At 32.6% G+C, this 61,226-nt stretch overlaps 1 protein-coding gene across 1 annotated transcript; it reads right to left on the bottom strand.

The window, feature by feature from the left end:
* Window positions 1-25,730: 25,730 nt before the first annotated feature.
* LOC119613766 lies at window positions 25,731-33,260 on the bottom strand (the record flags this gene model as incomplete). The annotated part of the gene is given in 5 exon segments (XM_037969798.1): window positions 25,731-26,187; window positions 32,587-32,625; window positions 32,628-32,654; window positions 32,657-32,686; window positions 32,689-33,260. Coding segments are annotated over 5 exon segments (1,111 nt in total), but the record flags the coding sequence as incomplete, so codon positions are not given.
* Between the last annotated feature and the right edge of the window lie 27,966 nt (window positions 33,261-61,226).

Genomic DNA, 61,226 nt, shown 5'->3' with positions numbered 1-61,226 from the left:
GAAAACATAAAAGTCCATTTTCTGGCTAAACTAGAAGAGCTAGGGCCAAAAGGAAGAAATCTGTGATCACTTACATTTCCTATCAAATTGCGATTTTGTGGTTGAAAACATAAAAGTCCATTTTCCTGGCTAAACTAGAAGAGCTAGGGCCAAAAGGAAGAAAATCTGTGATCACTTTAAGTTACCACCAAAAATCGATTTTTTAGTGAAAACATAAAAGTCCATTTCTGGCTAAACTAGAAGAGCTAGGGCCAAAAGAAAGAAAATCTGTGATCACTTTTATTTCCACCAAGAATCGATTTTTTTGAGTGAAAACATAAAAGTCCATTTTCTGGCTAACTAGAAGGCTAGGACCATAAGGAAGAAAATCTGTGTTCACTTACATTTCCTATCAAATGGCGATTTTTGAGTGAAAACATAAAAGTCCATTTTCTGGGTAAACTAGAAAGCTAGGGCCAAAAGGAAGAAAATCTGTGATCACTTTTATTTCCCACCAAAACTAGATTTTTGGTTGAAAACATAAAAGTCCATTTTCTGGCTAAACTAGAAGAGCTAGGGCCAAAACGGAAGAAAATCTGTGATCACTTTTATTTTCAACCAAAAATCGATTTTTTGAGTGAAAACATAAAAGTCCATTTTCTGGCTAAACTAGAAGAGCTAGGGCCAAAAGGAAGAAAATCTGTGATCACTTACATTTCCTATCAAATTGCGATTTTTGGTTGAAAACATAAAAGTCCATTTTCTGGCTAAACTAGAAGAGCTAGGGCCAAAAGGAAGAAAATCTGTGATCACTTTAATTTACCACCAAAAATCGATTTTTTTAGTGAAAACATAAAAGTCCATTTTCTGGCTAAACTAGAAGAGCTAGGGCCAAAAGAAAGAAAATCTGTGATCACTTTTATTTTCCACCAAGAATCGATTTTTTGAGTGAAAACATAAAAGTCCATTTTCTGGCTAAACTAGAAGGCTAGGACCATAAGGAAGAAAATCTGTGTTCACTTACATTTCCTATCAAATGGCGATTTTTGAGTGAAAACATAAAAGTCCATTTTCTGGCTAAACTAGAAGAGCTAGGGCCAAAAGAAAGAAAATCTGTGATCACTTTTATTTTCCACCAAAATCGATTTTTTGAGTGAAAACATAAAAGTCCATTTTCTGGCTAAACTAGAAGGCTAGGACCAAAAGGAAGAAAATCTGTGATCACTTTTATTTCACACCAAAACTCGATTTTTTGAGTGAAAACATAAAAGACCATTTTCTGGGTAAACTAGAAGAGCTAGGGCCAAAAGAAAGAAAATCTGTGATCACTTTTATTTCCCACCAAAACTAGATTTTTGGTTGAAAACATAAAAGTCCATTTTCTGGCTAAACTAGAAGAGATAGGGCCAAAAGGAAGAAAATCTGTGATCACTTACATTTCCTATCAAATGTCGATTTTTGAGTGAAAACATAAAAGTCCATTTTCTGGCTAATCTAGAAGAGCTAGGGCCAAAAGAAAGCAAATCTGTGATCACTTTTATTTTCCACCAAAAATCGATTTTTTGAGTGAAAACATAAAAGTCCATTTTCTGGCTAAACAAGAAGAGGTAGGGCCAAAAGGAAGAAAATCTGTGATCACTTTTATTTTCCACCAAAAATCGATTTTTTGAGTGAAAACATAAAAGTCCATTTTCTGGCTAAACTAGAAGAGCTAGGGCCAAAAGGAAGAAAATCTGTGATCACTTTTATTTTCCACCAAAAATCGATTTTTTGAGTGAAAACATAAAAGTCCATTTTCTGGCTAAACTAGAAGAGCTAGGGCCAAAAGAAAGAAAATCTGTGATCACTTTTATTTCCCACAAAAACTAGATTTTTGATTGAAAACATAAAAGTCCATTTTCTGGCTAAACTAGAAGAGATAGGGCCAAAAGGAAGAAAATCTGTGATCACTTGCATTTCCTATCAAATGTCGATTTTTGAGTAAAAACATAAAAGGCCATTTTCTGGCTAATCTAGAAGAGCTAGGGCCAAAAGAAAGCAAATCTGTGATCACTTTTATTTTCCACCAAAAATCGATTTTTTGAGTGAAAACATAAAAGTCCATTTTCTGGCTAAACTAGAAGAGCTAGGGCCAAAAGGAAGAAAATCTGTGATCACTTTTATTTTCCACCAAAAATCGATTTTTTGAGTGAAAACATAAAAGTCCATTTTCTGGCTAAACTAGAAGAGCTAGGGCCAAAAGGAAGAAAATCTGTGATCACTTTTATTTCCCACAAAAACTAGATGTTTGATTGAAAACATAAAAGTCCATTTTCTGGCTAAACTAGAAGGCTGGCAGAGCTAGGGCCAAAAGGAAGAAAATCTGTGATCACTTTTATTTTCCACCAAAAATCGATTTTTTGAGTGAAAACATAAAAGTCCATTTTCTGGCTAAACTAGAAGAGCTAGGGCCAAAAGAAAGAAAATCTGTGATCACTTTTATTTTCCACCAAAAATCGATTTTTTGAGTGAAAACATAAAAGTCCATTTTCTGGCTAAACTAGAAGAGATAGGGCCAAAAGGAAGAAAATCTGTGATCACTTTTATTTTCCACCAAAAATCGATTTTTTGAGTGAAAACATAAAAGTCCATTTTCTGGCTAAACTAGAAGAGCTAGGGCCAAAAGAAAGAAAATCTGTGATCACTTTTATTTCCCACAAAAACTAGAATTTTGATTGAAAACATAAAAGTCCATTTTCTGGCTAAACTAGAAGGCTAGGACCAAAAGGAAGAAAATCTGTGATCACTTACATTTCCTATCAAATGGCGATTTTTTAGTGAAAACATAAAAGTCTACTTTCTGGTTAAACTAGAAGTGCTAGGGCCAAAAGGAAGAAAATCTGTGATCACTCTTATTTTCAACCAAAAATCGATTTTTTGAGTGAAAACATAAAAGTCCATTTTCTGGCTAAACTAGAAGAGCTAGGGCCAAAAGGAAGAAAATCTGTGATCACTCACATTTCCTATCAAATGTCGATTTTTGAGTGAAAACATAAAAGTCCATTTTCTGGCTAAACTAGAAGAGCTAGGGCCAAAAGGAAGAAAATCTGTGATCACTTTTATTTTCAACCAAAAATCCATTTTTTGAGTGAAAACATAAAAGTCCATTTTCTGGCTAAACTAGAAGAGCTAGGGCCAAAAGAAAGAAAATCTGTGATCACTTTTATTTCCTACAAAAACTAGATTTTTGATTGAAAACATAAAAGTCCATTTTCTGGCTAAACTAGAAGAGCTAGGGCCAAAAGAAAGAAAATCTGTGATCACTTTTAATTTCCACCAAAAATCGATTTTTTGAGTGAAAACATAAAAGTCCATTTTCTGGCTAAACTAGAAGAGCTAGGGCCAAAAGGAAGAAAATCTGTGATCACTTTTATTTTCGACCAAAAATCCATTTTTTGAGTGAAAACATAAAAGTCCATTTTCTGGCTAAACTAGAAGAGCTAGGGCCAAAAGAAAGAAAATCTGTGATCACTTTTATTTTCCACCAAAAATCGATTTTTTGAGTGAAAACATAAAAGTCCATTTTCTGGCTAAACTAGAAGAGCTAGGGCCAAAAGGAAGAAAATCTGTGATCACTTACATTTCCTATCAAATGGCGATTTTTGAGTGAAAACATAAAAGTCTATTTTCTGGTTAAACTAGAAGAGCTAGGGCCAAAAGGAAGAAAATCTGTGATCTCTTACATTTCCTATCAAATGTCGATTTTTGAGTGAAAACATAAAAGTCCATTTTCTGGCTAAACTAGAAGAGCTAGGTCCAAAAGGAAGAAGATCTGTGATCACTTTTATTTTCAACCAAAAATCGATTTTTTGAGTGAAAACATAAAAGTCCATTTTCTGGCTAAACTAGAAGAGCTAGGGCCAAAAGGAAGAAAATCTGTGATCACTTACATTTCCTATCAAATTGCGATTTTTGGTTGAAAACATAAAAGTCCATTTTCTGGCTAAACTAGAAGAGCTAGGGCCAAAAGGAAGAAAATCTGTGATCACTTTAATTTACCACCAAAAATCGATTTTTTTAGTGAAAACATAAAAGTCCATTTTCTGGCTAAACTAGAAGAGCTAGGGCCAAAAGAAAGAAAATCTGTGATCACTTTTATTTTCCACCAAGAATCGATTTTTTGAGTGAAAACATAAAAGTCCATTTTCTGGCTAAACTAGAAGGCTAGGACCATAAGGAAGAAAATCTGTGTTCACTTACATTTCCTATCAAATGGCGATTTTTGAGTGAAAACATAAAAGTCCATTTTCTGGCTAAACTAGAAGAGCTAGGGCCAAAAGAAAGAAAATCTGTGATCACTTTTATTTTCCACCAAAAATCGATTTTTTGAGTGAAAACATAAAAGTCCATTTTCTGGCTAAACTAGAAGGCTAGGACCAAAAGGAAGAAAATCTGTGATCACTTTTATTTCACACCAAAACTCGATTTTTTGAGTGAAAACATAAAAGACCATTTTCTGGGTAAACTAGAAGAGCTAGGGCCAAAAGAAAGAAAATCTGTGATCACTTTTATTTCCCACCAAAACTAGATTTTTGGTTGAAAACATAAAAGTCCATTTTCTGGCTAAACTAGAAGAGATAGGGCCAAAAGGAAGAAAATCTGTGATCACTTACATTTCCTATCAAATGTCGATTTTTGAGTGAAAACATAAAAGTCCATTTTCTGGCTAATCTAGAAGAGCTAGGGCCAAAAGAAAGCAAATCTGTGATCACTTTTATTTTCCACCAAAAATCGATTTTTTGAGTGAAAACATAAAAGTCCATTTTCTGGCTAAACAAGAAGAGGTAGGGCCAAAAGGAAGAAAATCTGTGATCACTTTTATTTTCCACCAAAAATCGATTTTTTGAGTGAAAACATAAAAGTCCATTTTCTGGCTAAACTAGAAGAGCTAGGGCCAAAAGGAAGAAAATCTGTGATCACTTTTATTTTCCACCAAAAATCGATTTTTTGAGTGAAAACATAAAAGTCCATTTTCTGGCTAAACTAGAAGAGCTAGGGCCAAAAGAAAGAAAATCTGTGATCACTTTTATTTCCCACAAAAACTAGATTTTTGATTGAAAACATAAAAGTCCATTTTCTGGCTAAACTAGAAGAGATAGGGCCAAAAGGAAGAAAATCTGTGATCACTTGCATTTCCTATCAAATGTCGATTTTTGAGTAAAAACATAAAAGGCCATTTTCTGGCTAATCTAGAAGAGCTAGGGCCAAAAGAAAGCAAATCTGTGATCACTTTTATTTTCCACCAAAAATCGATTTTTTGAGTGAAAACATAAAAGTCCATTTTCTGGCTAAACTAGAAGAGCTAGGGCCAAAAGGAAGAAAATCTGTGATCACTTTTATTTTCCACCAAAAATCGATTTTTTGAGTGAAAACATAAAAGTCCATTTTCTGGCTAAACTAGAAGAGCTAGGGCCAAAAGGAAGAAAATCTGTGATCACTTTTATTTCCCACAAAAACTAGATGTTTGATTGAAAACATAAAAGTCCATTTTCTGGCTAAACTAGAAGGCTGGCAGAGCTAGGGCCAAAAGGAAGAAAATCTGTGATCACTTTTATTTTCCACCAAAAATCGATTTTTTGAGTGAAAACATAAAAGTCCATTTTCTGGCTAAACTAGAAGAGCTAGGGCCAAAAGAAAGAAAATCTGTGATCACTTTTATTTTCCACCAAAAATCGATTTTTTGAGTGAAAACATAAAAGTCCATTTTCTGGCTAAACTAGAAGAGATAGGGCCAAAAGGAAGAAAATCTGTGATCACTTTTATTTTCCACCAAAAATCGATTTTTTGAGTGAAAACATAAAAGTCCATTTTCTGGCTAAACTAGAAGAGCTAGGGCCAAAAGAAAGAAAATCTGTGATCACTTTTATTTCCCACAAAAACTAGAATTTTGATTGAAAACATAAAAGTCCATTTTCTGGCTAAACTAGAAGGCTAGGACCAAAAGGAAGAAAATCTGTGATCACTTACATTTCCTATCAAATGGCGATTTTTTAGTGAAAACATAAAAGTCTATTTTCTGGTTAAACTAGAAGTGCTAGGGCCAAAAGGAAGAAAATCTGTGATCACTCTTATTTTCAACCAAAAATCGATTTTTTGAGTGAAAACATAAAAGTCCATTTTCTGGCTAAACTAGAAGAGCTAGGGCCAAAAGGAAGAAAATCTGTGATCACTCACATTTCCTATCAAATGTCGATTTTTGAGTGAAAACATAAAAGTCCATTTTCTGGCTAAACTAGAAGAGCTAGGGCCAAAAGGAAGAAAATCTGTGATCACTTTTATTTTCAACCAAAAATCCATTTTTTGAGTGAAAACATAAAAGTCCATTTTCTGGCTAAACTAGAAGAGCTAGGGCCAAAAGAAAGAAAATCTGTGATCACTTTTATTTCCTACAAAAACTAGATTTTTGATTGAAAACATAAAAGTCCATTTTCTGGCTAAACTAGAAGAGCTAGGGCCAAAAGAAAGAAAATCTGTGATCACTTTTAATTTCCACCAAAAATCGATTTTTTGAGTGAAAACATAAAAGTCCATTTTCTGGCTAAACTAGAAGAGCTAGGGCCAAAAGGAAGAAAATCTGTGATCACTTTTATTTTCGACCAAAAATCCATTTTTTGAGTGAAAACATAAAAGTCCATTTTCTGGCTAAACTAGAAGAGCTAGGGCCAAAAGAAAGAAAATTTGTGATCACTTTTATTTCCTACAAAAACTAGATTTTTGATTGAAAACATAAAAGTCCATTTTCTGGCTAAACTAGAAGAGCTAGGGCCAAAAGAAAGAAAATCTGTGATCACTTTTATTTTCCACCAAAAATCGATTTTTTGAGTGAAAACATAAAAGTCCATTTTCTGGCTAAACTAGAAGAGCTAGGGCCAAAAGGAAGAAAATCTGTGATCACTTACATTTCCTATCAAATGGCGATTTTTGAGTGAAAACATAAAAGTCTATTTTCTGGTTAAACTAGAAGAGCTAGGGCCAAAAGGAAGAAAATCTGTGATCTCTTACATTTCCTATCAAATGTCGATTTTTGAGTGAAAACATAAAAGTCCATTTTCTGGCTAAACTAGAAGAGCTAGGGCCAAAAGGAAGAAGATCTGTGATCACTTTTATTTTCAACCAAAAATCGATTTTTTGAGTGAAAACATAAAAGTCCATTTTCTGGCTAAACTAGAAGAGCTAGGGCCAAAAGGAAGAAAATCTGTGATCACTTACATTTCCTATCAAATGGCGATTTTTGAGTGAAAACATAAAAGTCTATTTTCTGGCTAAACTAGAAGAGCCAGGGCCAAAAGGAAGAAAATCTGTGATCACTTTTTTTTCAACCAAAAATCGATTTTTTGAGTGAAAACATAAAAGTCCATTTTCTGGCTCAACTAGAAGAGCTGGGGCCAAAAGGAAGAAAATCTGTGATCACTTACATTTCCTACCGAAACAAGATTTGTGAGTGAAAACATAAAAGTCCATTTTCTGGCTAAACTAGAAGAGCTGGGGCCAAAAGGAAGAAAATCTGTGATCACTTACATTTCCTACCGAAACAAGATTTGTGAGTGAAAACATAAAAGTCCATTTTCTGGCTAAACTAGAAGAGCTAGGGCCAAAAGAAAGAAAATCTGTGATCACTTACATTTCCTATCAAATATCGATTTTTGAGTGAAAACATAAAAGTCCATTTTCTGGCTAAACTAGAAGAGCTAGGGCCAAAAGGAAGAAAATCTGTGATTACTTTTATTTTCAACCAAAAATCGATTTTTTGAGTGAAAACATAAAAGTCCATTTTCTGGCTAAACTAGAAGAGCTAGGGCCAAAAGGAAGAAAATCTGTGATCACTTACATTTCCTACCAAACAATATTTTTGAGTGAAAACATAAAAGTCCATTTTCTGGCTAAACTAGAAGAGCTAGGGCCAAAAGGTAGAAAATCTGTGATCACTTACATTTCCTATCAAATGTCGATTTTTGAGTGAAAAAACAAAGTCCATTTTTTGGCTAAACTAGAAGAGCTAGGGCCAAAAGGAAGAAAATCTGTGATCACTTACATTTCCTATCAAATGTCGATTTTTGAGTGAAAATATAAAAGTCCATTTTCTGGCTAAACTAGAAGAGCTAGGGCCAAAAGGAAGAAAATCTGTGATCACCTACGTTCCCACCAAATGTCAATTTTTGAGTGAAAACATAAAAGTCTATTTTCTAGCTAAACTAGAAGGCTAGGGCCAAAAGAAAGAAAATCTGTGATCACTTTTATTTTCTAACAAAACTCGATTTTTGAGTGAAGATATAAAAGTCCATTTTCTGGCTAAACTAGAACAGCTAGGGCCTAACCTAGATTAGTTCATTTCTACTTTAGCAACATATTGCTGGGTTCTACTTACACATGTTTATTTCAACAAATACACATGTACTGCATAAATACATGGGGTATATTTGTCTGTGTATAAATATGACTACAATAAAATTCACATATTTTTGCATATTTTAGCTTGTATTAAAAATATGTTTATATAATTTTATTGTCATTTTACTTGCAACGAGACCACAATGCAATTGTGAAAATAGTTTGTGTATTTCAGCTGCTTCTCCTCCATCTATAATTTTACAATTTTACAAAAAAGTAACAACAACAGCAAGATACTTAACCATCCAGCGAAAGAATGAAATTGAGAACAGAGAAAAAAAACCAAACAAACAAAATATTTTACAATAATACCTACTACAATTTACAACATCCAGAACTTGGAATACTTGCATACATATGTATATACAAAAATGACTATACTACCACAATCTCTACCGCATCAACATGTAAAATACTCCTGTACTGCAACAATAAATGTGGCAACAGCCAAACCGGGAGAGTTTGGCAAGGAAAGAGGACTTTGTATTCATGTGAGTTGCTCTTTAGCAGTGTATGAGTGTATTCGATAGCGTCTGTTGCATATAAGTGAGGACAGAATTGGTAGTAGTTTCCTTCGACACACTTATACATATAAACACATATTTTTCTCCAATTTTACTTTGCTTTTCAAATTGTTAAGCCGCTTTTAAAAACGTAAAGTGATCACGTTAAAATAACAAATTTACATACGTAACAAAGTTTCAATATATTCAAAGTTATATATACATAGGACGAAAATTAAATGAAACCAACAGAACTACAACAGAACTACGACAGAACTACGATAGAACTAGAACTGAACTACGATAGAACTAGAACTGAACTAGAATAGAACTAGAACAGAATTAGAACAGAACTAGAACAGAACTAGAACAGAACTAGAACAGAACTAGAACAGAACTAGAACAGAACTAGAACAGAACTAGAACAGAACTAGAACAGAACTAGAACAGAACTAGAACAGAACTAGAACAGAACTAGAACAGAACTAGAACAGAACTAGAACAGAACTAGAACAGAACTAGAACAGAACTAGAACAGAACTAGAACAGAACTAGAACAGAACTAGAACAGAACTAGAACAGAACTAGAACAGAACTAGAACAGAACTAGAACAGAACTAGAACAGAACTAGAACAGAACTAGAACAGAACTAGAACAGAACTAGAACAGAACTAGAACAGAACTAGAACAGAACTAGAACAGAACTAGAACAGAACTAGAACAGAACTAGAACAGACTAGAACAGAACTAGAACAGAACTAGAACAGAACTAGAACAGAACTAGAACAGAACTAGAACAGAAACTAGAACAGAACTAGAACAGAACTAGAACAGAACTAGAACAGAACTAGAACAGAACTAGAACAGAACTAGAACAGAACTAGAACCAGAACTAGAACAGAACTAGAACAGAACTAGAACAGAACTAGAACAGAACTAGAACAGAACTAGAACCGAACTAGAACAGAACTAGAACAGAACTAGAACAGAACTAGAACAGAACTAGAACAGAACTAGAACAGAACTAGAACAGAACTAGAACAGAACTAGAACAGAACTAGAACAGAACTAGAACAGAACTAGAACAGAACTAGAACAGAACTAGAACAGAACTAGAACAGAACTAGAACAGAACTAGAACAGAACTAGAACAGAAACTAGAACAGAACTAGAACAGAACTAGAACAGAACTAGAACAGAACTAGAACAGAACTAGAACAGAACTAGAACAGAACTAGAACAGAACTAGAACAGAACTAGAACAGAACTAGAACAGAACTAGAACAGAACTAGAACAGAACTAGAACAGACTAGACAGACTAGAACAGAACTAGAACAGAACTAGAACAGAACTAGAACAGAACTAGAACAAACTAGAACAGAACTAGAACAGAACTAGAACTAGAACAGAACTAGAACAGAACTAGAACAGAACTAGAACAGAACTAGAACAGAACTAGAACAGACTAGAACAGAACTAGAACAGAACTAGAACAGAACTAGAACAGAACTAGAACAAGAACAGAACTAGAACAGAACTAGAACAGAACTAGAACAGAACTAGAACAGAACTAGAACAGAACTAGAAGAGAACTAGAAGAGAACTAGAACAAAACTAGAACAAAACTAGAACAGAACTAGAACAGAACTAGAAGAGAACTAGAACAGAACTAGAACAGAACTAGAACAGAACTAGAACAGAACTAGAACAGAACTAGAACAGAACTAGAACAGAACTAGAACAGAACTAGAACAGAACTAGAACAGAACTAGAAGAGAACTAGAACAGAACTAGAACAGAACTAGAACAGAACAGAACAGAACAGAACAGAACAGAACTAGAACAGAACAGAACTAGAACAGAACTAGAACAGAACTAGAACAGAACTAGAACAGAACTAGAACAGAACTAGAACAGAACTAGAACAGAACTAGAACAGAACTAGAACAGAACTAGAACAGAACTAGAACAGAACAGAACTAGAACAGAACTAGAACAGAGCTTTAACTGTAGCATTGGTCACTTTAAGTTAACGTTAAATCTTTATAACAACAATCCAGTCTATATACATATGTATGTATGTAGATGAGAATGAGCCAGTATGAACACAGACAGGTAAAGGCAACTTTTAAATACTTAATACATTTTTATGTAGATGCAGGAAAAATTCTCTTTTATACAAACATACATACATATGTATGTATTGTGTTTATCCTTGCATTTGTGGCAATTTTTATCCTTTCTTCTCGCCATAATAATGAAATGGGAACAACTACAAGAGCAACAACGGCTTGTTGCTGTATCTATGTATTTGTATATATTTTTTTTCTTTTTATTTATAAAGCATTTTCTCTCAGTGTTCATAGCGTTTTAAGAGGACTACATATGTTTAAAGAACATGTCGTTAAAAGTGTTTTCTTCATATAAGAACGAAATGCAATACTTTTTTCAGTTTTTTATTGTTTTGTATATTTGTTTGTATATTTTTAACATCATCATTATCGTCATAATCATCATCATCATCAGCAAAAGCATTGTCATTTTCATCTGCTCCTGCTTTTAGTGTTTGTTCATACGTTCATTTACTTAATATTTTTCTCTTTTTGTTTGTATTTTATTTTAATTTTCAATTTGATGTTAAAAGCATATTGCTTTTAAATGTACATACATACACATTTGCACTTACCTATGGATAGGAAGTTTGGAACCACATACCTGCTTTAAAGCGAGACCAATCTGAAACTACTCTTCTAATTTGAAGCAAGTAAAACTTAAATTTTTTAAACGATTAATTTGGAAATCATGTACTTGATCATAGTTGTTTAAACAAGCTTTAAAATCAACTAAAAATTCTTTTAAGTATGACCTCGTATTTACCACATTATTCACACAAAATCCTGAAAATTATGACAATATGTGAATATTTGTGCGCCTGCAAGAGTAGAATGAATGAATGAAAAAAAAACATAATTTTTATTTGCTCGTACTGGCATGACAATTTATGGTCGGTATCGGTGTTGATAGTGGTAGCAGAGGTATAAATGTTGTTGTAGTTCATGTTGATGTTGTTGCCATTCTTGCTGTATGCCAAGATGATGGTGATTGTGATGATGATGATGATGATGGCGACGTCGAATGAAAATACTGATGTAGATGAAGCAGATAAAGATAATATCCTCAATATCATCTTTTGTTATATCCGTTTATCGTTATTAATACAACAACAAGATGTACATCATAATCATTACACATTCGCAGACATACTCGCAAATATATACATACCTATATACCGGCAGTTTAAGATGACAGTAGTCCCGTTTACATACAGAATTGTCTTTGTTTAAAGGAAAAAGTTTCAAATTTATTTTGTCGCTTACTTAAGGACATTAATTTAGGAAAACTATATTTTCCAAAGCCCAAAAACAATATACTTTCATGTATGTATATATGAAAGGATATCTTGCTTCTACGAAAACATTTGGGTTGCATATTCTCTTTGTTCAACCGATATTCCTTAAACATAAATATGCCTGCATATGTTTTTATGCTTTTAAAGGGTATTTTGCATATTATCTATATGTATGTATTTATTATTATTTATGTATTGGTGTGTTTATGTTTATTTTACTTTTTGTTTATATCTGTTGCAATTGTGTATGTGTTAATGAAGCCGCATAATTTTATGTTGTTATATTAAATTTTAAATTTTGTTTGGTATTTCCCTTCAGATCATGAACGATTTTAAATTTAACAAGAAATAATTTAAAAAGTAATTCGAGGAAGTAGAACAGAACTAGAACAGAACTAGAACGGAACTAGAACAGAACTAGAACAGAACTAGAACAGAACTAGAACAGAACTAGAACAGAACTAGAACAGAACTAGAACAGAACTAGAACAGAACTAGAACAGAACTAGAACAGAACTAGAACAGAACTAGAACAGAACTAGAACAGAACTAGAACAGAACTAGAACAGAACTAGAACAGAACTAGAACAGAACTAGAACAGAACTAGAACAGAACTAGAACAGAACTAGAACAGAACTAGAACAGAACTAGAACAGAACTAGAACAGAACTGGAACAAAACTAGAACAGAACTAGAACTAGAACAGAACTAGAACAGAACTAGAACAGAACTAGAACAGAACTAGAACAGAACTAGAACAGAACTAGAACAGAACTAGAACAGAACTAGAACAGAACTAGAGCAGAACTAGAACAGAACTAGAACAGAACTAGAACAGAACTAGAACAGAACTAGAACAGAACTAGAACAGAACTAGAACAGAACTAGAACAGAACTAGAACAGAACTAGAACAGAACTAGAACAGAACTAGAACAGAACTAGAACAGAACTAGAACAGAACTAGAACAGAACTAGAACAGAACAGAACAGAACTAGAACTAGAACTAGAACAGAACTAGAACTAGAACAGAACTAGAACAGAACTAGAACAGAACTAGAACAGAACTAGAACAGAACTAGAACAGAACTAGAACAGAACTAGAACAGAACTAGAACAGAACTAGAACAGAACTAGAACAGAACTAGAACAGAATTAGAACAGAACTAGAACAGAACTAGAACAGAACTAGAACAGAACTATAACATTGTACATACAAAGGTATGTATGTATGTCTGATTATAAAAACCAAAAAGTACCATTTAAAGAATAAAAAAGTACCAAAAAATCTTTGTATGTTTCAATTTCTAGATTCATGTTTTTAGGTTCAATATTATAAAAAAAATTCAAAAAGTACCCTTTGTAAAAGAAACAATTAAGAGTTCTATATTCGGCTGTGCCGAATCTTATATACCCTTCACCATGATATATTAAAAAACATTCAGAACGAATTTTATTACAAAAAATCAAAAAATACCAATTGTAAAACGGCAAGGCCTTTTAAAGACTGAAAAAGTGCCAAAAAATCCCATTTTATACGTTCTAACTTAATCCGGGCTCTACATGTTTAATTTCATATTTCTGGGTTTAATATTATAAAAATTTCAAAAAGTACCTTTTGAAGAACGAAAAAGTTCCAAAAAGTCCCCTTTTATGTGTTTTCGCCTAATCCGATATCTACATACTTAATTTCATGTTTCTAGATTCAATATTAGAGAAAATTCAAAAAGTACCTTTTGTAGAACGAAAAAGTACCAAAAAGTCCCCTTTTATTTGTTCTGACCTAATTCGGGCTCAACATACTTAATTTCATGTTTCTGGGTTCAATATTATAGAAAATTAAAAAAGTACCTTTTGTAGAACGAAAAAGTACCAAAAAGTCCCCTTTTATAGGTTCTTACCTAGTCCAGGCCCTACATGCTAAATTTCATGTTTCTAGGTTCAATATTATAGAAAATTCAAAAAGTACCTTTTGTAGAACGAAAAAGTACCAAAAAGGCCCCTTTTATGTGTTCTGTCCTAATCTGGGCTCTACATACTTAATTTCATGTTTCTAGGTTCAATATTAGAGAAAATTCAAAAAGTATCTTTTGTAGAACGAAAAAGTACTAAAAAGTCCCCTTTTATAGGTTCTTTCCTAATCAAGGCCCTACATGCTAAATTTCATGTTTCTGGGTTCAATATTAGAGAAAATTCAAAAAGTACCTTTTGTAGAACGAACAAGTACCAAAAAGTCCCCTTTTATGGGTTCCCACTTAATCCAGGCTCTACATAATTAATTTCATGTTTCTGGGTTCAATATTAGAGAAAATTCAAAAAGTACCTTTTGTAGAACGAAAAAGTCCCCTTTTATAGGTTCTTTCCTAATCAAGGCCCTACATGCTAAATTTCATGTTTCTAGGTTCAATATTATAGAAAATTCAAAAAATACCTTTTGTAGAACGAACAAGTACCAAAAAGTCCTCTTTTATGTGTTCTCGCCTAATCCGAGATCTACATACTTAATTTCATGTTTCTAGGTTCAATATTAGAGAAAATTCAAAAAGTACCTTTTGTAGAACGAACAAGTACTAAAAAGTCCCCTTTTATAGGTTCTTTCCTAATCAAGGCCCTACATGCTAAATTTCATGTTTCTAGGTTCAATATTATAAAAAATTCAAAAAATACTTTTTGTAGAACGAAAAAGTACCAAATAGGCCGGAAAATTATATTATAGAAATTACAAAACGGAATGACAAAAAGGGTATAAAAAGTGCCTAAAAGTCCTGTTTTATATGCTTTCACTTACTACTGGCTCTACATGCTTAATTTCATGTTTCTATGTTCAATATTATAGTAAACACAAAAAGTACCTTTTGAAGAACGATAATGTACCAAAATGTCAAATTGTATAGGTTCTCTTTCACATCGGTTTTCTCACTAAAGCAAAGGGTATCAAAATCAAATAAACACAACAAAAACACATACAAATATAATTGCAACGAAAATCGTAGAAACCATCAAAAAATATCATAATAATGCAAATTGCAACAACAACAACATTAAATCCAATCCAAACAACAAAAGTCACAATAACAAAACAAACGCCAACAACAAAACCCACTGTAAGTGAAAAAGCATCAACTCCCCTCAAAACAAAATGCAAAAATAATGACGTCACTATACAAAACAAAAAACGCACAAATACATTTCATAAACAACAACAACAACACGCCTCTAAGCTTATTTTGACAACCAACAACAAAATAAGATGCATCCATTTATATTGTGCATCCATCGTAGATGGCCCTATGAAATGCAAAACCTTTGAAACAATAACAATACTGTATGTATATAACAACAAAAATAGTTGTAAAGAAATTGCAACAATAATAATACTTAAGAAAAAATTAACATTTAATATTCCTAACTTTCTTACTTGTGTTTTGTTATTATGATTAGTTAATTCACAAGGTAATGATGGGTATGATTGGCGGCAGCATCTGGAAATTTCTAACAAAATACACGTTAACACTTTTTCTTTTGTTATTTGTACTTGTTAAACACTTAATTAATATAATAATTAAATTAATACTATAAATTACTTTATTTTTTAGTAAATTTTACAAAAAAACACAATTTTAACAAATTTGCAACCGCTTAGTTTGAGGATTAAAAGAGAACTAATGAAAAGTAGAATACGCATATGAAAGAGAAAAGATGAAATGTCAAAATGCTTAATTTTATTAGTTATTTTTAAAGCCCTAAAGGTATGCTAAGGATTTTGCATGTTTAGTTTTTATACATACATTCAGGGACATTTCTAACGGCCATACCGTTATCTATAGTCCATTCTATCTATAGTCTAGTCTATAGTCTAGTCTATAGTCTAGTCTATAGTCTAGTCTATAGTCTAGTCTATAGTCTAGTCTATAGTCTAGTCTATAGTCTAGTCTATAGTCTAATCTATAGTCTAGTCTATAGTCTAGTCTATAGTCTAGTCTATAGTCTAGTCTATAGTCTAGTCTATAGTCTAGTCTATAGTCTAGTCTATAGTCTAGTCTATAGCCTAGTCTATAGTCTAGTCTATAGTCAGTCTATAGTCTAGTCTATAGTCTAGTCTATAGTCTAGTCTATAGTCTAGTCTATAGTCTAGTCTAGTATAGTCTATAGTCTAGTCTATAGTCTAGTCTATAGTCTAGTCTAGTCTAGTCTATAGTCTAGTCTATAGTCTAGTCTATAGTCTAGTCTATAGTCTAGTCTTAGTCTAGTCTATAGTCTAGCTATAGTCTAGTCTATAGTCTAGTCTATAGTCTAGTCTATAGTCTAGTCTATAGTCTAGTCTATAGTCTAGTCTATAGTCTAGTCTATAGTCTAGTCTATAGTCTAGTCTATAGTCTAGTCTATAGTCTAGTCTATAGTCTAGTCTATAGTCTAGTCTATAGTCTAGTCTATAGTCTAGTCTATAGTCTAGTCTATAGTCTAGTCTATAGTCTAGTCTATAGTCTAGTCTATAGTCTAGTCTATAGTCTAGTCTATAGTCTAGTCTATAGTCTAGTCTATAGTCTAGTCTATAGTCTAGTCTATAGTCTAGTCTATAGTCTAGTCTATAGTCTAGTCTATAGTCTAGTCTATAGTCTAGTCTATAGTCTAGTCTATAGTCTAGTCTATAGTCTAGTCTATAGTCTAGTCTATAGTCTAGTCTATAGTCTAGTCTATAGTCTAGTCTGTAGTCTAGTATAGTCTAGTCTATAGTCTAGTCTATAGTCTAGTCTATAGTCTAGTCTATAGTCTAGTCTATAGTCTAGTCTATAGTCTAGTCTATAGTCTAGTCTATAGTCTAGTCTATAGTCTAGTCTATAGTCTAGTCTATAGTCTAGTCTATAGTCTAGTCTATAGTCTAGTCTATAGTCTAGTCTATAGTCTAGTCTATAGTCTAGTCTATAGTCTAGTCTATAGTCTAGTCTATAGTCTAGTCTATAGTCTAGTCTATAGTCTAGTCTATAGTCTAGTCTATAGTCTAGTCTATAGTCTAGTCTATAGTCTAGTATAGTCTAGTCTAGTCTATAGTCTAGTCTATAGTCTAGTCTATAGTCTAGTCTATAGTCTAGTCTATAGTCTAGTCTATAGTCTAGTCTATAGTCTAGTCTATAGTCTAGTCTATAGTCTAGTCTATAGTCTAGTCTATAGTCTAGTCTATAGTCTAGTCTATAGTCTAGTCTATAGTCTAGTCTATAGTCTAGTCTATAGTCTAGTCTATAGTCTAGTCTATAGTCTAGTCTATAGTCTAGTCTATAGTCTAGTCTATAGTCTAGTCTATAGTCTAGTATAGTCTAGTCTATAGTCTAGTCTATAGTCTAGTCTATAGTCTAGTCTATAGTCTAGTCTATAGTCTAGTCTATAGTCTAGTCTATAGTCTAGTCTATAGTCTAGTCTAGTCTAGTCTATAGTCTAGTCTATAGTCTAGTCTATAGTCTAGTCTATAGTATAGTCTATAGTCTAGTCTATAGTCTCGTCTATAGTCTAGTCTATAGTCTAGTCTATAGTCTCGTCTATAGTCTAGTCTATAGTCTCGTCTATAGTCTAGTCTATAGTCTAGTCTATAGTCTAGTCTGTAGTCTAGTCTATAGTCTAGTCTATAGTCTAGTCTATAGTCTAGTCTATAGTCTAGTCTATAGTCTAGTCTATAGTCTAGTCTATAGTCTAGTCTATAGTCTAGTCTATAGTCTAGTCTATAGTCTAGTCTATAGTCTAGTCTATAGTCTAGTCTATAGTCTAGTCTATAGTCTCGTCTATAGTCTAGTCTATAGTCTAGTCTATAGTCTAGTCTATAGCCTAGTCTATAGTCTAGTCTATAGTCTAGTCTATAGTCTAGTCTATAGTCTAGTTTATAGTCTAGTCTATAGTCTATAGTCTAGTTTATAGTCTAGTCTATAGTCTAGTCTATAGTCTAGTCTATAGTCTAGTCTATAGTCTAGTCTATAGTCTAGTCTATAGTCTAGTCTATAGTCTAGTCTATAGTCTAGTCTATAGTCTAGTCTATAGTCAGTCTATAGTAGTCTATAGTCTAGTCTATAGTCTAGTCTATAGTCTAGTCTATAGTCTAGTCTATAGTCTAGTCTATAGTCTAGTCTATAGTCTAGTCTATAGTCTAGTCTATAGTCTAGTCTATAGTCTAGTCTATAGTCTAGTCTATAGTCTAGTCTATAGTCTAGTCTATAGTATAGTCTATAGTCTAGTCTATAGTTAGTCTATAGTCTAGTCTAAAGTCTAGTCTAGTCTATAGTCTAGTCTATAGTCTAGTCTATAGTCTAGTCTATAGTCTAGTCTATAGTCTAGTCTATAGTCTAGTCTATAGTCTAGTCTATAGTCTAGTCTATAGTCTAGTCTATAGTCTAGTCTATAGTCTAGTCTATAGTCTAGTCTATAGTCTAGTCTATAGTCTAGTCTATAGTCTAGTCTATAGTCTAGTCTATAGTCTAGTCTATAGTCTAGTCTATAGTCTAGTCTATAGTCTAGTCTATAGTCTAGTCTATAGTCTAGTCTATAGTCTAGTCTATAGTCTAGTCTATAGTCTAGTCTATAGTCTAGTCTATAGTCTAGTCTATAGTCTAGTCTATAGTCTAGTCTATAGTCTAGTCTATAGTCTAGTCTATAGTCTAGTCTATAGTCTAGTCTATAGTCTAGTCTATAGTCTAGTCTATAGTCTAGTCTATAGTCTAGTCTATAGTCTAGTCTATAGTCTAGTCTATAGTCTAGTCTATAGTCTAGTCTATAGTCTAGTCTATAGTCTAGTCTATAGTCTAGTCTATAGTCTAGTCTATAGTCTAGTCTATAGTCTAGTCTATAGTCTAGTCTATAGTCTAGTCTATAGTCTAGTCTATAGTCTAGCTATAGTCTAGTCTATAGTCTAGTCTATAGTCTAGTCTATAGTCTAGTCTATAGTCTAGTCTATAGTCTAGTCTATAGTCTAGTCTATAGTCTAGTCTATAGTCTAGTCTTATCTAGTCTATAGTCTAGTTATAGTCTAGTCTATAGTCTAGTTTATGGTCCAGTCTATGGTGTATTAAAATCTGCCTTAAGATATGCAATACTATGTTACTTAACTTATAGCGTAAATTTGTTATTGAAATTATGTAACAATGCTTAGTTAGTATTGCCAATTGTATAGTGTTGCCAATATTTGTTCAAAATACAAAGTCGCCAAATTCTTAGCATACCTTAAGGAGGTTGATAAATGAATAGTAAGTGAACTATTTTATGTTTTCTTTTTCATTGTTCTTCTTCTTTGTCTTTATTAGTTTTCCTTTAATCTTCAAACTAAGCGGATGCAAATTTGTTAAAAATTTATGAAAATTTTGTATTTTTTAATAATTTATTGAAAATAGTGTTTATTAAGTGAAAATGATAAAGTAATGTGTAATGAAGTGTTTTAACGTTATCACCCATAAGAAATTAACTAGTTTCGGATTGCTGCCGCCCACCATTATTACTTTGTGGTTGGAGGCAACCTCAAATAGATACATAGGTAAGTTTGTTTTTGTAAAATTTACAACAAAACGAAATTGCGGGAAAATTATTTATTAGGATTTTGGAAATTTAAAAATTTTTTCATAATCGTTTGATTTCTTGTTACAAAGCTATCTTATTATTGTTGTTAGTTTTCTCCTTCCCAATATTTGCTGTTATACATAGGATTGTTATTGTAATTTTGCATAGCATCAGGCCGTGACTTGTTGTCAATGAAATTTGTTTGTGCGTTTGTTGTGTTATTGTGACATCAGTTTATTATCATTTGCATTATTCAACAAGTAAGAGTGTTATATTCGGCTATGCCGAATCTTATATACCCACCATCAAATCAAGGTCATATAAATAAACTTTGATATTTTGAATATTTTATTATTATGTATCGATATTAATGAGAACATCATTGTAATATTTGAAAGAGGTCCATTAATGGGGGTTTAACTATTGGCAGTGCTCTTTCGAATTAAATATGTTAATTTATATAGGGAGTAGGGTTATATATACACATATGGACCAATTCTCACAAAAGTCGGTAGGAAGATTTCAGTTTATTTATTTCAAATTTCATAGATCTACTTGTATTTTTTAGCCAGTAATGAGCATTAAAGTCATTTCTTAAAGGGACCTTATACGGGGTTAAGGTTAATTATGGACCGATCCTCATAAAATATGGTAGAGAGATTTTAGCCAAAAATTAGTTTTATGTCAATTTGCATCGAATTTCATTTACGCCAGTAATGAGCGTTTAAGTTATTTTCTGATGGGGACCTTAAATGAAACTATATCGAATTTCATCGCCTTACTCGCTTTTTTAGGCCAGTAGTGAGCGTTAAAGTAATTTTCTGTTAGGGACCTTATATGCGGGATAGGGTCATTTAAGGTCCGATCCACATAAAGGTTTTGGCTCCTAAGATACTTATTTCTGTCAAATTTCTTCGCTATACTCGTATTTTTACGCCAATAATGAGCGTTAAAGACATTTTCAGAAGGGGACCTTATATGGGCGGATAGGGGCAATTATGGACCGATCCACATAAAATTTGGTTGGGGTAGGATCAATTACGGACCGATACACATATAGTTTGGTGGAGAGATATTGGCTTGCATGAAACTTACGTGTGTCAAATTTCATCGCTATATTCGTATGTTTAAGCCAGTAATCAGCATTATAGTGATTTTCCAAAGAGGACCTTATATGGGGGGTAGGGCCAATTATGGACCGATCCACATAAAATTTGGTAAAGAGATTTTGGCTCATATAAAACTTACTTCTGTAAAATTTCATCGCCATATTCGTATTTTTAACCAGTAATGAGCGTTAAAGTAATTTTATGGAGGGGACCTTATATAGGGAGTAGGGGCAATTATGGACCGTTTCACATGAAATTTTGTGGAGAGATTTTTACTCGTATGAAACTTACTCATGTCAAATTTCATCGCTATACTCGTCTTTTTACGCCAATAATGAGCGTTAAAGCCATTTTCTGAAGGGGACCTTATATGGGGGGTAGGGTCAATTATGGACCGATCCACATATAGTTTTGTGGAGAGATATTGGCTTGCAAGAAACCCATGTTTAGCAAATTTCGTCGCTATATTCGTATGTTTAAGCCAGTAATCAGAATTATAGTAATTTTCAAGCGGGGTAGGGCCAATTGTGGTTCTATGTCCGACATAATTCAGAATTTTATTTCGTAGGTCAAAAAACTGACTTATGCTAAATTTTGTACCATTTGCTTCATAAACAACGAATTTGTGAATGTTTGAAGCTTTTTACACAATATTCCGGGGGTACATTTGTATGGGGGCTATGTGAAATCGTTGACCGATTTTTCCCATTTTCAATACCAAACATTTCTGATCAATAAAAAATATTTTGGGAAAATATCATCTCAATATCTCTTTTTTTGTGGACGCTATCGTGCCAACAACAGACAGACGGACAGACGGACGGACATAGCTAGATCGTCTTAGAATCTTACGAGGTCCCAGAATATATATACTTTATGGGGTCTGTGAACAATATTTCGATGTGTTACACACGGAATGACAAAATCAATATACCCCCATCTTTTTTGATGGTGGGTATAAAAAGTACCTTTTAAGAACGAAAAAGTACCAAAAAGTTGCGTTTTATAGGTTCTCACTTACTCTCACTAACTCTATACTAACGACTGAAGAACGAATAAGTACTTTTTACAGAACTAGAACAGAACCATAACGGAACTAGAACAGTTTTTTAAAAAATATCCTATTTTTCCAGATTTTAATTTCACACTAAATACCAACGTACACACATACATATGTATGAGGCATTTCAGTTTATTTTATTTTATTTATCTTGTTATATATATATTTGTTGATTCCTTTGATTTCTTATAGAAACCATTAACATTGCTTTTGGTGGTTCCATTTAATACTCTTGTGTCGGACAGTAAAGCACCTGTTAAAATATATAAAGTTTCATTGTTTCACTAGTGTTTTTATTTCAAACATATTTTCGCATTTTTTTTCAAAGAGTTTTATTTGTATAAATTTATATATAAATAAAAAGTTGTACATTTTAATTAAAATTCTTTTTGTTTAATATATGAAGGATACTGAGAAATAAAAATATAATACACAGACACAGATTCATGCCAGAAGTAACTTAAATAAAGAAATTCTTTAGAGTAGAGTAGGTTAAAAATAAAATGGTATATAAAATAAAAATATAATGTTTATATAAAAAAATGGAAAAATAAAGAAAACAAATGAACAGCGTGAAATAAATGAAAATATTGGGATTTTATATAAAAACTGAATATATTGATTACAGTGGGGAAACACAAAAGGAAATATTGGAATGCAAGTTGTTAAAAAAATACACAAGAGGAAGGAACAGAAACCTTCTCTTACCATGAGCAGTCAATAAATAACTAGAACAGAACTAGAAAAGAACTAGAACAGACCAGAAGGAGAACTAGACACACCTGAACAGAACTAGAACAGAACTGGAACAGAAATGGAACAGAACTAGAACAGAACTAGAACAGAACTGGAACAGAACTAGAACAGAACTAGAACAGAACTAGAACAGAACTAGAACAGAACTAGAACAGAACTAGAACAGAACTAGAACAGAACTAGAACTAGAACAGAACTAGAACAGAACTAGAACAGAACTAGAACAGAACTAGAACAGAACTAGAACAGAACTAGAACAGAACTAGAACAGAACTAGAACAGAACAGAACAGAACAGAACTAGAACAGAACAGAACAGAACAGAACAGAAACAGAACAGAACAGAACAGAACAGAACTAGAACAGAACAGAACTAGAACTAGAACAGAACTAGAACAGAACTAGAACAGAACTAGAACAGAACTAGAACAGAACTAGAACAGAACTAGAACAGAACTAGAAACAGAACTAGAACAGAACTAGAACAGAACTAGAACAGAACTAGAACAGAACTAGAACAGAACTAGAACAGAACTAGAACAGAACTAGAACAGAACTAGAACAGAACTAGAACAGAACTAGAACAGAACTAGAACAGAACTAGAACAGAACTAGAACAGAACTAGAACAGAACTAGAACAGAACTAGAACGAACTAGAACAGAACTAGAACAGAACTAGAACAGAACTAGAACAGAACTAGAACAGAACTAGAACAGAACTAGAACAGAACTAGAACAGAACTAGAACAGAACTAGAACAGAACTAGAACAGAACTAGAACAGAACTAGAACAGAACTAGAACAAACTAGAACAGAACTAGAACAGAACTAGAACAGAACTAGAACAGAACTAGAACAGAACTAGAACAGAACTAGAACAGAACTAGAACAAACTAGAACAGAACTAGAACAGAACTAGAACAGAACTAGAACAGAACTAGAACAGAACTAGAACAGAACTAGAACAGAACTAGAACAGAACTAGAACAGAACTAGAACAGAACTAGAACAGAACTAGAACAGAACTAGAACAGAACTAGAACAGAACTAGAACAGAACTAGAACAGAACTAGAACAGAACTAGAACAGAACTAGAACAGAACTAGAACAGAACTAGAATAGAACTAGAACAGAACTAGAACAGAACTAGAACAGAACAGAACAGAACTAGAACAGAACTAGAACAGAACTAGAACAGAACTAGACAGAACTAGAACAGAACTAGAACAGAACTAGAACAGAACTAGAACAGAACTAGAACAGAACTAGAACAGAACTAGAACAGAACAGAACTAGAACAGAACTAGAACAGAACTAGAACAGAACTAGAACAGAACTAGAACAGAACTAGAACAGAACTAGAACAGAACTAGAACAGAACTAGAACAGAACTAGAACAGAACTAGAACAGAACTAGAACAGAACTAGAACAGAACTAGAACAGACTAGAACAGAACTAGAACAGAACAGAACAGAACTAGAACAGAACAGAACAGAACAGAACTAGAACAGAACTAGAACAGAACTAGAACAGAACTAGAACAGAACTAGAACAGAACTAGAACAGAACTAGAACAGAACTAGAACAGAACTAGAACAGAACTAGAAAGAACTAGAACAGAACTAGAACAGAACTAGAACAGAACTAGAACAGAACTAGAACAGAACTAGAACAGAACTAGAACAGAACTAGAACAGAACTAGAACAGAACTAGAACAGAACTAGAAACAGAACTAGAACAGAACTAGAACAGAACTAGAACAGAACCTAGAACAGAACTAGAACAGAACTAGAACAGAACTAGAACAGAACTAGAACAGAACTAGAACAGAACTAGAACAGAACTAGAACCAGAACTGACAGAACTAGAACAGAACTAGAACAGAACTAGAACAGAACTAGAACAGAACTAGAACAGAACTAGAACAGAACTAGAACAGAACTAGAACAGAACTAGAACAGAACTAGAACAGAACTAGAACAGAACTAGAACAGAACTAGAACAGAACTAGAACAGAACTAGAACAGAACTAGAACAGAACTAGAACAGAACTAGAACAGCAGAACAGAACTAGACAGAACTAGAACAGAACTAGAACAGAACTAGAACAGAACTAGAACAGAACTAGAACAGAACTAGAACAGAACTAGAACAGAACTAGAACAGAACTAGAACAGAACTAGAACAGAACTAGAACAGAACTAGAACAGAACTAGAACAGAACTAGAACAGAACTAGAACAGAACTAGAACAGAACTAGAACAGAACTAGAACAGAACTAGAACAGAACTAGAACAGAACTAGAACAGAACTAGAACAGAACTAGAACAGAACTAGAACAGAACTAGAACAGAACTAGAACAGACTAGAACAGAACTAGAACAAACAAGAACCAAAGTAGAACTGAACAAACATTTTAATATTTCATCTTTTTGGAATTTTTAAAACTTTTCTTCAATTAAATATATTTTGTACTTTTCATTACATTACCTTTAAAAACACCTTGTTTATAATTTTATTTCCTGTTAAAATCACCTTATTTATTCTTTTTTAATTAAAAAACGCAATGTTTTTTCTCATGTTAAATTTACCATAAATATTTTTATTTTGAGAATTTTTTTCCTCGCCGGCAAAAGAAGACCAAAGAGTTTAAATTACACTTGAGGAGAACATTTTATGGTTTTTCTCTTTACAAGTAAAAAGCTGTTTAAAATTAAACGGTAGTTGTTAACAAGAGATTAAAAAAATGAAAAAAAGAACAAGTAATAAAGTGATAAAAAGATAAATTAAAAAGTTTTGAAAATGTGGTTGATATTTAAATAGGAAACTACATACTTACTATTTTGTAAAGGTTTTAATTTACAAAAAAAGAAAAAATATCTTAAAATAATAACACTTTTGCGTTATCCTTAATTTTGTTTAATATCTTTTATTTAACCTAAATAAACATATACCTAATTATAGCATTTACATAGCATTATTATCCTGTTTCGTTTCACTGGAAGATTCAGTTTCATCTGTATTTTCTGCCTCATCCGCTTGTCCACCTTCATCTGTGTACTCTGTTTCATATAAATTTTCCTTCACCTCACTACTCGTCTCTTGAGCCTGGATATCCTTATTTATACCCTCATCTCCTACATGGTCCGTGGGCAATTTATCTATGGCATCTAATATGAATTTCAGTGAGTGTCCAGTACGTGGCAAATATTCTAACCAGCTTTTCGATTGTGCCTTTTTCTCTACACCCGCATCATCATCTACGAAGTCCAAATCGCCTCCAGACAGAGAACGTGCTCCACCCAAATAATCCGTATAATCGTAATCACTTACCAGTGGATTTACTTTGGAATAATAGATGGCTGCAAAAGTGGAGTATATAATCAAAATGGCAGTTCCGACCTGAAAAAGAAATTAAATTTTTAAATTTTGATAAGTTGTTATTGATTCAGGCGAATATAACTGTTGAAATTTTTCACTTTCTCAAAAATATTTCTGTATAATCCTGCTATCTACTATATCATTCATATAACCCAATTTCCTGACATTCAATGTATTTTTCAATTCTCTTAATTTCTTCTCACTGACTTCATTTCAATAAATCAAAAATTTTACTAAAACACAGACAATTTCATAAATCCTCATCACCACATTCATTTTGCCCTTTGTTCAACATAATAAGTAATACGAATGTAAATATGGTCGAACAAGACCGACTATATTACAAATTGCAGAACTAGAACTGAACTAGAACTGAACTAGAACTGAACTAGAACTGAACTAGAACTGAACTAGAACTGAACTAGAACTGAACTAGAACTGAACTAGAACTAACTAGAACTGAACTAGAACTGAACTAGAACTGAACTAGAAACTGAACTAGAAACTGAACTAGAACTGAACTAGAACTGAACTAGAACTGAACTAGAACTGAACTAGAACTGACTAGAACTGAAACTAAGAACTGAACTAGAACTGAACTAGAACTGAACTAGAACTGAACTAGAACTGAACTAGAACTGAACTAGAACTGAACTAGAACTGAACTAGAACTGAACTAGAACTGAACTAGAACTGAACTAGAACTGAACTAGAACTGAACTAGAACTGAACTAGAACTGAACTAGAACTGAACTAGAACTGAACTAGAACTGAACTAGAACTGAACTAGAACTGAACTAGAACTGAACTAGAACTGAACTAGAACTGAACTAGAACTGAACTAGAACTGAACTAGAACTGAACTAGAACTGAACTAGAACTGAACTAGAACTGAACTAGAACTGAACTAGAACTGAACTAGAACTGAACTAGAACTGAACTAGAACTGAACTAGAACTGAACTAGAACTGAACTAGAACTGAACTAGAACTGAACTGAACTAGAACTGAACTAGAACTGAACTAGAACTGAACTAGAACTGAACTAGAACTGAACTAGAACTGAAACTAGAACTGAACTAGAACTGCTGAACTAGAACTTGAACTAGAATGAACTAGAAATGAACTAGAACTGAACTAGAACTGAACTAGAACTGAACTAGAAACTGAACTAGAACTGAACTAGAACTGAACTAGAACTGAACTAGAAACTGAACTAGAACTGAACTAGAAAGAACTGAACTAGAACTGAACTAGAACTGAACTAGAACTGAACTAGAACTGAACTAGAAGAACTGAAACTAGAACTGAACTAGAACTGAACTAGAACTGAACTAGAACTGAACTAGAACTGAAGAACTGAAACTAGAACTGAACTAGAACTGAACTAGAACTGAACTAGAACTGAACTAGAACTGAACTAGAAGAACTAGAACTGAACTAGAACTGAACTAGAACTGAACTAGAAACTGAACTAGAACTGAACTAGAACTGAACTAGAACTGAACTAGAACTGAACTAGAACTGAACTAGAACTGAACTATAGAACTGAACTAGAACTGAACTAGAACTGAACTAGAACTGAACTAGAACTGAACTAGAACTGAACTAGAACTGAACTAGAACTGAACTAGAAACTGAACTAGAACTGAACTAGAAACTGAACTAGACTGAACTAGAACTGAACTAGAACTGAACTAGAACAGAACTAGAACTGAACTAGAACAGAACTAGAACAGAACTAGAACAGAACTAGAACAGAACTAGAACAGAACTAGAACTGAACTAGAACAGAAACTGAACTAGAACAGAAACTGAACTAGAACAGAACTAGAACAGAACTAGAACTGAACTAGAACTAGAACTAGAAACTGAACTAGAACTGAACTAGAACTGAACTAGAACTGACTAGAACTGAACTAGAACTGAACTAGAACTGAACTAGAACTGAACTAGAAACTAGAACTAGAACTGAACTAGAACAGAACTAGAACAGAACTAGAACAGAACTAGAACAGAACTAGAACAGAACTAGAACAGAACTAGAACAGAAACTAGAACAGAACTAGAACAGAACTAGAACAGAACAGAACTAGAACAGACACTAGAACTGAACTAGAACAGAACTAGAACAGAACTAGAACGAACTAGAACTGAACTAGAACAGAACTAGAACAGAACTAGAACAGAACTAGAACTGAACTAGAACAGAACTAGAACAGAACTAGAACAGAACTAGAACAGAACTGAACTAGAACAGAACTAGAACAGAACTAGAACAGAACTAGAACGGAACTAGAACAGAACTAGAACAGAACTAGAACAGAACTAGAACAGAACTAGAACAGAACTAGAACAGAACTAGAACAGAACTAAAACAGAACTAGAACAGAACTAGAACAGAACTAGAACAGAACTAGAACAGAACTAGAACAGAACTAGAACAGAACTAGAACAGAACTAGAACAGAACAGAACTGAACAGAACAGAACAGAACTGAACTGAACTGAACTGAACTGAACTGAACTGAACTAGAACTAGAACTAGAACAAAACAGAACAGAAAAGAACTAGAACAGAACTAGAACAGAACTAGAAGAACTAGAACAGAACTAGAATAGAACTAGAACAGAACTAGAACAGAACTAGAACAGAACTAGAACAGAACTAGAACAGAACTAGAACAGAACTAGAACAGAACTAGAACAGAACTAGAACAGAACTAGAACAGAACTAGAACTAGAAATTGAATGGTGAATATTGTCAATCTTATTATCCTCCGAATTATAGCACCATACAGTATAGGAAGCAAAAGGAAAGCAAGACAAACATCCAGTGTAAAACCATCATCATGCTCTTTTTAACAACCCACATACTTATTACACTCTTGTTGTTTTTGCTGTTGTCATTGTTGTTGCAATTTTTTGTTAACTTGGCCATAACTATATTACCATTGTCCTTGTTTAAAGGTAGGTACATACGTGTGTTAGTGCATGTGTGTTTGTGTGAATGAGTGTGAAGTATGGTCAACACTGATTTGTGACTTTTGTCAAGGATAAAACAACAAAATAAAAAAATAACAAAAAAATATCGAAATAAAAACTAGAGAAGAATGTCAGGTGCCAAGTTTGTATGCTTTTTAAAGCAATGACAACAAAACATTACAGTAAAATGAAGAAGAAATATACTTAACCACCTGATGGTGCAGACGGTAGATAGAGTGACATGAACCAGCAAAAAAATTAAAAAAAAAAACTTCACCCACACACACATAGTCCTGCACTTTTCTACCTGTATACATGAATAACTGCAACAATATGTGAGTGGTAAAGAGTAATAGAGCTGTTTTTTTGTTAAGGAAGACGAAACCAAAATATTTATACCACCACATCATCCACAAATGTGTTTTTATATTCTGGATTTTTTTATAGTAATAATTATTTTCGTGGTTGTTGTCAGTTATGTTGCCACTTAAAAACGTTCTGTGAATATATGCTGGCATAAACGTGTTTATTTTTTCCTGATATTCTTGTTGCAGTTGTGTTGTTTCCTCTTTATTTATGTTAAAAGGAAAGTTATTTTGACAAACAACTGTCAGCGAAGTCATATAAATAGTGAAACTAATAATTATTCTAACAATTTAAAAAGCTAATTTATATAATTTTAATTGAAAATGTTGTTTCTGGAGTCTTGATTTGTTCTTTAAATCAAAGTCTGAAGTTTTGGCTTTTCAAATATGTATAGTGTTTAGCAAATTCTTCAACCAAACACTCATTTTTACAATTCAATCCTAATATTAATCATACGCCTCATGACACAAATGAACAATTTTATTTCTTTAAACAAAAATTAAAACGAAATTAATTTTTCTTAATCCTTGCACAAAATCAACGCTTGTTTTCATACTACATATCATTGACTTCTACAAAAAGAGGTCAACCTTTAAATCAGATTAGAACTGTACGAGTTATTACTTGCTACACTATGTATTCATATAAATATTTACCATTTTGTTTTTCCTCCATCTGGTCAAAACATATTGTATATGAAATGTATGACAAATTAATTTTCTGTGAATGGTTAAATGAATGGATGGATGGATGGATGGAGAAAGGAAGAAATGAATGAACTATAAATAAAGTACATGTTGTCAGTTGCCATTTTTTTTTTTTGAAAAGTTGCAAATAGCGTGCAAAATCAAGAAAATAATAAATTCATAAAATATATAAACACTAAGTGCAGTTCTAGGTCAGACGTTAGTTTCCACATCAGTTCTAGTTCATTTCTAGTTTAGTTGTAGTTTCAGTTCTAGTTCAGTTCTAGTTCTGTTCATGTTCAAAGTTCTGTTCTAGTTCTGTTCTAGTTCTGTTCTAGTTCTGTTCTAGTTCTGTTCTAGTTCTGTTCTAGTTCTGTTCTAGTTCTGTTATTAGTTCTGTTCTAGTTCTGTTCTAGTTCTGTTTCTAGTTTCTGTCTAGTTCTGTTCTAGTTCTGTTCTAGTTCTGTTCTAGTTCTGTTCTAGTTCTTTCTAGTTCTGTTCAGTATAGTTCTGTTCTAGTTTCTGTTCTAGTTCTGTTTCTAGTTCTGTTCTAGGTTCTGTTCTAGTTCTGTTCTAGTTCTGTTCTAGTTCTGTTCTAGTTCGTTCATTAGTTCTGTTCTAGTTCTGTTCTAGTTCTGTTCTAGTTCTGTTCTAGTTCTGTTCTAGTTCTGTTCTAGTTCTGTTCTAGTTCTGTTCTAGTTCTGTTCTAGTTCTGTTCTAGTTCTGTTCTAGTTCTGTTCTAGTTCTGTTCTAGTTCTGTTCTAGTGCTGTTCTAGTTCTGTTCTAGTTCTTCTAGTCTCTGTTCTAGTTCTGTCTAGTTCTGTTCTAGTTCTTTCTAGTTCTGTTCTAGTTCTGTTTCTAGTTCTGTTCTAGTCTGTCAGTTCTGTTCTAGTTCTGTTCTAGTTCTGTTCTAGTTCTGGTTCTAGTTTCTGTTCTAGTTCTGTTCTAGTTCTGTTCTAGTTCTGTTCTAGTTCTGTTCCTAGTTCTGTTCTAGTTCTGTTCTAGTTCTGTTCTAGTTCTCGTTCTAGTTCTGTTCTAGTTTCTGTTCTAGTTCTGTTCTAGTTCTGTTCTAGTTCTGTTCTAGTTCTGTTCTAGTTCTGTTCTAGTTCTGTTCTAGTTCTAGTTCTGTTCTAGTTCTGTTCTAGTTCTGTTCTAGTTCTGTTCTAGTTCTGTTCTAGTTCTGTTCTAGTTCTGTTCTAGTTCTTGTTCTAGTTCGGTTCTAGTTCTGTTCTAGTTCTGTTCTAGTTCTGTTCTAGTCTGTTCTAGTTTCTGTTTCTAGTTCTGTTCTAGTTCTGTTCTAGTTCTGTTCTAGTTCTGTTCTAGTTCTGTTCTAGTTCTGTTCTAGTTCTGTTCTGTTCTGTTCTAGTTCTGTTCTAGTTCTGTTCTAGTTCTGTTCTAGTTCTGTTCTAGTTCTGTTCTAGTTCTGTTCTAGTTCTGTTCTAGTTCTGTTCTAGTTCTGTTCTAGTTCTGTTCTAGTTCTGTTCTAGTTCTGTTCTAGTTCTGTTCTAGTTCTGTTCTAGTTCTGTTCTAGTTCTGTTCTAGTTCTGTTCTAGTTCTGTTCTAGTTCTGTTCTAGTTCTGTTCTAGTTCTGTTCTAGTTCTGTTCTAGTTCTGTTCTAGTTCTGTTCTGTTCTAGTTCTGTTCTGTTCTAGTTCTGTTCTAGTTCTGTTCTAGTTCTGTTCTAGTTCTGTTCTAGTTCTGTTCTAGTTCTGTTCTAGTTCTGTTCTAGTTCTGTTCTAGTTCTGTTCTAGTTCTGTTCTAGTTCTGTTCTAGTTCTGTTCTAGTGTTCTAGTTCTGTTCTAGTTCTGTTCTAGTTCTGTTCTAGTTCTGTTCTAGTTCTGTTCTAGTTCTGTTCTAGTTCTGTTCTAGTTCTGTTCTAGTTTCTGTTCTAGTTCTGTTCTAGTTCTGTTCTAGTTCTGTTCTAGTTCTGTTCTAGTTCTGTTCTAGTTCTGTTCTAGTTCTGTTCTAGTTCTGTTCTAGTTCTGTTCTAGTTCTGTTCTAGTTCTGTTCTAGTTCTGTTCTAGTTCTGTTCTAGTTCTGTTCTAGTTCTGTTCTAGTTCTGTTCTAGTTCTGTTCTAGTTCTGTTCTATTCAGTTCTGGTCTAGTTCAATTCTAGTTCTGTTCCTAGTTCCTGTTCTGTTCTGGTTCTAGTTCTGTTCTAGTTCTTGTTCTAGTTTCCGTTCTATTTCTGTTCTAGTTCTGTTCTAGTTCTGTTTCTAGTTCTGTTCTAGTTCTGTTCTAGTTCTGTTCTAGTTCTGTTCTAGTTCTGTTCAGTTCTTGCTAGTTCTGTCTAGTTCTGTTCTAGTTCTGTTCTAGTTCTCGTTTAGTTTTCCAGTTCATTTTAGGTTTAGTTGTCTTTTATAGTTTTACTCTTTTTTCTTCTCACCTGGGAATGCCGCCCAAAACTTGTATGAACCTTCTGTGATGACAAATCATAATAGCCCTTCAAAGGATCTCCCTTATGTAACGTCCTTCACCCACATCCGTAGCTCCGCCTGTCTTTTATCTCTCAAATTATCCTCATTCTTACTATTCACCTTCCCACCCTTAATAGCCCTGCGTGGCTCCACTTTAGCTAACGGTTGCCTTTTAACTGACTGCACTTCTTCCTCCGAAGATGTGTACATTTCCGAACTGTTTAGTATGGGCGTTGTAGTGGTAGTAGTTGTGGTGGTTTGTTTTCGTGGATTTTTAGTAGTTTGTGTGCCATTCTTTTTGTTATTAAATTTTGGTGGTTTCTTCGAGTTAATACGTATCTGTTGCATTTGTTTGTATTTTTGCTGTGCTAGTTGCTCTTCACGATTACGACGTTCGGCTATGGTATTCCAGGAGGAGGTAAATGATTGATAAAGATCCCACATGGTTTTTAAGGATTTAAGTATGCTTAAATAATCCATTTGTGGAGCAGTTTCTTGTTTTTCTTCTATAGGAGAAGCAGTGCTGGGCGTTCTATATTGTGGTATTTGTGGTGGTATGGGACGCTTAGCATATGAATATTGGGCAGGTTGAGGTGCACGAGACTGAGGTGCCATATAGTCATAGTCATCCATATAGTTGGGATAGGGAGCACTATAAAATTAAGAACATTTTTTATTTAATTTAAAGATTTTTTTAGTTTTTATAAAATTTCTTTAAGAAATTATATTTTATTAAAGCTTTTTGTATAGTGTTATAAAGCTGCTATATTTAGCTTTTAAAATATGTATATATTGTTTAACAAAATGTTGCTCAGATTGATAGCAAGTGACTTTAAACAAATTAGGCCGGTAATTAATATTAATCATACGCCTTGTAATGAATTTTTTTTAATTTACAATTTTTGAACAATTTAACATATTTTTAAAAGTTTTATTTTTATTTTTTTATAATACTAAATAATTTAATAATATTTTTACTATAACACAAGGTTAAGTTAAATAACTTAAATAATTTTCTTACTAAATGTTTGCCCATTTGTTAAATTGTATTTAAACTTTCGGAAAACTTTGTAGCAAATGTTCGTATGTATCTTTGTTAGCTAAAATGTTATGGTATATTTGCGAACATATTTTATTGTCTGTCAAGATTGTCAAACGTTTCCTGAACTTTATGGAGGCAAGCGTGTGTGTGTATTTTCTATCTATAGCTATCTGTCTGCCTGTCTGTATGTTAGTTTCTATTTCATCTCCTTGGTTATGGCCTGCTGTTTGCCGTTAGTTTTTTGGTTGTCTTTTTTTGGAATTTTTTCGGGGTAGAAGAGGGGTAAAGCCACAGTTTTTACGCCTCGTTGCTTAACACCAGAAAATACCCTCATAAAATAGCATTGAAAAGGAAATGATAACGTTGCAAAACTTCTACTATATTGCACATGAATATGCAGCTACTACATACATACACTTGCACATACACAGACATGGCAGCAACAAAAAAAAAAAAAAAAAAGGAAAACGCCATGTATTTCCTTACTTTTGACTAATTTACCATCAAAAACTCATACATTTACAAATTCTATAGAATTTTCAAAACTCTATAGCTGTAGCTATACAACAACACTTTGTCTCAATTTCTACCATTACATCCGCGTTTGGTTGTCTATTTTTTTGTAAAAGGAAGCAGTAGGTATATGGCCCACTTGCCTGACTTTAATAATAGTCTCATGTATGTATTTGTCTATGCCTGTAAATATGCATTTAAGTTTGTGTGATTTTGTGTATTTTATAGTTTATTGATAATTTTCTGCTTTTCAGTTTTGCAATATACTGCTTTTATCTTTAGTTGCATATGTATGCGTTTTCATTTATTCTGCCAGTTGACAGGTTTCAAAATGTCTATTTGCAAATTACAAATTTACTTAAGTAGACAGTTATATAGTATTCAAGTTGTTGCAATAATATCGACATAACTATAGAACATTTATTGAGATCAAATGAACAATGAAAAGTTGGAAATAATAAAATTTTTAGTTAGTTTTGATTAAAGTTTATTTGGAAATTATATATTGAACTTAAAAAGAAAAAATTTACCTTAAACCTACAAGAAATTTAAAATTTTCTATGAAAATTCTGTAAAATTTTTTCAAGATTTTTTCTTTTTAACTCCATAAATCTTGAATTTGGCACTTTAGCCATATTATACATCATTTTAAAGCCTAAAGTCTTGGCTTTCCAGCAATATATATATTCCTAAACAAATTATTGCTCAAAACTTATAAACTTGCCTTTAAACCATTATAGCCTCAGAACAACAAATAGTTTTCAAATTTTTTTTTAAATTTTAAATGCACTAAATCTTGAAATTTTTCTTTGGCACATATACAATATTATACCTCATTTTAAAGCTTACAGTCTTGGCTTTAAAAATATATATATATTTTTAACAAAATATTGCTCGAAACTTATAAATTTTGGCTTTAAAACCTTATAGTCTCTGAAAAAAATTATTGTTTTTTAATATTTTATTTTTTGTAATTTAATAAATCTCAAATTTTTTCTTTGGCAGATGCCTAAAACTATACACCATTTTAAAGCCTAAAGTCTTAGCTTTCTAAAACTATATATATTGTTCAACAAATTATTGCTCAAAACTAAAATATTTGCCATTAAAACTTTATAGACCTTAATTAATATCAATCATACGCCTTGTAGGAAATTTTTTTTTTTTTAATTTTTTCGGCAAATGAGTAAATTTATATAAAACTTTGCATAAAAATACTTAAATTTAAGTTTATTTCAATAAATTTATTTCATTTCTTTATTAAAAGCATGAAAATTTTCCTCATATTTTAAAATTTATAAAACTTAAAAACACTTCCCATATAATCCTGCTAGTTTTTTAATTATATTTAAAATCCATAATATTCTAAAGCAAAAAAAAAAAATCTAAAATGCTTTCATCTTCCCATTACTTACTTAAAATTAATTCCATTTAATTAGTTTGTCTTTAAATCTCTTTCCATAATTACTATATATCATACGCCTAGTTAAACCATTTTAAAGCATATTTTTTTATAATTTTAAGCCTTATTTTTCTTCCTCCCCTTCTTCCTCTAAAATACCAAATCATCCTTACTAATGTTTTTATTTATATTTCTGAAAATCCCTGTTAATAAACACTTAATAAAGTTTTTTTTAGTTTTTAAAAGGTTTTTACCATTCTCTGGATGTGAGTATGTGTGTTCTCCCTAGAACACAAAACTAACAACCAAATTTACTTATTATTATAATTTTTTAAGTTCTTTAGGCAAAAGTTTATTATATGTTGGCAAATAAATTTGTGCTACTTTTTTAAACAAATTCCAAAAAGTTCCTCTATATGAATATGAAAAATATTATTTGTATTTATATTTCTGAATATATAATATCTGTGTGTACGTGTGGGTGTGTAAAAGGGAAAAAGTGTGAAAAGTTTTTAGAATAGAATATTTTACAAATTCATATATACAAGGGCAATCCTAAAAGTTCCCCTAAGATCTTGAAAATAACTAAAACAGAACTAGAACAGAATTAGAACAGAACTAGAACAGAACTAGAAACAGAACTAGAACAGAACTAGAACAGAACTAGAACAGAAGTAGAACAGAACTAGAACAGAACTAGAACAGAACTAGAACAGAACTAGAACAGAACTAGAACAGAAGTAGAACAGAACTAGAACAGAACTAGAACAGAACTAGAACAGAACTAGAACAGAACTAGAACAGAACTAGAACAGAACTAGAACAGAACTAGAACAGAACTAGACAAACTAGAACAGAACTAGAACAGAACTAGAACAGAATAGAACAGAACTAAACAGAACTAGAACAGAACTAGAACAGAACTAGAACAGAACTAGAACAGAATTAGAACAGAACTAGAACAGAACTAGAACAGAACTAGAACAGAACTAGAACAGAACTAGAACAGAACTAGAACAGAACTAGAACAGAACTAGAACAGAACTAGAACAGAACTAGAACAGAACTAGAACAGAACTAGAACAGAACTAGAACAGAACTAGAACAGAACTAGAACAGAACTAGAACAGAACTAGAACAGAACTAGAACAGAACTAGAACAGAACTAGAAGAACTAGAACGAACTAACAGAACGAAACAGAACTAGAACAGAACTAGAACAAACTAGAACAGAACTAGAACAGAACTAGAACAGAACTAGAACAGAACTAGAACAGAACAGAACAAAAAAAAAAAAAAACTAGAACAGAACTAGAACAGAACTAGAACAGAACTAGAACAGAACTAGAACAGAACTAGAACAGAACTAGAACAGAACTAGAACAGAACTAGAACAGAACTAGAACAGAAGAACAGAACTAGAACAGAACTAGAACAGAACTAGAACAGAACTAGAACAGAACTAGAACAGAACTAGAACAGAACTAGAACAGAACTAGAACAGAACTAGAACAGAACTAGAACAGAACTAGAACAGAACTAGAACAAACTAGAACAGAACTAGAACAGAACTAGAACAGAACTAGAACGAACTAGAACAGAACTAGAACAGAACTAGAACAGAACTAAAACAGAACTAGAACAGAACTAGAACAGAACTAGAACAGAACTAGAACAGAACAGAATCAGAACTAGAACAGAACTAGAACAGAACTAGAACAGAACTAGGAACTAGAACAGAAACTAGAAACATGAAACTAGAAACAGAACTAGAAACTAGAACAGAACTTAGAACAGAACTAGAACAGAACTAGAACAGAACTAGAACAGAACTAGAACAGAACTAGAACAGAACTAGAACAGAACTAGAACCGAACTAGAACAGAACTAGAACAGAAACTCGAAACAGAACTAGAACAGAACTAGAACAGAACTAGAACAGAACTAGAACAGAACTAGAACAGAACTAGAACAGAACTAGAACAGAACTAGAACAGAACTAGAACAGACTAGAACTAGAACTAGAACTAGAACTAGAACAGAACTAGAACAGAACTAGAACAGAACTAGAACAGAACTAGAACAGAACTAGAACAGAACTAGAACAGAACTAGAACAGAACTAGAACAGAACTAGAACAGAACTAGAACAGAACTAGAACAGAACTAGAACAGAACTAGAACAGAACTAGAACAGAACTAGAACAGAACTAGAACAGAACTAGAACAGAACAGAAAGAACTAGACAGAACTAGAACTGAACTAGAACATAACTAGAACAGCACTAGAACAGTATTTTTATAAGGATTTGTTTAGGGCATTTCTCAGCCGACCTTCCTCTCTTTGTATTACATACAGTTTGTTTCACATGTTTGTTTATTTAGTTAAATTGCCTATAATACTTTTGATTATACTATATAAACAAATGTGGGAATATTTGCTCTTCTAGATTTATTTACTATACAACGAAACTTATAGGAAATTTATTTTTAGTGTCTTTTATAAAATAAAGTTAGACAACAAATATTTAAATGCTAAACAAACACTTAATAAAATAAAGAGAAATCTTAAAGCAAAACTAAATAAATTGAAACAATGTGCTTTTATAAGAAAATTAGGTAAATATTTAACTATAATACATATTTGTAAGGATTAAAAAATTTAATCCTTAAAAGCAAACCCTTTAAACCTTTGAACAATTTTAATATTTGACCATAATATGCTTAATATATTTTTATTTAATATAGCTGTTGCCAAATACTTTTTATTACAAAATTTATTTTTATTGTAAACAACAACATTAAAAGCAGCAGCAGCAGCCGACCAACCGACCAACCATTCACTGGCCACCATTAAACCATCATACTTTTATAACCAGCATTATTTAGTTACCAAAAAAGGTACTTGTCTCTATGTGAAATGGCAAAAAATACAAAACTCTCTTTTTGCCAAAAAAAAAGTTTAATAACTTTTTCATGTCAAATAAATAAAAGCCAACAACAATAACAAAATTTGTTTTTGAAAGTTGCTGTTTGTAATTTATGTTTAAATAAATGACATCACGTGCCACAAATTTCCACAGAATAACAGAAAAAAAGAAGGAAGAGAAAGAGATCTATTAAATATATTTTAAATATAAAATGTTAAATTGTTTTTTAACCCAAAATTTTGTAGCCATATATAAAATTAAAAATAGACTTAAGTGGGGAAAATATAAGTTAATTTTAAAAAGAAGTATTAAAAATAAGTGAACCCCAACAATAAGATAGATATCAAAAAAGGACATAAATCTTAAAGTATCCTGAAAGAAATGGCTTGATATAAAACTTACACAGAATATTATTATAGCTTGTTGGAAAGCCTGAAGTCTTAGCTTTAAGAATTATAAACAATTGAAAAGAAATTCTAAAATTTCTTTAACAAAATTTGAAAAAATATAAAAATCTAACTCAATTAATATTAATCATACGCATAGTAGTACTTTTGCATATAAATACAAGTTTTTAAAGTTTTATAACAAAAATAGTGGAACATTTTGCTTGTAATTACGAGAATAGATCAAGCTTCAACTAAACTCTGTAAAAAACCCCAGTAAAGACAATATTGGGTCCAAAAAGGACATAACTCTTAAAGTATCCTTAAAGAAATGGCTTGATTTAAAACTTACACATATTTTTTATAGCTAGATGGAAAGCCTGAAGTCTTAGCTTTAAAATTATAAACAATTGAAAAGAAATTCTAAAATTTCTTTAACAAAATTTACAAAAATATAAAAATCTAACTCAATTAATATTAATCATACGCATAGTAGTACTTTTGCATATAAATACAAGTTTTTAAAGTTTTATAACAAAAATAGTGGAACATTTTGCTTGTAATTACCAGAATAGATCAAGCTTCAACTAAACTCTGTAAAAAAACCCAATAAAGACAATATTGGGTCCAAAAAGGACATAAATCTTAAATTATCCTTAAAGAAATGGCTTGATTTAAAACTTACACATATTATTTATAGCTAGATGGAAAGCCTGAAGTCTTAGCTTTAAGAATTATAAACAATTGAAAAGAAATTCTAAATTTCTTTAACAAACTTTGCAAAAATATAAATATCTACCTCAATTAATATTAATCATACGCATAGTAGTACTTTTGCATATAAATACAAGTTTTTAAAGTTTTATAACAAAAATAGTGGAACATTTTGCTTGTAATTACCAGAATAAATCAAGCTTCAACTAAACTCTGTAAAAAAAACCCAATAAAGACAATATTGGGTCCAAAAAGGACATAAATCTTAAATTATCCTTAAAGAAATGGCTTGATTTAAAACTTACACATATATTTATAGCTAGATGGAAAGCCTGAAGTCTTAGCTTTAAGAATATAAACAATTGAAAAGAAATTCTAAAATTTATTTAACAACATTTGCAAAAAATATAAAAATCTATCTCAATTAATATTAATCATACGCATAGTAGTACTTTTGCATATAAATACAAGTTTTTAAAGTTTTATAACAAAAATAGTGGAACATTTTGCTTGTAATTACCAGAATAAATCAAGCTGCAACTAAACTCTCCACAAACCCCCCTTAGAGCTTATATAGGGTCGTCAGAACTTCAATTTCCTCTCCTTCAACCGTCAATGACATTTCAGGTTTCTTTTTTTTTTTTCTTTCAATAAAAAGTAATTGTTTACTATTTCTTATATACAAATTAACTTATATAATTTCCTATTTAGCTTTTGTCATAGATTTCTTTATTTAACATTTTATTAGAATACCTGCTGCTTATTTAAATAACTTTTTTTTTTTTGTCTTCAGCTACACAACTACTGCTGCTGTTTACTACCTATATTATTCGCAAATAAGTTCAATCGTATAGTTAACTACAAGTAAGTAAAAATAGTTTTATGTTTATTGTATATATTTATTTGTTGCTGTTATTGTTGTTCGTTTTTATGTTGTCATTTACTATTGTAACTATTTGCAACCTGCTGCGTTTAGCATTTACTAAGAGAGAGAAATCTTGTATCATGAATAAGTAACGATTGCATTTGCGTTTACTACCTTGGCATTTACTATGTGTCACTTTGTAGGAATTTTATTTGTAAGTTAATACCTGTAAATACCCTACAAACAGTCTACGCTATGGTGATTTCTAGTCAAAAGCCTAGTCCAAAGAATAGTCCATAGTCTAGCCTATAATCTAGGCCTAAGACTAGTCTAAAGACTAGTCTATAGTCTAGCCCTAAGACTAGCCTAAAGTCTAGCCCTAAGACTACTATATAGTCTAGTTTACAGTCTAGTCTGTAGTCTAGTCTATAGTCTAGTCTATAGTCTAGTCTGCAGTCTAGTCTATAGTCTAGTCTACAGTCTAGTCTAGTCTATAGTCTAGTCTATAGTCTGGTCTATAGTCTAGTCTATAGTCTAGTCTATAGTCTAGTCTATAGTCTAGTCTATAGTCTAGTCTATAGTCTAGTCTATAGTCTAGTCTATAGTCTAGTCTATAGTCTAGTCTATAGTCTAGTCTATAGTCTAGTCTACAGTCTAGTCTATAGTCTAGTCTATAGTCTCGTCTATAGTCTAGTCTATAGTCTAGTCTATAGTCTAGTCTATAGTCTAGTCTATAGTCTAGTCTATAGTCTAGTCTATAGTATAGTCTATAGTCTAGTCTATAGTATAGTCTAGTCTAGTCTATAGTCTAGTCTATAGTCTAGTCTATAGTCTAGTCTATATCTAGTCTATAGTCTAGTCTATAGTCTAGTCATAGTCTAGTCTATAGTCTAGTCTATAGTCCTAGTCTATAGTCTAGTCTATAGTCTAGTCTATAGTCTAGTCTATATAGTCTAGTCTATCTAGTCTATAGTCTAGTCTATAGTCTAGTCTATAGTCTAGTCTATAGTCTAGTCTATAGTCTAGTCTATAGTCTAGTCTATAGTCTAGTCTATAGTCTAGTCTATATAGTCTAGTCGTCTATAGTCTAGTCTATAGTCTAGTCTATAGTCTAGTCTATAGTCTAGTCTATAGTCTAGTCTATAGTCTAGTCTATAGTCTAGTCTATAGTCTAGACTATAGTCTAGTCTATAGTCTAGTCTATAGTCTAGACTATAGTCTAGTCTATAGTCGACTAGTCTAGTCTATAGTCTAGTCTATAGTCTAGTCTATAGTCTAGTCTATAGTCTAGTCTATAGTCTAGTCTATAGTCTAGTCTATAGTCTAGTCTATATCTAGTCTTAGCTATCTATAGTCTAGTCTATAGTCTAGTCTATAGTCTAGTCTATAGTCTAGTCTATAGTCTAGTCTATAGTCTAGTCTATAGTCTAGTCTATAGTCTAGTCTATAGTCTAGTCTATAGTCTAGTCTATAGTCTAGTCTATAGTCTAGTCTATAGTCTAGTCTATAGTCTAGTCTATAGTCTAGTCTATAGTCTAGTCTATAGTCTAGTCTATAGTCTATAGTCTAGTCTATAGTCTAGTCTATAGTCTATAGTCTAGTCTATAGTCTAGTCTATAGTCTAGTCTATAGTCTAGTCTATAGTCTAGTCTATAGTCTAGTCTATAGTCTAGTCTATAGTCTAGTCTATAGTCTAGTCTATAGTCTAGTCTATAGTCTAGTCTATAGTCTAGTCTATAGTCTAGTCTATAGTCTAGTCTATAGTCTAGTCTATAGTCTAGTCTATAGTCTAGTCTATAGTCTAGTCTATAGTCTAGTCTATAGTCTAGTCTATAGTCTAGTCTATAGTCTAGTCTATAGTCTAGTCTATAGTCTAGTCTATAGTCTAGTCTATAGTCTAGTCTATAGTCTAGTCTATAGTCTAGTCTATAGTCTAGTCTATAGTCTAGTCTATAGTCTAGTATATAGTCTAGTCTATAGTCTAGTCTATAGTCTAGTCTATAGTCTAGTGTATAGTCTAGTCTATAGTCTAGTCTATAGTCTAGTCTATAGTCTAGTCTATAGTCTAGTCTATAGTCTAGTCTATAGTCTAGTCTATAGTCTAGTCTATAGTCTAGTCTATAGTCTAGTCTATAGTCTAGTCTATAGTCTAGTCTATAGTCTAGTCTATAGTCTAGTCTATAGTCTAGTCTATAGTCTAGTCTTAGTCTAGTCTATAGTCTAGTCTATAGTCTAGTCTATAGTCTAGTCTAGTCTAGTCTATAGTCTAGTCTATCTAGTCTATAGTTTTAGTCATAGTCTAGCCAATAGTCCAGTCTATAGTCCAGTCTATAGTCCAGTCTATAGTCCAGTCTATAGTCCAGTCTATAGTCCCTATAGTCCAGTCTATAGTCTAGTCTATAGTCTAGTCTATAGTCTAGTCTATAGTCTAGTCTATAGTCTAGTCTATAGTCTAGTCTATAGTCTAGTCTATAGTCTAGTCTATAGTCTAGTCTATAGTCTAGTCTATAGTCTATAGTCTAGTCTATAGTCTAGTCTATAGTCTAGTCTATAGTCTATTCTATAGTCTAGTCTATAGTCTAGTCTATAGTCTAGTCTATAGTCTAGTCTATAGTCTAGTCTATAGTCTAGTCTATTGTCTAGTCTATAGTCTATAGTCTAGTCTATAGTCTAGCTTATAGTCTAGTCTATAGTCTAGTCTATAGTCTAGTCTATAGTCTAGTCTATAGTCTAGTCTATAGTCTAGTCTATAGTCTAGTCTATAGTCTAGTCTATAGTCTAGTCTATAGTCTAGTCTATAGTCTGTCTATAGTCTAGTCTATAGTCTAGTCTATAGTCTAGTCTATAGTCTAGTCTATAGTCTAGTCTATAGTCTAGTCTATAGTCTAGTCTATAGTCTAGTCTATAGTCTAGTCTATCTCTAGTCTATAGTCTAGTCTATAGTCTAGTCTATAGTCTAGTCTATAGTCTAGTCTATAGTCTAGTCTATAGTCTAGTCTATAGTCTAGTCTATAGTCTAGTCTATAGTCTAGTCTATAGTCTTCTATAGTCTAGTCTATAGTCTAGTCTATAGTCTAGTCTATAGTCTAGTCTATAGTCTAGTCTATAGTCTAGTCTATAGTCTAGTCTATAGTCTAGTCTATAGTCTAGTCTATAGTCTAGTCTATAGTCTAGTCTATAGTCTAGTCTATAGTCTAGTCTATAGTCTAGTCTATAGTCTAGTCTATAGTCTAGTCTATAGTCTAGTCTATAGTCTAGTCTATGTCTAGTCTATAGTCTAGTCTATAGTCTAGTCTATAGTCTAGTCTATGTCTAGTCTATAGTCTAGTCTATAGTCTAGTCTATAGTCTAGTCTATAGTCTAGTCTATAGTCTAGTCTATAGTCTAGTCTATAGTCTAGTCTATAGTCTAGTCTATAGTCTAGTCTATAGTCTAGTCTATAGTCTAGTCTATAGTCTAGTCTATAGTCTAGTCTATAGTCTAGTCTATAGTCTAGTCTATAGTCTAGTCTATAGTCTAGTCTATAGTCTAGTCTATAGTCTAGTCTATAGTCTAGTCTATAGTCTAGTCTATAGTCTAGTCTATAGTCTAGTCTATAGTCTAGTCTATAGTCTAGTCTATAGTCTAGTCTATAGTCTAGTCTATAGTCTAGTCTATAGTCTAGTCTATAGTCTAGTCTATAGTCTAGTCTATAGTCTAGTCTATAGTCTAGTCTATAGTCTATAGTCTAGTCTATAGTCTAGTCTATAGTCTATAGTCTAGTCTATAGTCTAGTCTATAGTCTAGTCTATAGTCTAGTCTATAGTCTAGTCTATAGTCTAGTCTATAGTCTAGTCTATAGTCTAGTCTATAGTCTATTCTATAGTTCTAGTCTCTGTCTAGTCTATAGTCTAGTCTCTTAGTTCTAGTCTAGTTTAGTATAGTCTAGTAGTCTAGTTCTATAGTCTAGTCTATAGTCTAGTTAAGTCTAGTCTATAGTCTATAGGTCTAGTTCTTATAGGTCCTAGTCTATAGCTTATAGTCTAGTCTATAGTCTTAGTTCTATTAGTCTAGTCTATAGTCTATCACTAAGTCTAGTCTATGTTAGTCTATAGTCTAGTCTATAGTCTAGTCTATAGTCTAGTCTATAGTCTAGTCTATAGGTAGTCTATAGTCTAGTCTATAGTCTAGTCTATAGTCTAGTCTATAGTCTAGTCTAAGTTCTAGTCTATAGTCTAGTCTATAGTCTAGTCTTTAAGTCTATAGTCTAGGTCTATAGTCTAGGTCTATAGTCTAGTCCTATAGTCTAGTCTATAGTCTAGTCTATAGTCTCGTCTATAGTCTAGTTCTAGTCTAGTCTATAGTACTAGTCTATAGTTAGTCTATAGTCTAGTCTATAGTCGGTCTATAGTCTCTAAGTCTATAGTCTATATACGCTGAGCTTTTAGCCTGAATTGTTATTTTTATATATGTAGCGTGTTATGTCATTCGTTCTCTACCGACTATTTCTTCTAGCTTGTTTATTAATTTTCTTGCTGTACTAAATCTTTTACCATTTGCTGTCTTTATTTCTTATTTATTGGTACGTTTAACAATGTCTGTATAACAATTGTTAAAATTGCCAATAACAAAGGGAAATCAATGCATACTTACACAGCTAAAAATAACAAATATAAATCAACATATTAAATCTCACAGGATTTCTTCTTCAGGGGATTTTTTAGTTAAGTTAAATTGAAATAAGAAAATAAATATACTTATACCCTACTTTTAACCAGAATTTCCATATTATGTATATGTTGGTATTTAATTTCAGGCAACTGTATAAAGTTGGTAATCTCTTTGGCATATTTAATTACTTTTCATTTTAATCCAATGTTAAATACCTCATTGCAAAGTGTATACATATCAATTAAATAATGTTTTTATTAAATTAATTATATCACTCATACGTCAACGTTAATTATTGTCAATAAAGGCAAACAAAATGTTTTATTTCATATGAAATTATGAGAAATGTAAGTAATTTTAAGCTGATTTAGCAGCTAATAATGTTAAAATTATTTACCATTAAGGTAATTTAGCTGTTCAGTTTGTCTCTATACAAATTTAAAGGAAAAGTGTCAAAGAAAATTCTGAGAATTTTTTGTTTTTTACACAAAAGCTTAAAAGGTGTCACTAATATGAGTAATAATTCCCTAGAATAAGTATATTTTTAAATATGTTTCCTTGGCTTAAGATATATTTGTAATAACTTGCAAATTTCTTTTGAAAATCGTAATAATTTTTCTTTAGAAATATGCCTTGCTTTACAAATTATTCCTGATTCCTTAAAACTCTTTAACTTGAAATTTTTCCTACACAAAGAAAAACTTTCACTATCTACTTCCTTTTACCCCGTTTTGCTATAAACATCTTTTAAATATCCACATAATCCTTTTACATAAATTGCAAGTGTATTAAAGCAACAACGAAAGAAAAAAAAACTTTTGGTACTTATTTTATTACTCTTCTTTTTATCAAGTACTTTTAAGTATGTTTGTAATACTTCAAGTATAATTAACTATATATAATAAATATTATTTTCTGTTTGGCAACAAATTTATACAAAAAAGATAAAGGATTTTGATAGACATATTCTGGCAGTAATATGTTTGTAAATGTTTCCATATATGCATGTATAAGTATTTGTTTTCCTATGTGTTAAAACATATTTTATTACTTCTCACCCTTAATTTAACTTACATTTAACCTTTTTAGTAAAGAAATAAGTAACATATACATATTATATGTATATTATAATCAAACATTTCTGCAGAAAAGTAATTTATATTTAAGAGAGGGTTGTGTCAGATAAATAAATATATGGCTTCATACCAAAATAAATTGACACTAATGGGTTAAAGATGAATTTAAGACCAAACTCTAACTAAATCACAAAAAAACAAGTTCTGAATCTGAATAGAGCCACGAAATGGGACTATAGAATAGAGTAGTCTAGACTAGACTAGAGCAGACCAGACCAGACCAGACCAGACCAGACCAGACCAGACCAGACCAGACTAGACTAGACTAGACTAGACTAGACTACACTAGACTAGACTAGACTAGACTAGACTAGACTAGACTAGACTAGACTAGACTAGACTAGACTAGACTAGACTAGACTAGACTAGACTAGACTAGACTAGACTAGACTAGACTAGACTAGACTAGACTAGCCTAGACTAGACCAGACTAGACTAGCCTAGACTAGACCAGACTAGACTAGCCTAGACTAGACTAGACTAGACTAGACTACACTAGACTAGACTAGACTAGACTAGACTAGACTAGACTAGACTAGACTAGACTACACTAGACTAGACTAGACTAGACTAGACTAGACTAGACTAGACTAGACTAGACTAGACTACACTAGACTAGACTAGACTAGGACTAGACTAGACTAGACTACACTAGACTAGACTAGACTAGACTAGACTAGACTAGACTAGACTAGACTAGACCAGACTAGACTAGCCTAGACTAGACTAGACTAGCCTAGACTAGACTAGACTAGACTAGACTAGACTAGACTAGACTAGACTAGACTAGACTAGACTAGACTAGACTAGACCAGACTAGACTAGCCTAGACTAGACCAGACTAGACTAGCCTAGACTAGACTAGACTAGACTAGACTAGACTAGACTACACTAGACTAGACTAGACTAGACTAGACTAGACTAGACTAGACTAGACTAGACTAGACTAGACCAGACTAGACTAGCCTAGACTAGACCAGACTAGACTAGCCTAGACTAGACTAGACTAGACTAGACTAGACTAGACTAGACTAGACTAGACTAGCCTAGACTAGACTATAGACTAGACTATAGACTAGACTATAGACTAGACTATAGACTAGACTATCGACTAGACTATAGACTAGACTATAGACTAGACTATCGACTAGACTATAGACTAGACTATAGACTAGACTATAGACTAGACTATAGTCAAGTCTATAGTCAAGTCTATAGTGTATTCTATATTCATGTCTATAGTCTAGGCTATAGTCTAGTCTATAGTCAAGCCTATAGTCTAGTCTTAGTAGTCTAAGTCTATAGTCTAGTTATAGTCTAGTCTATAGTCTAGTCTATAGTCTAGTCTATAGTCTAGTCTATAGTCTAGCTATAGTCTAGTCTAGTCTATATAGTCTAGTCTATAGTCTAGTCTATAGTCTAGTCTATAGTCTAGTCTATAGTCTAGTCTATAGTCTAGTCTATAGTCTAGTCTAGTATAGTCTAGTCTATAGTCTAGTCATAGTCTAGTCTAGTCTAGTCTATAGTCTAGTCTATAGTCTAGTCTATAGTCTAGTCTATAGTCTAGTCTATAGTCTAGTCTATAGTCTAGTCTATAGTCTAGTCTATAGTCTAGTCTATAGTCTAGTCTATAGTCTAGTCTATAGTCTAGTCTATAGTCTAGTCTATAGTCTAGTCTATAGTCTAGTCTATAGTCTAGTCTATAGTCTAGTCTATAGTCTAGTCTATAGTCTAGTCTATAGTCTAGTCTATAGTCTAGTCTTAGTCTATAGTTATAGTCTAGTCTATAGTCTAGTCTATAGTCTAGTCTATAGTCTAGTCTATAGTCTAGTCTATAGTCTAGTCTATAGTCTAGTCTATAGTCTAGTCTATAGTCTAGTCTATAGTCTAGTCTATAGTCTAGTCTATAGTCTAGTTATAGTCTAGTCTATAGTCTAGTCTATAGTCTAGTCTATAGTCTAGTCTATAGTCCTAGTCTATAGTCTAGTATATAGTCCTAGTCTAGAGTCTAGTCTATAGTCTAGTCTATAGTAGTCTAAGTCTAGTCTATAGTCTAGTCTATAGTCTAGTCTATAGTCTAGTCTATAGTCTGTCTATGTCTAGTCTATAGTCTAGTCTATAGTCCCTTCCTATAGTCTAGTCTATAGTCTAGTCTATAGTCTAGTCTATAGTCTAGTCTATAGTCTAGTCTATAGTCTAGTCTATAGTCTAGTCTATAGTCTAGTCTATAGTCTAGTATATGTCTAGTAGTCTAGTCTATAGTCTAGTCTATAGTCTAGTCTATAGTCCTTATAGTCTAGTCTATAGTCTAGTCTATAGGCTATAGTCTATGTCTTAGTCATCTATAGTCTAGTCTATAGTCCTATGTCCTATTGTCTGATTCTAATAGTCCTAGTCTATAGTCTAGTCTAAGTCCTGTCTATAGTCTAGTCTTATAGTCTAGTCTATAGTCCTAGTCTATAGTCTAGTCTATAGTCTAGTCTAAGAGTCTATATCTAGTTAGTCTAGTCTATAGTCTAGTCTATGAGTCTAGTTTAATAGTCTAGTCCTATAGTCTAGTCTATAGTCTAAGTCTATAGTCTAAGTCTATAGTTGGTAGTCTTATAGGGTAAGTCTATAGTCTAATTAATAAGTATAGGGGTGTAGTCTAATAGTCTAAGATATAGTCTAGTTACATTTACATGACAATTTTCAGTATGTGCATATATTCTTTATATATTATTTATAACAAAATACATCAGTTCATACATATGTATATACATATATGCCTTATTATAAATTACAATAACAATTCATTATCAAGTATATAATAATAATAGCGAAAAAGTAACAAACAAGAACTGCAATAATATAACAACAAACAAGTAATAAATAAGCCTCATCAGCATCATAAAGCAGCAAACAACGACAATAATAATATCACAACTACAATAATACGAGAAATTATATTATGTATGAATGTGTGTATGTTAAAAATAACCCCATTAAGTAAAACTTTTACATACACAAACTTACAAAAGTACTTGTAGGAGTAAGATAAACTTATATTTGTATATTTAATAATATAACCATTTTATTATGGGAAAAAAAGTTTTTTTTTTTTATTTTACTCTCTACCCACCCACTGTTAAGCTGGTTTAACTCATACATATGTAGACCAGTTTAACACCAAAACAATCACTTTACAAACAATTTTTCTCTCTATACTAAAAGTGTATAAAAAGATGATGGCTACACTTGTTTCCTTGTTGTCGTATTTCCTATCTTGAAAGTGGGTGTATAAGTGAGTTTGTATATATGTTTGCTTGCTTGTGTGTGTGTGTTAGTTATTACTGTGGGTGAAAGTTAAGCAAAATGAGTAAGAGTTTTATATTTAATGTATGTTTTTATACAGTTATCAATATGTAAGAGAGTTTGTTTGTAAAGTAACATACTATACATATGTATAGTAAAGTAAAGTATGTATTAATGTACATATGTAGTATAATTTTTTATATTTTAAAGCATCCATCGTTTGTTAAGTTGTTAATAAAATGTGTCATGAAGCATAACTTACGCTTAATTTACGAGTTGATTGTGCGTAATATATTTATAAACAGTATAAAAAAATTGCACAAAAAGCACATAGTAAAGCTGTATTACAATATGTAAAATTTTAATATTTTTCTTGATAAATAGAAAATATGTAAATAAAAGGACAGAGTTTACAAGGTTTCATTTGTGGTAATAAAACAAAACATAAGATAATAATACGACTAAAGTTATTAAAGCTAAAACTGGTCGAGGACTAAACCAAGACCATAAACAGAGTTACAAAACAAAGTTCAACCATTGATCTGTGGCCTCCAAAAATTTCGTTCCTTATCTTTTTATATTATTTAAATTTATCTATTATAAACTTTTTCTAGTAATGATTGTATTTGTCTATAGTTGTTTTTCCCACTTCTGAACTTTTACTCATTTCCCTAAACAGTACAAAAGTTTCTTTTTAAAATTTTTGTATTTATCAAGATTTTATACAACAAATTGTTTATTGTTCTAGAGGGAAAAACAAGCAATGTTAAGTGAATTTTTATCTTTAACTGAAATCTATTTGTAAGAAATAAACAAAAAAACATATTATAATTGATTAAAAGACAGAGAAATGTAAAAGTTTGTTTTTATTATTGATGGTTTGAAAGCAGAACTAATTGTTAAAGAAATAAAAGAGAAATTTAAGAAAATTGTATCTAAAATTTGTATAATAAAATTTGAATTTGGTAGGAATATGACTCAAAATCTAGAACTAAGAAATTTTAGACAAATTTTACTTTAGAATGTTAATCCTAAAGGATGATTTTTTAAAGCCTAAAGTCTTAGCTTTTCAAAACTGTATCATTTGTTTAACAATTTTGCAATCTAATACCCTTATATTCATATTTAAACAGAAATGTGCGTAATTAATATTAATCATACGCTCTCATGACAATGTGATAATATTTTTAAATTAAGACAAAATTATTTATTTTAAGATTAGACTGTCGACTGGACTATAGACTAGACCAAAGGCTAAAATATAGACAATATTATAAAATAGACTGTAGACTGTACTACAGACTAGATACTTGACTATAGATTATAGTCTAGTTTATAGACTACACTATAAACTAGACTATAGACTAGACATAGACTAGACTATAGACTAGACTATAGACTAGACTATAGACTAGACTATAGACTAGACTATAGACTAGACTATAGACTAGACTATAGACTAGACTATAGACTAGACTATAGACTAGACTAGACTAGACTAGACTAGACTATAGACTAGACTATAGACTAGACTATAGACTAGACTATAGACTAGACTATAGACTAGACTATAGACTAGACTATAGACTAGACTATAGACTAGACTATAGACTAGACTATAGACTAGACTATAGACTAGACTATAGACTAGACTATAGACTAGACTATAGACTAGACTATAGACTAGACTATAGACTAGACTATAGACTAGACTATAGAAGACTATAGACTAGACTATAGACTAGACTATAGACTAGACTATAGACTAGACTATAGACTACTAGACTAGACTATAGACTAGACTATAGACTAGACTATAGACTAGACTATAGACTAGACTATAGACTAGACTATAGACTAGACTATAGACTAGACTATAGACTAGACTATAGACTAGACTATAGACTAGACTATAGACTAGACTATAGACTAGACTATAGACTAGACTATAGGCTAGACTATAGACTAGACTATAGGCTAGACTATAGACTAGACAATAGACTAGACTATAGACTAGACTATAGACTAGACTATAGACTAGACTATAGACTAGACTATAGGACTAGACTATAGGCTAGACTATAGGCTAGACTATAGACTAGACCTACAGACTAGACTACAGACTAGACTACAGACTAGACTACAGACTAGACTATAGACTAGACTATAGACTAGACTATAGACTAGACTATAGACTAGACTATAGACTAGACTATAGACTAGACTACAGACTAGACTATAGATTAGACTATAGACTAGACTATAGACTAGACTATAGACTACACTATAGACTAGACTATAGACTAGACTATAGACTAGACTATAGACTAGACTATAGACTACACTATAGACTAGACTATAGACTAGACTATTGACTAGACTATAGACTAGACGATAGACTAGACTATAGACTAGACTATAGACTAGACTATAGACTAGACTATAGACTTACACTATAGACTAGGACTATAGACTAGACTATTAGACTAGACGATAGACTAGACTATAGACTAGACTATAGACTAGACTATAGACAGACTAGACTATATGACTAGACCTAAGACTAGATCTATAGACTAGACTATAGACTCGACTATAGACTAGACTATAGACTAGACCTATAGACTAGACTATAGACTAGAACTATAGACTAGACGATAGACTAGGACCTATAGACTAGATTTCTATGACTAGACTATAGACACTATAGACTAGACTATAGACTAGACTATAGACTAGGGACTATAGACTAGACTATAGACTAGACTATAGACTAGACTATAAGACTAGCTATAGGACTAACTATAGACTAGACTATACGGACTATAGGACCTAGACTATAGACTAGACTATAGACTAGACTATACTAGACTATAGACTATATAGACCTAGACTATAGACTAGACTATAGGACTAGACTATAGACTAGACTATAGACTAGACTAGACTAGACTATAGACTAGACTATAGACTAGACTATAGACTAGACTATAGATAGACTATAGACTAGACTATAGACTAGACTATAGACTAGACTATAGACTAGACTATAGACTAGACTATAGACTAGACTAGACTAGACTATAGACTAGACTATAGACTAGACTATAGACTAGACTATAGACTAGACTATAGACTAGACTATAGACTAGACTATAGACTAGACTATAGACTAGACTATAGACTAGACTAGACTATAGACTAGACTATATACTAGACTATAGACTAGACTATAGACTAGACTATAGACTAGACTATAGACTAGACTATAGACTAGACTATAGACTAGACTATAGACTAGACTATAGACTAGACTACTATCTAGACTATAGACTAGACTATAGACTAGACTATAGACTAGACTATAGACTAGACTATAGACTAGACTATAGACTAGACTATAGACTAGACTATAGACTAGACTATAGACTAGACTATAGACTAGACTATAGAGTAGACTATAGACTAGACTATTTAATGAAAAAATTAAAACATCTTTGGATGGATCAGTGGATGTAAAAACACGAATAGATGAGATTGTTATTGAATGTAAAGATATGGATGATATCACTACAAAGTTAGAAATATGTCAATCCTTTTCCAAAGCGCTAGGTATACCAGATCTAAGAGAAAATATTGTTAAGTCCCTCCGAAAGACCTATGGAGGAACTCAATCAGCTAAAATTAGCCTCCCAACAGAAGCTGCAATGAAAGCACTCAAGCTAAAAAAGATCAAAATTGGTTGGTCTATGTGTCGCATAAGAGAAACCATTACACTCACTAAGTGTTTTAGGTGTCTGGAATTTGGCCATATTTCAAGATTCTGTAAATCTGACGTAGATAGATCGAATCGGTGTCTAAGGTGTGGACTTGATGGGCATTTAGTGAGGGATTGTCAGGCCGAGCCGAACTGCATGCTATGTAAAGCTGGAGGGAATACGGATCTAAAGCACAATGCTGGTAGCTATAGATGTCCTATATTTAGAAAGGCGTTAAGTTCCAGACACAAATGAAGTTTATTCAGCTTAATATAAACCATTGTAGTGCAGCGCAGGAGCTATTAAAACAGACCATCTGTGAACAACAAATTGACGTCGCCCTTGTTTGCGAGCAGTACAAAAACCTTGAGAGAAATGTTTGGGAAAGTGATTCAACAGGTAAAGCAGCAGTGTGGGCCTGCGGCAACAAAGCAATAGAGAAAGGTATGCACCATTTACAAGAAGGCTTCGTAAGAATTAAGATCGGTGGAATATTCGTATATAGCTGCTATATATCACCTAATATACCACAACATGAATTCGAGCAAATAATAGACAACCTAGTGAACGACGCAAATAGGCATAATCCAATTGTCATAGGAGGTGATTTTAATGCATGGGCAATAGATTGGGGTAGCCAAAGAACAAACAAAAGAGGCAAAATACTTCTGGACGCGTTTTCTAGACTTGACGTGATTCTAGCAAACAAAGGACAGGCACACACTTTTCGGAGAGCTGGTTATGGGTCAGTAGTCGACATAACCTTCGTGAGCTCTAGTTTATCAAAAGAAATGGATTGGTATGTTAGCGAACACTATACTCACAGTGACCATCAGGCTGTAATTTTCACAATTAATCCTAATACATCATTGAGTATAGTATCAGACAAATTTAAATTTCAAGGATGGGCGAAAGATAAGATCGATGAAGAAGCCTTTACCGAAACCTTTTCATACCAGCAAATTGAAAATGGCCCGGTATCCGATATGGCAGAAAAAGTCTTAGCAGCACTAAAGATGGCTTGTGATGCGTCCATGCCAAGAAAAAGATCAAACCATAGAAGGAAAGAAAACTACTGGTGGAATGATAATATATCAGCCCTTAGAAGCGAATGCTTGAGAAGTAGAAGAAAATACCAAAGAAGCAGAGGCAGACCAGACTTCATAGCTAAAAGGGAAATATATCACGAAGCCAGGAAAGGCCTACAAGAAGCCATTAGACGTAGTAAATCCGAGTGCTTTAAAGAACTATGCAACGAAGCCGATGCAAATCCCTGGGGTAACGCATATCGAGTTGTAATGTCAAAGCTAAAGGGGAAGAGGTCAGCCCAAATAACATGCCCTAACCTTATTAGAGAAATAGTATCAGTTCTATTCCCGGAAGGAGAACCGTACTCAGAGCCGTATTCAATCGTGCAACAAGGCGAGATAGAAGTGACAGAGGAGGAAATAATAAACCTCTGTGCGAGGATTGGCGATAACAAAGCACCAGGCCTTGACTTCATTCCGAATAGGGCTTTAAAGATCGCTCTAAAATCAAGACCAGAGATTTTTACCAGGCTGTTCAGCAGAAGTCTCAGAGAGGGGAAATTCCCCGAGATCTGGAAGAAACAAAAACTAATTCTGATACCAAAACCAGGAAAAACATTAGGTGAACCACAATCATACCGACCAATCTGTCTACTTGACACCTTAGGCAAATGCTTGGAAAGAATTGTCTATACGAGACTGTTAAAGGCAGTAGAAGAAACCTGTGGGCTATCGGATAGGCAATATGGATTTAGAAAGGCTAGATCAACAATTGATGCAGTGAATTTCGTAACTGAAACAGCTAAGAATGCAATCAATGGAAAAGGCAAGAATAGATATTACTGTGCCATAATTACACTAGACGTTAAAAATGCTTTTAATTCTGCGGGATGGAAACACATTATTTCCTCGTTAAGATCTCTTAATGTCCCCGAATATCTTATTGCAATAATAAAGGATTACTTCTCAAACAGAACTCTGTGGTTCGAAACTGACAATGGTACGGAATCGTATAATATTACATCAGGTGTCCCACAAGGATCAGTCCTAGGACCACTCCTGTGGAATATTATGTACAATGGCATATTTGACTTAAGAATCCCAGAAGAAGCGACCGTTGTAGGATTCGCAGACGACGTCGCAATCCTTGTCAGAGCACGTCACCTGAATGAAGTCCAGTTATATGCGAACGAATCAATTGCAATTATTAGAAATTGGATGAAAGATATGAATCTGAAACTTGCAGAGCATAAAACGGAGGCAGTGCTTATAAGCGGAAAGAGGAAGAGAGAGACTCTTTCATTTACTGTGGGGACAACTGAAATCAAATCGTCTGAATCTATTAAATACTTAGGTATAATGGTTGACGATCGCCTAAACTTTAAGAAACACATAGAATATACATGTGAGAAAGCAACAGCTGTATCAAATGCCTTAGCAAGAATGATGCCAAACATCGGTGGCCCACGACAGAGTAGAAGAATTTTAATTTCAAGGGTAACGAACTCAGTTATTCTTTATGGAGCACCAATTTGGGAATGCGCAATATCTGAAGCATCTAGAAAAAACATTTCTGCAATACATAGAAGAAGCTGCCTAAGAGTATGTAGTGGTTACAGAACAATTTCTGCAGAAGCAGCAAATGTAGTAGCGGGCATAATACCTGTGGACTTAGCAGCCAAAGAACTATCGGCTGTCTACGAAGAGAAATCTAGAAGCCCACATATCCCAAAGGTGGAAATAAGCCGGATAGAAAGGGAGAAAACTATGAGGGAATGGCAGAGGAGATGGGAAAGTACAAGTAAGGGCCGATGGACCTTTCAACTAATCCCAGACATCAATATATGGATAAATAGACGCCATGGTGAGCTGAACTACCATTTGACGCAATTCCTTACAGGACATGGTATCTATAGGAGCTATTTATACCGGTTTGGCCATGACAACTCACCAAGATGCCCGAAATGCCCAGATCTAGATGAAACAGTAGAACATGTCGTTTTTAATTGCCCACAATTCTCTGGACTACGAAGCAGGTTGGAATCGTGCATTGGTGAACAAATAAGGACAGACAATATAATAGAAGCAATTCTAAAATCAGAACATAACTGGTCATTGGTGAACATGTACATAACTTCAATAAATATAGCTCTGCGAGATGCAGAGATTATTCGCAAGGCCCAGAACGTGGCCTAGGAGACGAACTCTGAGAGTTAAGGAAGTTCAGCGTCAAAGCTGACCACCCCGCGAAGTAGTACCTGGTGGCAGTTCCGCGGAGTGTGGTGTTGACGATGGAGGTGGTTTTAGTCGGTAGGAATCCGACATACCCTTTATGGGACCTATGTAAGGTTTCCTCCTCCACTATACAAAAAAAAAAAAAAAAAAAAAAAAAAAAAAAAAAAACTAGACTATAGACTAGATTATAGGCTTAGCTATGCTCACACATATCATAATATGTGTGAACGTTGTATTGATATGCTTTTCTAATTATTGCTTAATTGCTTTATTGCTTATTAGTATATAGACTATAAACTAGACTATAGACTAGACTATAAACTAGACTATAGACTAGACTATAGACTAGACTATAGACTAGACTATAGACTAGACTATAGACTAGACTATAGACTAGACTATAGACTAGACTATAGACTAGACTATAGACTAGACTATAGACTAGACTATAGACTAGACTATAGACTAGACTATAGACTAGACTATAGACTAGACTATAGACTAGACTATAGACTAGACTATAGACTAGACTATAGACTAGACTATAGACTAGACTATAGACTAGACTATAGACTAGACTATAGACTAGACTATAGACTAGACTATAGACTAGACTATAGACTAGACTATAGACTAGACTATAGACTAGACTATAGACTAGACTATAGACTAGACTATAGACTAGACTATAGACTAGACTATAGACTAGACTATAGACTAGACTATAGACTAGACTATAGACTAGACTATAGACTAGACTATAGACTAGACTATAGACTAGACTATAGACTAGACTATAGACTAGACTATAGACTAGACTATAGACTAGACTATAGACTAGACTATAGACTAGACTATAGACTAGACTAGACTAGACTATAGACTAGACTATAGACTAGACTATAGACTAGACTATAGACTAGACTATAGACTAGACTATAGACTAGACTATAGACTAGACTATAGACTAGACTATAGACTAGACTATAGACTAGACTATAGACTAGACTATAGACTAGACTATAGACTAGACTATAGACTAGACTATAGACTAGACTATAGACTAGACTATAGACTAGACTATAGACTAGACTATAGACTAGACTATAGACTAGACTATAGACTAGACTATAGACTAGACTATAGACTAGACTATAGACTAGACTATAGACTAGACTATAGACTAGACTATAGACTAGACTATAGACTAGACTATAGACTAGACTATAGACTAGACTATAGACTAGACTATAGACTAGACTATAGACTAGACTATAGACTAGACTATAGACTAGACTATAGACTAGACTATAGACTAGACTATAGACTAGACTATAGACTAGACTATAGACTAGACTATAGACTAGACTATAGACTACTATAGACTAGACTATAGACTAGACTATAGACTAGACTATAGACTAGACTATAGACTAGACTATAGACTAGACTATAGACTAGACTATATAGACTATAGACTAGACTATAGACTAGACTATAGACTAGACTATAGACTAGACTATAGACTAGACTATAGACTAGACTATAGACTAGACTATAGACTAGACTATAGACTAGACGACTAGACTATAGACTAGACTATAGACTAGACTATAGACCGGACTATAGACTAGACTAGACTAGACATAGACTAGGACTATAGATAGACTATAGACTAGACTATAGACTAGACTATAGACTAGATATAGACTAGACTATAGACTAGACTATAGACTATAGACTATAATATGCTCACACATATCATGATAAGGGTTTTTCATTTAAACGTTCAAAACCCTCGTAAACTGTGCAAACTGTGCATGTTTCCATTCTCGCAATTGAATTGTATGAAAATGATTTGCACAACCCTTATAAGTTTGAGCGACTATTTAGACTGGCAAACTTGAGCAAACTCATTGTGCATTTAATAAATCTGTTCACTTTTGAATTTATGGACTTGAATATTCACATTTTTAACATATTTTGTACAATTTTTTGTTAAAATAATTTATTTTTTATTTTTTATTTCGTTTGACATTGTTGTAAAATGTTTATAAATATTGTAATTGAACAGAATTTGAACAGGGGTTTCATGAAACCAGTCGAATAAACTTGCCCACTTGCACAAATGGAAAACTTAAGCGTTTAAGTGAAAACCCTTAATATGTGTACACATAGTATTGATATCTTTTTCTAATTATTAGTATATTATTATAATTTTATTTCCTGCAAGTATTCATACAATCACTTAAAAGCCCCCAAAGGCAAATGCAGCCAAGTATACAGACAGTCCGTTTAGTTGGACGGAAATAATACTGCATTTGTATATGTGCAGACACACATTGCTAATAAAACTATTTATTTTCAACAATTCTCACAGACAATAATAATAAACATTAAAAGCATAAATATCATAATATTAAATATTATTATAACATTTATTTATACATTTATTTAACAGTTTGTTAGTTATATAGACTGCACTATGCACTAAACATTTATAGAATCCTGGATACAGGTTATGGATATAAGAGCTACAGGAAAAAAACTAGGAGTAAACACATGCATATCTAGCAAATATATCCATTTTTATGTTTTTTAATTTTTTTCCATAAACATATGGGATCTAGGTATTATTGCTTAAGTTGTGCTTTAATGCAACATACAGATACTTCTCCTCTTAACCTGATTGTCTAGCTAAAGGTTCAAAATGTTTACATGTCTGTCTGTAAATACATCTATATAAATGTCTAAGTAAGAGATAATATATTCAAGTATGTGTAAATTTTACCCAAAGCTATCGTTTGTTCATATTGTCAGCATATATGCAAACTGTTCATACCCCTCCTCCTTTTCCTGTTGCTGGCCCATTGTGTAAAAAATATATTTTTTTTGCACTAAATAATATAGAAACATATAAATTTTATGCACAAAATTTTCATAAGGGACTTATCTAAGGAATTTTTATTATGTTTAAAATTTATAAATTAAAATATTTTGTTTATTATCATAATAAAAGTATGATTGATATTAATTTGTAATATTTGGGATTTTTATATACTTCAAAGTAATATAAATAAAATATGGAATTTTTTATAGCAGTAAGAGCATTAAAGTAAAGAAAAATAATATACAAAAAGTATCAAATATAATAAAAAATATCTCAAAAAAAAAGTAATTAATATTAATCATACGCTACAATGTCAAACTGAAACAATTTTGCAATTTTCATGGGAATATTTTTACTACAGTTCTATTTCAGTTCTAGTTCAGTTTTAGTTCAGTTTAGTTCAGTTCTAGTCAGTTCTAGTTCAGTTCTAGTTCAGTTCTAGTTCAGTTCTAGTTCAGTTCTAGGTTTCTAGTCAGTTCTAGTTCAGTTCTAGTTCAGTTCTAGTTCAGTTCTAGTTCAGTTCTAGTTCAGTTCTAGTTCAGTTCTAGTTCAGTTCTAGTTCAGTTCTAGTTCAGTTCTAGTTCTAGTTCAGTTCTAGTTCAGTTCTAGTTCAGTTCTAGTTCAGTTCTAGTTCAGTTCTAGTTCAGTTCTAGTTCAGTTCTAGTTCAGTTCTAGTTCAGTTCTAGTTCAGTTCTAGTTCAGTTCTAGTTCAGTTCTAGTTCAGTTCTAGTTCAGTTCTAGTTCAGTTCTAGTTCAGTTCTAGTTCAGTTCTAGTTCAGTTCTAGTTCAGTTCTAGTTCAGTTCTAGTTCAGTTCTAGTTCAGTTCTAGTTCAGTTCTAGTTCAGTTCTAGTCAGTTCTAGTTCAGTTCTAGTTCAGTTCTAGTTCAGTTCTAGTTCAGTTCTAGTTCAGTTCTAGTTCAGTTCTAGTTCAGTTCTAGTTCAGTTCTAGTTCAGTTCTAGTTCAGTTCTAGTTCAGTTCTAGTTCAGTTCTAGTTCAGTTCTAGTTCAGTTCTAGTTCAGTTCTAGTTCAGTTCTAGTTCAGTTTCTAGTTCAGTTCTAGTTCAGTTCTAGTTCAGTTCTAGTTCAGTTCTAGTTCAGTTCTAGTTCAGTTCTAGTTCAGTTCTAGTTCAGTTCTAGTTCAGTTCTAGTTCAGTTTCAGTTCTAGTTCAGTCTAGTTCAGTTCTAGTTCAGTTATAGTTCAGTTCTAGTTCAGTTCTAGTTCAGTCTAGTTCAGGTCTAGTTCAGTTCTAGTTCAGTTCTAGTTCAGTCTAGTTCAGTTATAGTTCAGTTCTAGTTCAGTTCTAGTTCAGTTTAGTTCTAGTTCTAGTTCTAGTTCAGTTCTAGTTCAGTTCTAGTTCAGTTCTAGTTCAGTTTCTAGTTCAGTTCTAGTCAGTTCTAGTCAGTTCTAGTTCAGTTCTAGTTCAGTTCTAGTTCAGTTCTAGTTCAGTTCTAGTCGTTCTAGTTCAGTTCTAGTTCAGTTCTATCAGTTTCTAGTTCAGTTCTAGTTCAGTTCTAGTTCAGTTCTAGTTCAGTTCTAGTGCAGTTCTAGTTCAGTTCTAGTTCAGTTCTAGTTCAGTTCTAGTTTCAGTTCTAGTTCAGTTCTAGTTCAGTTCTAGTTCAGTTCTAGTTCAGTTCTAGTCAGTTCTAGTTCAGTTCTAGTTCAGTTCTAGTTCAGTTCTCGTTCAGTTCTAGTCAGTTCTAGTTCAGTTCTAGTTCAGTTCTAGTTCAGTTCTAGTTCAGTTCTAGTTCAGTTCTAGTTCAGTTCTAGTTCAGTTCT

This window comes from Lucilia sericata, unplaced genomic scaffold (genome assembly GCF_015586225.1).
Source record: "Lucilia sericata isolate MDLA Ls3-8-SP2 unplaced genomic scaffold, ASM1558622v1 Contig002297F_arrow, whole genome shotgun sequence".
NCBI lineage: Eukaryota > Metazoa > Arthropoda > Insecta > Diptera > Calliphoridae > Lucilia > Lucilia sericata.
Note: the sequence above shows the minus strand (reverse complement) of the source record. Positions and strands in the feature narration are given on the sequence as shown.